At 58.7% G+C, this 60,948-nt stretch overlaps 1 protein-coding gene across 4 annotated transcripts; it reads right to left on the bottom strand.

Moving 5' to 3' along the window:
* Positions 1–3,262: 3,262 nt before the first annotated feature.
* Positions 3,263–53,643, bottom strand: DENND3 (DENN domain containing 3). Of its 4 annotated transcripts, XR_005368835.1 has the most exons (24): positions 53,521–53,643; positions 46,861–47,113; positions 45,949–46,064; positions 43,546–43,688; positions 40,678–40,789; positions 36,306–36,425; positions 35,791–36,009; positions 32,504–32,664; positions 29,848–30,003; positions 28,264–28,360; positions 26,728–26,831; positions 26,220–26,413; positions 24,016–24,537; positions 20,493–20,752; positions 19,671–19,841; positions 18,603–18,732; positions 16,395–16,502; positions 13,556–13,695; positions 10,477–10,631; positions 9,150–9,283; positions 5,178–5,296; positions 4,962–5,099; positions 4,604–4,882; positions 3,263–4,086 (listed from the first exon to the last, which is right to left on the bottom strand). XR_005368835.1 is itself a non-coding variant. In XM_038555631.1 (23 exons), the coding sequence occupies exons 1-23, from the start codon at positions 53,620–53,622 to the stop codon at positions 4,682–4,684; spliced, it is 3,855 nt and encodes a 1,284-aa protein (XP_038411559.1). In that variant the 5' UTR covers positions 53,623–53,643; the 3' UTR covers positions 3,263–4,681. The 4 variants fall into 4 exon arrangements, 3 of the variants coding, with proteins under 3 accessions (XP_038411559.1, XP_038411560.1, XP_038411561.1); XM_038555631.1 differs by having other exon boundaries at positions 3,263–4,882; XM_038555632.1 differs by having other exon boundaries at positions 3,263–4,882; positions 4,962–5,096.
* Positions 53,644–60,948: the final 7,305 nt, after the last annotated feature.

Here is a 60,948-nt window from a genome sequence, read left to right as displayed (position 1 = left end):
GGTGAATGTGAGCGTGCCCGCCCTGTTCCCGCCCCAGGGGGGAGCAGCCAGGGTGCCGTGCACCAGGACTGTGGGTTCCTGGAGGTGCTCTGTGTCAGTGTGAGGAAGCTCCCTTCTCAGTTTGTCAGGATATTTATCTTGAACGATTATTTTATTGTTTTTTTCCTGCATCTGTGGAGGTAACTACTGTGGCTTTTCTCCTTTATTCTGTTAATAAGTGGAATTTGCAGGTTGATTTTCAAATGTTAATTAACCTTGCATTCCTGGGACAAGCCCCACAGGGCCACAGTCTTATCCTTTTAAAATGTTGTGGGATTCAATTGGCTAATACTTTGGTCAGGAATTTTGCATCTATGTTCACAAAGGGAACCAATGTGTAATTTTATTATCCTGTAAGATCTTGGTCAGATTTTAGGACAGCATCATGCCCGTCTCCGAAAGGCTTCAGGAAGTGAGCTCTATACTCCTGAAAGACTTCTATGATTCTCATAATCCATCCCCAAGAGTTTGTTAGAACTCAGTAATGCAGTCCACAGGGCCCTGGGGTTTGTGTGGGAAGGTTTTTGACTAAAGTCAGTTTCCTTGACAGATGTAGAACTGTAAGACTTTCTATTTCTTTTCTTTTCTTTTTTTTTTTAAGATTTTATTTATTTATTCATGAGACACACAGAGAGAGAGGCAAAGACACAGACAGAGGGAGAAGCAGGCTCCATGCAGGGAGCCCAAGGTGGGACTCGATCCCAGGACCCTGGGATCACACCCTGAGCTGAAGGTGGCGCTAAACCGCTGAGCCACTCAGGGATCCCCAAGATTTTCTATTTCTTCTTGCATTGGTTTCATAAAGTTTTTTCCCAAGAAAACTGTACATTTCATCAAATTTATTGCCATGAATTTGTCCACCTGCTGTTTTGGTGTCTAGATTTCAGCCTTTCTGTTTCTGATATTGGTAATTTGTGTTCGGCCCCTTTCTCTTGATTGTTTTTACTAGAGTTTACCAATTACTTTACAGAACCAACTTTTGGCTTTGATTGCTTTCCATTTCATTGATTTTGGTCCTATCTTTATTATTTTCCTCCTTTACATATTTTGGATTAAATATACTTTTTTATTTTTAAAGATTTTATTTATTTATTCATGAGAGACACACACAGAGAGATGCAGAGACACAGGCAGAGGGAGAAGCAGGCGCCATGCAGGGAGCCCGACATGGGACCGGATCCCAGGTCTCCAGGATCATGCTGTGGGCTGAAGGCAGTGCCAAACTGCTGCGCCACCCAGGCTGCCCCTAAATATGCTTTTATTTTCTTGTATTCTTATGACGGAAGTTTAATTTTAAACCCTTCTTCTAATAGAGGCATTTAAAGCAATAACTTTTCTTCTAATCACTGCTTTAAACTACATCCCACAAATTTTCTAGTTCACAATTTCCTTTTTGATATTTTTATTTGACCTATACGTTATTTAGAAGTAATGTTTAATTTCCAACATTTTTACTTGGGGATTTTGAGGTAATTATTGCTGATTTAAGTTTGGTGTAGTCTGTTCACACTCATTTTATGGGCCAGCACACAATCTGGCTTGATGTACACCCCACGGACACGTGGAAAGAAGGGGTGTCCTGCTGTGGGCTGTAACGTTCTGTGACACCGGGTCACGCTGGTGGATGGTGTTGAACCTTCTATGTCATTGGTTTTTGTTTACTGCTTCTATCAGTTACTGAGACAAGGGTGTGAAAATCTCCCAACGACCAGCGTAGGCTTGTGTTTCCTCCTACAGCTCTACCCTGCTGGCTTCACGTACCTTGAATGTCTATTAAGCACATATCCGTAGAGGATTATATTACGTCTTGTGAATTAACAACAGTCTCACTAGGAACTGACTTGCCTCTTTAGTGTGACTCACACCCGTCAGTGCCTTGAGTCGGGGTCTGCTTTGTCCGACCCAAACAGCGACGGCGCCGGTGGCATGGTGTGCTTATTTCCCCCCTGGGGTTGGTGTACGTAAAGTGCGTCTCCTGTAGATGTGTATGTCTGCGTCTTCTCAGGACACCTGTCATTGCGTTTAGGGCCCGCCCTCACCCAGGATGACCTCCTCTCCAGAACTCCGGGGCCACACCACAGGCTCCGGGGTCAGGACTCGGACTTGCCTTTCCGAGGGCACTGCAGCCACGGTCACGAGTTTACAGGCTCTGAGTATGTTCACGAGCGCCCTGCAAAGCAGCCTGGCCGGCCTACTCTCTGGGCTGTTCCTGGGCCCAGCAGTCGAGGGCCCTTCTTAGTCACCAGCCCAGCCCAGGGCTTCACGGGCGAGGCCTGGACCAGGGTCTCAGTCCTTAGGCCTCGGGCCACCTCTGTTCCACAGCACAGAAACCCAGAGCTCTGGAGTCCTGTGCGTGCTCGGGGTCGCCCTAGAGCTGAGCAGTAGCAGCACAGTGAGAAACTAGTTTCCGAGTGTCTGAGCCTCTCCCCTCCAGGCGATCCCATGGCGCTGCTGCACGAAATCCAAACAATTCCAGGCAGCAGAGGCAGCGGGGCAACTGCCTGGCTTTCTATCCATGCCCTCCCCAGCCATGCAGAGAAAGTGCCCCTTTATCTTCCTAAGGAATCTTCTAGAAATAGAAGCCATGCACTTTTAATTCAGATGCAACAATCACATCTGATTGCAAGGTTGTCCTCTGAGAGCAGCTGATGCATTCACATCTTCAGAAAGCAAATCCTAAAGACGGTACCAGGCGATCATCTGTGCGACTTCCGCAGTAACAGAAGCGGGGTGAGCTCTGGATTGGTGTTGAGAGCCAAGCCCGCACCCCAAAGCACGCTTTCTCGTCTCTTGTTTGAAATACAGCCAGAGAGCTGAAATCATATTAAAGTAGATTGGCTTCTCGTTCAAGATAAACGCTTTTTTTTTTTTTCTGTACCAACTTAATCCAGGTTTCTGAAGCCAAGGCAGGGAAGGCACCGTCTGTCTAATGAGTTCCAGCTCATCTGGGGCTTTCCCGTGACAAATCGTTCATCACGGAACCTCTTCAAAGCACAGAGGAAACACCAAAGGCATAAAGCGCCCTTTCCATTCTAACCACCCCCGCTGGCCACTCTATCACTGTCAAGTAAGACCTTGGAAATAATCACCACGAATAAAGGGAACGAAAAGTGCGCATTAAAATAACTCGATGGGCGCTGAGAGGGCATCAAGAGCAAACCCAGAATGTTATTCTGCAGCTCTCCCTCCTGTTAATGTGGGTAAAGTAAGAGACAGGACAGCGTTTAATAAACAAAGGAGTTTATTATTGATGAGGTGAAAATACCTGGTTATGTGTGGACTGACATTAAATAATTTATGAGTATTTTTGACAGGATTGACTGTAGTTGTTCATGTGTTTACAAAAGCAGAATTCAACGTCTGTCCTTTGCTGCGGCTGAGTCCTCCTCCTGGAAGTCAGGGACACGCCCTCTCCTCTGTAGGCACCTGAGGCCGTCTGGCTGTCCCCGGCACCGCACCCCCAGAACACCCCAACATCTGGGTCGGTGATCTGGACCTTGCAGGTGCAGTCCAAGGTCTGGTCGAAGCTTTTATCTGGGGGTTCCAGGTGCTACTGAAGCTCGGCCCTGTCTCGGGGTGAGTGAGGTCTGGTGCGGCATCTGTGTTCCGGCAGCCGCCCCCGTGCGGCTGAGCTCTGCTGGGTCCTTCGGGGACAGGCCGCAGGCCCGCACACGCTGCTGTGAGGCAGATGCTCCCTCCACATCCGGGAACTATGCCAAAGCCTTCCTCGCTGGACACCGAGGGAGTGAATCTCAATATCGTAGTAAAAATGTGTAAGAGGTTCTTTCTTTTTTTTTTTTTTTTTTTTTCAAATATTTACAATATTTTATTTCAAATATTAGCAAGTAGGATCGTCTTCAGTTCAATAATACAGCACCATCTATGGAGACACACGGTGCACACAAGCTGCGGACGGTGGAAATGACGTCCCTGTGAGCGGCAGTGACTTCTAGAACACTCGATTATACATTCTGCTATTTTAGGTGGAACTACAGATGAAACTGATCTTTGGTAGGAAAGTCTCCCTGGGTTTCTTCATCATAAAAACTTGTCATTAAAGGAAAAAAAAAAAAAAAACACAGAGCTTGCCTCAGCTAGCCCAGCCCTGTCCCCTCTGTCCCCTCCGCGGGCCCCTGCTCGGCATGGGCACAGCGAGAGGAGGCAGGGATGTGTTCAAGCACAAAGTGGTCATTTAAACACACCTCCTCTCACAGCTTTGCTGGGAACGAGGTCAGTTTAAGGCTGTGGGTCGCCCCTAAACCCGACGCTTACTCTACTTGTGCTGAATGAAGGAGTAGAGGAAACGCAAACCAGCTGCCTGAGGCTGGCAGGTCATACGTGGTGCTTTGGTTAAACCATTCCCTGCCCTGGTGCTGGCCCCTGCTCGTGGGCTCCGGAAGGTTCTAGACAGCACGCACCGCAACTTCACAGCAACCTGACCCCACTGCCTCCCTGTGAAGCACCAGCCCGAAACGCTGTGGATACAGTTCAACCGGGACAGTAGAGAGCCGTGCAGCCACACCGCCCCACCCCCCCGGGGGCCCCGACTGGCTCCCCGGCCCACCTTTTGGGGGAGCACGGGTTGGGGGGCAGGAGGGCGGGGCTCGTAGAGCACAGCCCCACTCGGCCCATCTGCCCCCGTTTACTCGACCTTCCAGATGGCGATCTTCCCCTCGCCCCCGCCCGACCCGCTCAGCACGTATCTGTCCTCCGCCGAGCAGAGCGTTGTCACCCTGTCTATGTGGGCCACCAGCTCCTTGGCCACCGTCTTCCTCTCGGCATCGATCACGTAGATTTTCCCTCTGGCCAGGCCCTGGGACAGGCCGGTGCCGCCTACCCAGATCTGCCAAGGACAAACGAGGGTGGTGGGGAAGGGAGGCCCCTGGAGGTGCGCTTGGGAAAGCTGGGGGTGCTCGCCTTACCTGCTGCTTCACTCTGATCATGCAGCTGACCTCGGAGCAGTCCTGAAGGGGGACCCGGTGAGGGGGCTGTGTCAGGTCTGCCAGGCTCCAGATGTAGATGCTGGCCAGTCCGGCGCACGCCACCCAGAGCTGGTCCTGCTGAAACACAAGTCACCGTGAGGCTGCTGGCGGCCACGGCACCCGAGCTGGCTCGGACGGTGCTGCCGGGACAGGTACCTCGGGGAGGAGCTGGAAACCCACGAAGGACGTGCTCATCTCCTTGAAGTTCTCGCCGACCTTCAGTTCTTGACAAAGGAGCCCGCTGGTCATCACGGCCACGATACTGGTCCCCGTGCCTGTAGACGGAAGGAGCCAGCATGGGGGACGGGGACGCCCGGGCACAGGGACGAAGCAGCTGGAGCCGTTGTCCTGTGCCAGCGCTGGCCCAGCGCTCCCAGCAACCTTGGTGACCGTCAGCCCCACCCTCGCCCCTGACGGGGGCCACCACCTGCAGCCCTACCGCGGACCCGGCGAGGGCCCGGGGGACCGTCTTGCCCAGTTTGGGATCTCGTCTCCCCGAAGCCACAGCCAGTCCTCCCCCGTCGGGGATGAAGGCGACCATGCCACATGCCCCTCAGCGCTTCTGTTTTCTCTGAATCCCTCTAAGAAAACGTCTCATTGTGAACTAAAAGTCGCCATGGTGCCGGGGCTGCAGGTGTGGGGACAGGCTGCGCGGGGCGGACCAGGAGCACGCTCAGGCCCGGGCCGGGTGTGCGGGGCTGTCTCCCTCCTGCGCTCACTGCACGGGCCCCCTGCCCCCAGCTGAACCACCCCGTGTGCTGGCATTGGGGAGACAGGAGGGGCCGGGAGGGTGCAGGCCCACCTCTGGGAGCGCCAGCCGGATGCAGAGGGCGGCTCTGACCGGGGGACCTGGGAAGACACCAGTCAGAACCTGCCGCTCCGGCTTCCTGCGGCGGGTGAGCGGCCTGCAGGTCCCCCTCTGGCCCCCGGCCACGCCACAGGGGCCCCTTGCCCGCGGCCGCTGGGGTTTCAGTCCTGGACTGTGACAGCTGCCGGCCAGGTATGCCTTTGTCCACTTGGGCGAACTGGTGAGGCCCTTGCAATGCTGCCACTGGTTCAGGATACACGGGCTGCTCTGGGGAGAGTGTCCTGCCCTGGGACCCTCCTCAGCACACCCGACATGCAGCTCCCGGAGGTGGCTCCGGCAGGAGGGGACGCGGGACAGGGCAGGGCTCGAGGGCGGGAGCTGCGGAGCAGGGCCACGGTGCCCCACGTGCGGCCCTCTGAGGACGACAGCCCTTTGCCTCTCACGGCCGTTAGGGAGCCCGCGGGGAAGGCCCATAGTCTATCTCACTTTTCAAAGACCGACTCCAAGGGACCAGCCATCCGGCGACAAAGCCTGGATTTGAACCTGCATGCAGCCACCTGAAGGCCGCAGCCTGGGCCCTGGGGTGTGGGCCTGGTGGGGGGGGCTCCCTCCTGGAAGGTGACCCGCACGCAGGCACGGGGCGCCCGAGGGAAGACACGGAGGACTGAGGCAGCTGTTGGACCAGAGCGGGAGGTCGCAGCCCCTCAGTCAGGCCCTGCCTCTGTGCACAGACGTCTTGCTCTGAGACCTGACCTGGTCCCCGCCTCTGCGCTGGGGACATCTGACCAAGGACCAGGGTTTCCATTTGTTGCTCTCGTTCAGAAAGAGATTCCTGACAACACTTCTTGGGTACCTGCTCTCGGTTTTCTGGAGAAACCCCACTTTTCTCATGGTTGTTAAATAGGAGACTACTCAGTGTATGAAGTTAACTTAGAAAATAAACAGGGTTCTGTGCTCTGTCCTCTCCCTCACTGTATGCAACGGGCACCATCCCGCCGGACACACACACCTGACAGCCTGACCGCCCCTCGAGACCAAGCCTGAGGCACGTGGTCCGTGAAAGGAGAGAGGTAAACTCGCAACCTGCACACACTCCGAGGGCTTCCCCGAGGGCGCCCCTGGTTCTCTGACGCTTCAGTCAGTCCCCCCTGCTTGAGGGTACGGTGTGGGGCTGCCAACGCGGCTGGAAAGAGGAAATACCCCAAAATGAGGGAGCCCACAAATGCACGTATGAATTCTCAGATCCTAGTCTGACTCCCAAACTGTATAAAGAGTAGAAAGCAGATGTGGCTCCCCAAGCCAGAGAGGCTTCGTATAAAGCCCACGTGTTCCTGAAGGGTGAGGATTACAGCCAGAACCAGGTGTTACGTGCTCCAAGACTAAGGTCACAAGCGAAGTGTATTTACCCCACAAAAGCCTAAAACCAAGCCTCTGCACAGGGTTAAAACGACTGGCCAGTAAGTCATTTAATGACCATCTAGAACGAGCCCTAACGGTCTTTACAGAAGGACATGATCAGTCTCTCCTTGCTGTGTCATCAACAACACCCCGGACACAATAAACTCCGTCGTGTCAAACGTAAGGGAATGACTAAAGCCCGACAGAAAGAGCAGTGCACACAAGCAGACCCACAGATGAGCCAGGACCCCGCAGAGAAGGGCTTTAGACCAAAACTACGAGTAAGTTAAAAAACTTACAGGAAGATGCGGAGAGGATGGTGGACATGAAGAATGCAGGAGAGAAATCGGAAATTCTCGGGCTGAAATGAAAATCTGGACAGGTTCAGCCACAGACAGGACACAGGAAGGAAGGAAGGAAGGGTCTTCACCCAGGTGAAGCAGAGGAGGAGGAGGAGGAAAAATTCTAGCCATGCCTGAGATCTCTGGGACAGTATCAAATAGCCTCCTGTATATATTTGAATATCATATTATTATGTGTTTATAATACTACATAATTCTAGAATAAATACATGTGCATTTATATGTACACACACACGTACGTATATATATAATGAAAATCCCAGAAGACACAAAGGAAAAGTGGATGACAGAAATACTAGGAGTGGGGCCCCTGGGTGGCTCAGCGGTTGAGGATCTGCCTTTGGCCCAGGGCATGACCTCGGGGTCCTGGGATTGAGTCTCACGTCAGGCTCCCTGGAAGGAGCCTGCTTCTCCCTCTGCCTGTGTCTCTGCCTCTCTCTGTGTCTCACATGAATAAATGAGTAACATCTTTAGAAGATTCTCTCCTGCCTTCTAGACTAACAGGAGGACAGGTGGGAGGGAGAAGGAGGTAAGGACGGTGGGCTCGTGCCCACACCTGTCGTAACGGTGCTAGAGGGGGTTGAGCAGACCGACCCACAGACATTTCTGCAGACACGGGGACGGGATGGCCTCCAGGCCACCATGCGATGCCACCGCACACGGCCACCAGGGCGCTGATGGCTAAAACCAGAACAGGTTTTGGTGAAACAGTGCAGCAGCTTCGGAGGAGAATCTGTGTCTCAGGGTAAACACGGGGTTAACCCCCGGATGATCACAGACCACGAGCTCTGAGTCCGCCACAGCAGGAGCGAGCTGCAGGCAACATCAGGGGCTCCCTGAACACCAAGGGCCCCTGCCACGGGGTCCATGCAGGGAAGGTTTGAGAATGGGCAGCTCCCCCCAACCCCAGCCCCTGACGGGTACAGCCTTCTGCTGAGATGGAGACATGCCATGTCTGGGTCGTTAGCTGGTTATGTGGCGTGCACCTTGTCACCCTCAACAAACGCCCACGACTGTGCACCTGGCCATGGCTAAAATACGCTTCCAGTTGAAAACCCTGCCTTCGCGACCATCCCCCTGGTGTCTGGCATGTCTGGGGAAGAGTCACAGTGCGGGCCACGCTCGCGCCCTGGGAGGCTCAGAGACGCAGGACGTGCGCCACCAGGCATAGCCGCCGCGCCTCCTGTCACACCCCGGGCAAATGCCTGGCCTGGGGCCCGTGGTGACACGGCCCTGCCTCACCTGCGCGCCGCTGGGGGGACGTGGGCCGCACACCCTGTTACAGGGCCGTGGCTGGAAGGGGCACGATGATTCCCGGGAGCATGAGGGCCAGGTTCACGCTCCCAACAGGGCCCAGCAAGCACAGGAGGCCGTGGAGGAGGGGAGCCCTGGAAGAGGGGAGCCCCGGGGAGCTGAACACAGGAGGGGAGTGGGAGCCAGTGAGCACAGCAGGGGCTGGAAGGCTGGGAACGCGCTCAGCGGAGGGAACGGGCCACCAGCTCCCAGGGAGCCTCCTCTGCCGAGAGCGGGGCCCAGGTGGACGCGAGGGCCGGGACTTACAGCACCACAGGCAGCCGTCATGCAGGCTGATGGACGAGAGCCCGCCGCCCGGCAGCTGGAACCTGCTGGTCACACGCAGGGTGCTCACGTTCCACGCCAGGACCGTCCCATCCGCGCTGCACGAGTACACCTTGCTGGTGGTGCAAACAGACAAGTGTGAGTCGGGCTTGGAAACACCTTAACCCAGACGAGCATGACGCTGCTGCGACAGAAAAAACCATAGCAGGGATGATAAGTGACGCCCAAGAAAGGCGATCCGTGCCGCCAGAGAGCACGTGGATCCGACAAGACCAACCCGGCAGGAGAAAACGGTGTCCCGGGGATGCCTGGCCTTGCCCCTCAGCGTCCGCCGCCGTCTGTGCAGAACCGTAACAGGGCCGCGGGGCTGAATCGAGCCCCGACCCAGGGCGAGGCCCAGCCGGGCGCCATCCCCGCCTAAGGTCACCATCAGCGCCCTGTGGGCCGCCCATGGCTGCAGGAGGGGGTGGGCGCTACCCGGGGTGGGGTTAACTTTCAGGTTAGCGCCTTATGTTCTGAGCCAGGCCCGACTGTGGACGACGGCACCCCCAAACCCCAGCGATGAGGTGGCGGGCAGGGTTGACGGAGGGGACAGTGGAGCTGGGGGACCCGCGCCCCAGGCCGGGCTGCCTGCGTGAAGTTGGCGACCTGCACGGGTCATACGCTCGCTGAGCCTCTGCCCCCTTCACCGAAGGAGGGGACCCTCTTCATTCTCATGTCTCCCCTGGGCACCTCCCGGGTGTCAGGCCCTGTCCTGACTTGGGACACACAGCAGAGAGCAGAACAGACTGGTTGCCTGCCTTTGAGCGGACGTTCCTCGTACAGTGAAGAACGGGGAAGGAAGCAAACACACCTATGGACTGAACCGCAGCCCCCAAGAAGGTATGCTGGAGCCCTCCCCCTCTAGGCCCTCAGGATTGGGAGGAGGCCTCCACGGGGGCGCCCAAGTTCACGTGCACAGGGAGACCCTAACCCACATGACCGGCGTCCTTACAGGAAGGAAGTCTGGACACAGGAAGCACCGTGTGGAGACACCACGGGAGTGAGGTGTCTGAAGCCACAGGTCTTGGGCGGAGCACGGACACCAAGAACAGGCGAGGAAGGCCACGTGCCACCTGCCACTGAGCACCAGGCCTTCCCCGGAGCTGGCCTACGGGACAGACCTGTGCTCGGGACCAGAACGAACAGGAACATCCCCTGACTTGGCTCACGCAGACCCTGTCCGCAGGCACCCACGGCGACGTCCCGCTAGGGCCCCCGACCCACCCGGGACCGAGCGGCCCCTTCTCCCGGCACAGCCCGGCCATACCTGGGTGTTCCGTTCTGAGCAACCAGGTCCGTGACACTGGAGCGGTGGTCGGTGAGCTGCTTGTTGCAGGACATGCTGTGGATGTTGATGATGTAGATGACCGAGTCCTCCGAGCCGACCCACACCTGGTTCTGCTCTGCCATCACCATGCAGTTCTGATGGCAGGACAGGAAGAAACGGGAGGTCGTCACGTCCCGTGAAGCACAGCGGTCCTAACCCATCGAGTCCCTGCAGACGCGGCGCCTCTGCTCTGGGGAGACACTCTGGGGGGACACGCGCCAGGCTGCTGGAGCCCCGGGCACATGCTGTCCACTGACCCGCACATAAACTCGTCGTGTGTTTACCACTCGACCTGGAAGGCCCGACAGCGCATGGCAGCGCAGCTCCCTGCTGGGGGCCTCTCTCAGCAGCAGAAATCACCAGGAAAACGCAAAAAGGCGACAACCACTAAATAGGCCGTGAGGACACTTGTCTAAGGTATGAGCTGAAACGGGGCAGCAGGGCCACAGCTGGTTGGATCTCCGCTGGGAGCGTGCACTTGCGACGGCCTGTCTCCCCGCGGTGACGGGTGTCCGTGGACGGCCCTGCACGCACCCTGTTTGTTCTGTTACAGGTAACCTTCGAGCTGCAGAACTTGCCCGCGCGGAATCCGCAAATGACCAGGACCGTTTAGGAGCTACAAGCAGAACCGCTCTGCAGCCGGGAGGGCTCCCGAGGACTCGGCTTGGCAAGGCCCGCCACCGACGGTTGCACAAAGGCTGTCAGCAACTCGACACCCAGGACACCCAGGACTGAGACGCCGAGGGCGCCGGGCCCAGCACGGGAACGCATGCGGCGCAGCCGTGTGCACGTGAAGGTCGCAGCACGTGCAGCCGCATCCCCGATGGGCGCTCCTGGCGCCTTCCTTCCTGCCAGCTTCCCGCTGCCTCACTTTCTGGTTTATGAGCCACTTTCCCTTCTCCATCCTCCCGACATGCTATGCGGCCCTGGTAGCTGAACAAACGTCGGAGATTTTCAAACACAAGTGGATTTCAAAGAGTAAAGCCTGCGTTGTGTCGGAGGGGTGAGGAGGAGGTCTGCCCGCCGACAATCACGGGGGGGCGGCCAAGGGCTGCTCCTCGTCAGGTCAGGAGACAGAGCTTTATAGAAATTGGTAGTTTATTTATTTTCGAAGATTTTATTTATTTCAGAGAGAGCGTGCACGCAAGCCAGGGGAGGGGCAGAGAGGGCAGCACACCCCTGCTGAGCAGGGAGCCCGACGCGGCTCGACCCCAGGACCCTGAGATCATGACGCGAGTCAGACACTTAACCCACCAAGCCACCCAGGCACCCTGAAAATCGATAGTTTTAATTTTACCAATGAAATTTTTACTGATAAACATTCCCGCAAGTTAGGAAAGGATGCTAGCTTACTAATTTCACAGTTAGTCACTTGAAAACGCCCTCTCTGGGGCGCCTGGGGGGCTCACTGGTTCAGCATCTGCCTTCAGCTCAGGTGACGATCTCGGGGTCCCGGGATCCAGTCCCGCATCGGGCTCCCTGCTCGGTGGGGTGTCTGCTTCCCTCTGCCTCTGCCCCTCCCCCAGCTTGTGCTCACTCTCTCACACAGATAAAATCTTAAAAAAAAAAAAAAAAGTTTACTTGTTTGGTATAAAAAAATACTAAGAGCAAAAAGCCCTTTCTTTTGAGGCATCTACCTGAGAACTGGTATGATTCTAGTAAAATGTCTTTCTTTAGTGGCCCAAAGATCGCTCAGATGAACTACTTTGAACTTCCACGTTCAGAGGCGGCGGCGTTTTCTTGAGATAATGACCCGAGCGTCTTCCTTGTCAAACAGTACGGGGAATCTCGGGGAGACGAGCACGAAGGTGTTTTCACACCCCCGGGATAACTTCCTGCCCTCCCTAACTGTTGCCCAGCCTAGCTGGGGGCAGCAGAGGTCGCCGCACCACGCAGCCTTTGGATTTTCCGTTATTCGGTTATGAGAAAATCTTTGAAACGCATATGACTAAGATCAACCGGAAAAACATAAAATTTAGCACAAAAACGATTTCCTCCGTTTCTCCTCGTGCTCGGTCTCAAACATTATTAGACCGTAGTGAATACGGTATCTTGGGTCCTGTCACTTTACCACCTGGGGCTCGCTGCGTGGACCCGGGGGCGGGGGGGGTGTAATTCAGTGACCGCTTACTGCCTTGCTCACAGGAGGCTCGCCGTTCACGCAGCGAAGGATGAGCCCAGCCCCCAACAACACCTGCATCTGAATTCACGGTATTTCTGTTGTTCACAGCAGTTCTGGAAGCCCAGTCTGTGCCCCAGATTGCCACATTATTTTGAAAGGATGGAACGTGGCCACCCAACCTGATACCTGGTGGTGCTGACCACAGAGGTGCCGAGCTCCCATGTTAAGGGAGGCGGGAGGGCGGGAGGACTTCTAGCACCGCCTCTTGGGGCAGCAGCTGCTTTTCTACCCTCGGAGCAGTGGTGGTGGGGGGGGGGGGCGGGAGGGGTCACTGAGCTGGACACCAGGCAGGAGCCCTGGAGCAGCGGCACCTCCCCACCTGCAAACTCCAGTGCCCGTGACATGTTCCCACCGTGCAGCTCGCTCCCCTGGCGGCTACAGGCCTCACACAGGACCTTGGGCCGAGGGGCGGGGGGTGCTGTTCTGCACAAGCTGATGTAATCAACTTCATTTAAATGAAAAAGTCATCAGTCTAAAAGCTCATGCCTCCATATCCTGCCGATATGGTTCGACCTGTTGTTGGTTTCCAACCCCAAATGCGTTAGGATAATGCGCATGTCTGCCCAGGGTCAGAGATGTACACGCGAGCAACGACCCTGGCCTCCGCATCCCTGGCATCCAGCTTCAGATTCCAGGCTGGGGGTGGCAGGAGCCACCGTCTGGTCACATAAATAAGAACATTTAGAGGACGGGACAAGTTCACATTTAGTTGAAAACCTCACGATGCCGTGGAACGACACGCATCCCGCTGCCACGTACAGTGGACATTTCCATCCTTCCAGAATCCACAACCCGATGTGGGCAGTGGCCTCGTCCGATGGCCCTCCGCTTACTCACCAACTTGGAGGCGCCCACTTTGAAGCACTGCTGGTGAATCGTCCAAGAGGAAGCGTCAAACACGGTCACCTTGCCTTCGTCCAGAGCACACCATAACTTGGGGTGGGCGTCCTCTACTTTTTCTGCTGGGTCTAGATGCCCTGAGGAAGTAAGCAAGCCACACACGCTGTTAGAGGGAAACCCTCTGACGCGCAGCCCGACAGGCGCCCTTACTCGGGCACTGCTGAGCACCTGCCGAGGGCCGGGCGCCAAGCTGGGTGCTGGGGACAGGAGGGGGAGCACATCCTGAACCACCGTGCCCCCGGGAGGGGACGAGCTGGCTTCAGTCAGAGGACCACACAGATGATGACTGCTGACCGGGGACCCGGCCAGGACAGCTTTGTGGACCCGGGGTCTGGGGGATGGGTGAGCCTCGGGAACACCAGCGACCCCAGCAGAGCAGAAGCAGGTGTGGGCCAGGGACAGAGGCCGGCGGGGAGGGTGGGGGCAGAGCAGGGCAGGAGCCCCCGAGCTGTCCCAGGGCACCCCCTCCAAGGGCGCACCAGACTTCCTCTTGCTCCACATCCGCACCCACACTCGGTGGTGACAGTCCTTCATTTTGGCCACTCTGACGATGCGGATATTCGGGCTTTCGGACCGTGGCTGATTTGCGTTTCCCTGATGGCACATCCGGCTGACGGCCCTGACGGCCACGTGGAGGAGATCTTCGTGGCGAGCTGTTAGGTCCCTTGCTGTGTTTGATCTGGGTGGTGCTATTTTTGATCTGTAGACATTCTGATCTGTAGCCTCCTGGACGCGAGCCCGTCTTGGTTCTGCTGTGCTGCCAGCACCCTGTCCAAGTCTGGGACTACCCTGTTCACGCTCGGGAAAGTGTCTTTTTGAAAAGATTGTATTAGTTACTTGAGCGAGCAAGACAGCAGGGGTGATGTGTGTGTCAGGGGCGCGCAGGGGGAGAAGCAGCCTCCCTACTGAGCAGGGAGCCCAACACCCGGGATCATGACCTGGGCCGAAGGCAGATGCTTCACCCACTGAGGCACCCAGACGCCCCAAAAGTGTCTTCTTAAAGCCTGTAATCTCAATAGTCAAATCCACCAACCTCTTCCTTCATGGCTCATGCTGCTGTAGGCTTCCTCCTTCACCCCAAGGTCATGCTCCTCTACATCAGCTACTAGAGGCTTGCCTGCTTTTGTCATTTATGTTTGTTCGTGGTTTCCATCGACTTGGAACTGACTGCGTGTGACCTGAGGTGCAGCCAAGCTTCACATTTTCCATATGGATGCACGACGTCCCAACCGATGTCATGTAGGGTGAGGACTCTGTCAGTCACCTCTGTCACAAGTCAAGGAAGCACAAAGGTGTCGATCTCTCTGGGACAGTCACTCCACTGGCTTCCTGGGCCTTGGGGAGATACCACCCTACACACTCCTCAAGCCCACCAGGCACTGGGATGCTTTGAGGCTGGGCTTCGGGGCCGGGGGCTGGCTCCTTAATGTTTGGGGAACCCTTGGAGCCTGGAGCCACCACGAACGGGTTTACCAGTGCTCCCCTTCTCAGCAGGTCCTGAGCACTTTGTCCCTCTCTCCCGTCAGCACTGCCCAAAGCTCTGCTCCGTTCCTCAGGCACCACTGCCAGGGTTGGCAGACGCTCTACAGGACAAACGGGTTCCGTCGTTCTTCATGGCGGTTTTCTACATTGGCCCTTCTAGATGTTCTCAGAGGGAAGTTGGTCGGAGTTACCTAGTCGATCACGACAGGAGGCCCGGAGTCTAGGTAGCGTTCACGTACAGGAAACCAACTTAGGTCTAGAGATACTCATTTATCCAGACACCACGAGGAAACCGGTCTGTGGTGTTGCAGTCAACGGGAGCCTTGACCGATCAATCTGTACGTCTCCAGCGGAGTGGGGCCGCCTGTGCTGTCCTCCTTCACACTCAGTCTGTCACTGTGCGGAGTCTTCAGGACGATGGGTGAAGAGAGAAAATGCTCTCCTCCTGCTGGAACACAGCTTTGCCAGCAAGCTGCCCATGTGGGACCAGGTGGCCTGGGGCACAGCTGCGGAGTCAGAGACACGAAGGGCACCCCATGGCGCTCACTTGCTCACCTCACGCCCTAATGAGTTGAAGCAAAGCTCCCGACTGTAAGGTTCTTTTCTGCCCAGAACGAAGTCCTTTATTTTCCACCTGGTGAGCCCTGCGAGTGACCTTCCCGTCGCAATTCTTTACAATCAGCCTTAAATAAAAACATCTTGGTTCACGCTTAGACCCGCAGCCGCGCTGTCTGTACTTCATCCTGCCGCAGCCTGGAGGGAGCCAGGAGGTCCGCATGTGGGAGGAGGGACGCGCAGCCACACCAGATGGACAGGAACCGTGTTGTCTCGTCCAGATGCGCAAACCCACGCACCTACAATTCCTAAGATAAGATCCCGGGTGCGACCGCTTATGGTAATAGGCCCAGGATAAATGCCCCCAATGGAGAGGGTACGAGTACAAGCACTTTCTAGACTATAAAGTGCTGTGCAATGTGAGGAACAGCTGGGTTGGAGCTGAGTCTCCATGGAATGTGTGCCCCATAGGAGTCCCTGCAGGCTCCCCCCGGCTCCGGCCTCCACGATGCGGGGTCTCCGTGGGTTCCCCCAGCTCTGGTCTTCACGAGGTAGAGTCTGCAAGTGGCTCCCCAGCATCCACTCCTCACTCAGGGCTCTGCCTCAACAAGCAGCAGCCCGCCTGGCCCCCACTGGCCGTACATCACGTCCTGTCCCCTTCATGTGGGGACTGGCCTGGAACATAAACCCAAACTCCCCAAGCGCTGAAGAGAGCAGCAGGAAGCCAGCAGCCCCTCACCTGGAGTATACAGCAGGACGTCCACGGCGTGTGGGCAAGTCTCTCCCGCTGAGGGGTTTATCTTGTGCTTCAGGGTTTCCGAGGTCGTCCTGGGAACTGGCGTGGACACTGAAATGCAAGGCGCTGTTAGTGTCATGACCCGGGGACACCGGCATTCTCCCACAGCTGACGCCCCACCTTCCCCAGAATGTTAGTTTTGGGGGAGAGCCTCGTAGGCTTGAAACCAGACCCTACAGTGAGGCCTCCCGCCCTCGCGGTGTGTGCGGATGGCGGGCGAGCGGGACACGGCTCCCTCCCCAGCAGGAAGCTGTGTGGTCTGACCTGTCCACACTCGGCCGGACCTAAGACACTCCTCAGTGACCAAATACTCTCAAGACGAAAGCGAGAGAACTCGCCCACGAGCGGTCTCCCAGCCTGGGCGCGTGGACGTGTCGGGCCACTGCTGCGGCTGCTGTGGGGACAGTGGGCAGCGTCCCTGGCCTCGCCCACAGGTGCCCGCAGTGCCCTGCACAGCCACTACTGTCCCCGGCGTTCCCAAGTGCCTCCCCCAGGGATGGCGTGTGGGATTTCACAGAATTACATTTTTAAACCTCCCATCCTGGGGGGCCCAGGGGCTACTGAGGCCCGGGAGCAGCGCCGTTCCCTCACAAGCTCTGCACGCCAGAGAGCAGTTCCTGGTGGTCACAAGGGGTCAGGACACTGAGCCTGGGAGCCGGCCTTCGCCACATGGAACAGGGTGGACAGCGAGAGGAAGCGGGCGCGTGTCGGCTGCCACCACGGCAACAGTCGCCCGTTTACGAAGGAGTCGGCTTGTGCGTAAACTCCCGATGAAGATGAGGCGTGTGTGTGGACGGAGACAAACAACTGAACGGTGAGCGACACACGTGGCAAAGAGCAAAACGGGCTGAAGCGAATAAACCCGGAACTGAGATTCTGGAGCAACGTTTGAGAACCCGAGTCTCCAGCTGTGCACCCGGGAGAGGTGGCAGGCGTTTGCAGCGGCATTACTCACGACAGCCAAATGGAGCAACAGCCCAACCGGTCAGCTGACACATAAACAGCGGTCCACCCACACGATGGACAGTATTCAGAGAGGAGTGACACAGGCCCCAGCGTCGGGGGCAGACCCGAAAGCCCCGTCCCAAATGAAAGCAGCCACCCACGGGAGGACACGTGTTGTGGGATCCGTGTCTGTCAGCTGCCCAGATCAGGCAAATCCAGACAGGGTGGATCTGGGGGCCCGGGGGCTGGGGGGCGGCTGCTAAATGCTACAGGGTTTCTTGCTGGGGTGATGAGGATGTTCTCAGGTTCACTCTGCAGCTGCTGCCGCACAAGCCCGTGAACACGCCACCCTCGTGAGCACAGCATGTAAATTCTCTCCCGGTAAAGCGCTGATGTAAGGACCACGCACCCAAACAGGACTAGAGATGGTCTTAAACACACCCCTGTGTTCTTTGCCTGCGTGTCATGAACGTGACGCCACTGGCTGACCCAGCACAGGGCGAATGTGGCTCCAAGGGGTGGTGACAGGTGAGCCGGCCTCTGTTTTTTTCTCCTTTATGCAAATTGCAAAACTGTTGGTTTTAGATCATTTAAAAGTTGAAACAGACGGAAGTAGCTAAAATGATAAACTTATTCTTACCCATTCGCTATTTCCTAGACTTGAAAAATCCACCCCCCACCCCCTGCCCCGTATGGCTCCCAGCACGTGAGAGCCAGATTCAAACCTACACGCAGGTGACCTGAGAATTCCCATCCGGGGAAAACTGAGCACACCGGGGCCTCCACGCGGGCACCAGCGCACACACCGGCCGCACACAGGGGTCCTGCAAGCTGTCCTGGGGGCACGCTCCCGACTGCAGAGCTCCGCGAGCTCACCGCCACCCGGGAGCCACTCCGCAGCTGTCCGCGGACCCCGACTCCACTTAAGCAGCCAGCAAAGATCTGTGGCTGGCGACCAGGAAGCCCGACAAACAGCACCGAGCGTGCAGGGGGTGTCACTCAGACCTCAGACAGGCCCTGGCAGGCGCAGCGCGCCCAGGGGCACGTTGGGCGGGAACAGGAAAGCAGAACGGGTGTTACTCAAAAACAAACTTGACAGCGTAAAAGGGAAGAAGGGGGACGTTGCGGATGCGTTCTAAGGTCAAGCAGATACAAGCCCGAGGGCACGCTCAGGACACCACGGCCCGTCACACACGCTTCCCTTACTTTCGTTCTTCATCCTGTCGAAGTGAGACAACTTGGAGGCGGCGTAGATGGCAGCGGGCGACTGCAGCGTGCCGACCACGGCGTCCATCAGCAGGACGTGCGTCAGCGCCTGCTGGATGTACTGCGGGTCCTGCGGGAGAAGGGGCTCCTTTCAACACGGGCTCGGTGCGTCACCGTTCAGGGCCACACGGGCAGGGTACGCTCGGAGCTGGAACCGCTGTTGCCCATCGCGGTTAAACACCGGTCGGTCCAACCGGGGGCCGCGGGCGTGTGCCGCAAGGGGCCAGGCAGCTGACCCCCAGGCTCCGCGGACCCGTCACCCCTGTGGCAGCCACTCACCCTGCGGCCGGGGCTCAGCGAGAGGCGCTGCGTGGCCCGTGGGCTTTAGTCTGTACGGGGTGGTGCTGAACAAAGCCGTGGCCGTAAAGTCAGAGCGTACCCGGCCCTGGAGGGGCTGGCCACCCTCGCAGCGGTGGTCTGGGCCCCGGGGCCTGGGGACGCTCCCCGCATTGCCCCCGCGGACCGTGGGCTGCGCCCTCTTCACGGCCCCTGCACTACCCCGTGTGAGCCCCCACCCACGCTCTGGTCGTGGCTTCGCTGTCCTGTCCTGCCACTTACACTGGACAGACGCCTCGCCCCAAGGGGCCTCCGTGCATCCGTCCGTGGTGCCCCCTTCACAACCGTGAAATCTTAACTCCGTGCACTCAGAGCCATAGCACGGCCCGAGAAGCAAAGGCACACGGATCGCAAGGCTGTAAAGCTGCCTCGGGGAGGACGCCAACTGCCCCTGCCACGACCCTGGTCCTGCGGAGCGTCGGAGGACTCGCCTGGAGCAGGGTGTGCCCGGGAGACCCAACTCAGACCTGAGTCCAGCCCCGTCCCTCCGCGGTGTCCCCAAGGGCCACTGGCCACCTGCTGGGTCACGCAAACCACAGCGCCTCCGGGGCCGCTGGCAGCACCTCTAGCCCGACCCGGGCTCTTGGGACCAAGCCCGAGCCCCCGAGCTCACGAGAGCCGCACGGGAAGAGGGAGCCGCAGGCTGGGATGAGCAGGTGCCGCGTCCCGGACCTTGTGGTCATCGGCCAGCTTCTTCCCGGCCCACATCTCCTTCACCATCAGGTGCCACAGGTCACACTCCGTTTTCAGATTAGCTTCAAACACTTCCTTCTTGGACACCACTTTAATTTTTAGAGTCGGAATTCTCAGAAGCAGAAATGCGACCGTGGTGCTTCTCACTTCCTGGGGAGACACAACAAGCGGAGGCCGGTCAGTGCCACGGGCCCTGGCAGGGACTCGGGGTCCGCGATGGGAGACGGCAGGCCTGAGGTTGGGCAGCGGCAGCCCGAGTTCCGGCCGCCCGTCCTCACCGCCGTAGAGGGTCCCCGTCATGGGAAGGCAGGCCCGGGAGGCAGGGGTGGAGCCGGCCGCCCAGGCTGTGGGCCCGGTCCTGGGCGGGAGGAGACGGATGGCCAGAGAGTGGGGCCTCCGTGCCACCCTGCTGTCGGCACAGGTCACAGCGGGTCGGGGACCCAGGCGCGTCCCCTAACTGGCGGGCTGTGGCGGCACCCATTAGCTCATCAACACATCCCCACGGGGCGATGTCCACGGGGCTCAAACAGGGTCCCTCTGCACCTGAGACGCCTCTCCCTGGAATTCCAGGAGGGAGTCTGGGGTGGAGGACAGGGTGGGGGACCCGCCGGCTGCCGTCCACCCCCTCCTGCCTCCCCACCATCCCCGCCCGCCTCCCCGAGCGTACAGAGCTGGGCTAACTCGTGTAACCAGCCTGTTGAACATGAGGCGTGAGGCGAGGACGCAGCAGCATCCCTACCAGCATCCCCACGGCAGGAGGGGCGCCCCCAGGCACTGGGCAGTGCGGGTGGTGGTGCTCACCTCAATGTTCCTGAAGGTGGAGATCTCCACGTAGCCCGGCCTCCCTTCCGTCAGGAGGAACAGGCGCTTCTGGGTCATGGCGATCTTGCCCACGCCGCGGTTGGTCTTCACGGAGCTGGACAGCTTGTACACGCATTCGTTCTTATCCAGATGCTCCGTCACCGACAGCGGCAGGCTGACCTCCTGGGCCTCCGCCTCGGCCTCCTTCCAGCAGTTGTAGAAATCCTTGAATGTTTCCGGGTCAATCTGTTTCTGGTGTCCTGGATTTTGTAAAAAAAAAAAAAAAAGATTTCTTACGGCCCCAACACGGAGGCCAGCGGACGGCCAGCTCCCCTGGACTGCGCTGCCCGCACCGGCCAGCAGGTGGCGCCAGCACTCAGCGCCTCCTCCCCCCCCCCCCCCCCCCCCCCCCCCCCCCCGTCCCCTCCCCGCTCCCCCTGCACCCTCTCCCCTCTCCCCCAGAGTGGTCACTCCCTCCGGGGGATGGGGACAGGATGGGGACGCCCGTGACCTGAGCCCAGCAGCCCCTGCAGCCCCTGGGTCACGCTTGTTATGGTGGCCATGCCCCGGGTCACCGCTAGACCTGGTGGGAGGCATCCTGGGGCCGGCCAGGAGGGGAGCAAGTCCTCAAATGAAGCTGATGCTAAAGAGACCAGCCCCTGGGTGGCCCTCCTATATCCCTGGATCGAGCCTTGCCTGAAGCCAGCCCTATCTCTGTATTCTTTGGTCACGTGAGCAAGTGAGTCTTACCACTTGTCACCAAGGCGACCGCAGTGGATACGACAGCCTTTCTAAATGCCCAGCGGTCATGGGCTCTGGCGCCAGAGACCTAGGTCGGAAGGCCAGCTCTGCTGGTTAGCGCTGGGACACCCAGGAAGCCGTGTAACGAACCTGCGTGCTGATCTGCAGAGCGCAGACGGGCCCCCGCCTCACCCCCGACTGCCGAGACGTCTGGCCGTTCTAACCCCACCTTGGCTGGTTCCGCCTCGGCCCGCATCCTGACCGGCGTGTCCCTCTCCCTGCCCCCCTCACGTCCCACACGGCCTGGCCTTCAGAGCTGCCCGCCCCCACGGCCTGCCGCACCGGGCGCTGGAAGGCCCTAGATACAAGTAGGAGGTCCCGTTCTCACGTTCTAACACTTGAGGGCTCCTCATCTACACCCTGGCCCCGAGTTCCCCGGGACTGAGCCCCTCGTCCCTCCATACCCCACGTTCCAGTCGTACCACAGAGACTCCGAAACAGACTCTACGTGCCTCTGCACGCACTGGTCCAGAAAACTCCTACGCATCCTTCAAGACCCACATAAAACATTCCTGTGCTCCCTTCCCGGCCAAGCCAGTCGTCCTGGCCGGGCAGCTGCCAAGCTGCACACACGTTTCAGGCACGGCACCGCCATGCTGTGCGACACGTGCGCCACCCTACATGGATCCGTCTTGATCCTCCTGCCCCCTCAGGACGCCGGCTGTTCACAAATCAGGAAACTGAGGCACAAGGAGGGAAGCCCTTGTGGGCAGGGTGAGTGTGGAGCCGAGCCCTGTGGCTGGGCGGATGCTGCGGTGTGCGGGGGGCTGTGCCTTCCCGCCGGTGCCGCGGGAGCCCCGTCCTCCCAGCCAGCCTCACGGGAGGCCGACCCGAGAGGGACAGGCAGCTTGGGCCAGAGCCCTCCCGGGCAGCAGCGGAACCCGACAGCGCACATCCGAGAGCTCCACGCACCCATGGGGGCTCACTGGTCCCCAACTCTGCACAGAAACGCCGACGGTTCCGTCCCACACCCTGTCACCCCGTTGCGCGGCAGAGGTGGTGTCACTGCAGCCCCAGGCCCCGTGGCCACGCAGCACACACCCGGCCCCGCGGCCACACGAGCAGCCACTTCAGTCTGTCCCACGACGGGAGCGTTGAGCTTCGACTCCTCTAACGCGCGGCTGTTAGGCCGGAACGTGTGTCAGGAGCTGCCCTGCAGCGGCTCGCACGTCCCAGCCCCAGGACCACTCGCTGGTGGTGTTTGCGACGTGAAGGTGACCAAAGTGACAACGGGAGGTCAACGGCCCCGTCCGCATCGCCCACGCCTGCGATGCCCTCGGGGCATCCTCTGCGTTGCTGCTGGCACAAGCCTGGGAGTGCTGGGCACTGGCCACGCGTCCAGCGGTAAAACCACATTCCCCAGGCGGCAACGTGCCGCGGGAGCGGGACTGACCCTGCTCCTCCTGCGGGGGAACAGCGCTATCCAGGGCCCTCGGTGTCTCGTGCCGCGGGGCAGCTGTCAGAGCGCGGGCCTCTCGCTCCCCAGTGGCTGGATGCTGTCCCCCTTGGGTTTTCCACCAACTGGCTGCCCCTGCATCCTCGTGAGGGCCCCACAAAGGGAAGGGGCAGGGTCTCCCCTGAGAGGCGTGTCACGGGGGTCCTGTGCTCCCCCTGCCTGGCTGCCCGGGGCTCTCTGAACCCCTGGACGTGGCTCATCCACCCGCACTGTCCGCCCCACAGGTGCCCCCTGGGTACCCGGCCCGACGAGCTCCATTGCGCCCTGCCCGGGCCAAGGCGGTGTCACGTCTCCACGGGGAGGTGACGGGGTGGGGGGGCCTGGCTGCCTGCACCTGGGTCAGATTGACGGCCTGGGGCCGTGGACAAGCCTCCACTGTGGGAGAAGCAGCACACGTGTGCATGAACACGGGGGCACGGCCGAGCCCAGGGGAGACGCTGCCAGGCCCACGTTCCACAGAGGACACGTCTGCCGAGGACACAAGGTGGCCCCACTGTTCTAAGGAGAAGACGACGATCCTGAGACAGAAATGGACAGAAGACGCCGGGACAGCTCCCGGACACTCGTCCAATCCACAGAACATGGGAGGCAGCACCCAGCGCGGTGCGGGGCGGCAGGAAGTGGGTGTCTTACGGGCAGTGCAGCCCCCGAGGGCAAGGGCAGCTCTCAGGATGGGGACACCAGCCCCGGGGAGACCCGTCCACAGCCACCTGGGGAAGCGGCTGTGGCGCAGGTCACCAAGGCCTCTGACGGGCCACCGATGGCCAAACAGGCAAGCGTACCGTGCTCTGCCCCTGCCGTGCCCTTGGGAACCCGGCTCCATAAACCAGACGTGCAGGTGAGGGGTGAGACGTGATGCTGAATGTCACCGAGAGACACCGACACAGCAGGACACAAGTCCGCGTAACTCGAGACCACACGAACCAACGTACCGCCTTTGGACACACCCATTTAGCAAACATATAAGGACACAGTCGGAAGGGCACGCTCACGTTGGGGTCGGTGGTCCCCGAGGAGGGAGGGGCAGAAGGTCCCCAAGGGACCAGGCCACGAAGGACCACACGGCATTCCGGTCGTGCCGCTGGCTGCGCAGGAAGCGGTCCCAGTGCAGGAGGGACGGCACACGGGGAGCGGGTGCCCCGGGGGGCACGGAGCCTGCAGCAGCTTCGGGGTCTCCGGTCGCACTCCCCACACCCTCGGGCGGCCCCTCCGCGGACTGGTCCCCACGTACCGACACCCCACGGTGGGGCCACGGCTGCCTCTTACCCACGGTCAGCGCCTCGAACAGCCGGTGGATGGTGTTGGTGTCCTTCACGATGCCCGACTCCTGCACCCTCTTCACGAAGTCGTCCAGCTGCATGTGCTTCTTGGGCAGCTCGAAGTTCTTCACGCGGTCGTCCGGCTTGGGGGCCTCTCCCGGCTTGTCCACCACCTCGCTGATGAGCCGCCGCAGCTCAGGCACACGCTCGGCCTGGGCGCGCTGGGGGCCCGATAGGGACCCCACCGTCCTCCGAACGAGATCGGCAGGAAAGATCCTGATGTCCGTCTTGTACAGGCTCTGAAAGTCCAGCAGGGCGTCCAGCAGCTGCCCCTGCATCAGGTGCACGGCCCCGCGGAGGTAGTAATACCTCGCCAGGAGCACGGAGCTGTCGGGAGCCAGGAGCCCCATGGCCTTGCTCAGCAGGGCGACGCAGTCGGAGTAGTAGGCCTGCACGCACTGGCTCACCAGCGGGAAGTGGATCTCTGGGATCTTGAACATGTAGGTCGACGGAGGAGTCACATTCAGGACTAGAAGGGAAACACACACACCGTCAGCTGACCCTAAACCCCGCGTGTCCCCGTCATCTAGTCTGGCTCGACGTTTCTGCGCCCTGGGGGGCCACGTGAGGTCAGAACCTCTGAGCCTCTTCCAGGAAGCTTCACGTGCCTTGAGCTGGACGAGGGCCCCCCGAGTCCCCCACTTTGCTTCCACGGCACCCTAGGATAATCGTGTCTGCTAAGACATCAGTGCTAAATGGAAACATCTGGTAGCGAGTCTTCAGGGGAGGGTCACGTGGACAACCTAGGCCGGGGAGCGCGGCAGGCCAGCGCGAAGCCCCGTATGCTGGCGGCTTCGTTTGGCTTGACAGCCACACTGAGACACGGCCACCACCATCGACCTGCCTCACGCACGCACATGCTGCGGCCTTGCTCGTCCCAGGCGCGGCGCTGCTACGTGCCGGAGCTGACCAACCCAGCCGCGTCTCACGGATTCCGTCCATGTCACCTAAGGGCCCCCCAGGAGGCCAGGGGGCCAGGCCAGGCCTGGAGGAGGGCCACCCCCCACCCCAGGGAGGTGGCGTCACCCGTGAAGCCTGGAAGGGCTGGGGGGCTGTGGATGAAGGTTCAGAGGGCGGAGAGGGCACAGCGCCCGCCCACAGGGCAGTGAGACAGTGACAGGCACCCCTGGCTGGCAGGAGAGCAAGTACAGGCCCGGAGGCGAAGTCCCCGGCCCAGGGCACACGGCCTGCACGCGCTGTGGGGGGCCCAGTACCAGCAGGTGCTGCCTGGACGCCTGCTCTGACACAGGACCTTCGTCTAGAACACGCTGCCGCCCCTGAGGCCTCCTGAGTGTGCCTTCCTTAGGAGGCACCCCTGGGACCTGGTGTCTTGGCCCAGGCAGCGGCCACAGGGCCCCCTGACTCATGGCACCTGGCCTTGCCCCCGGCCACTGTGGATGGAGCGCGACTCCTGAGGGTAGACACCCGAAGCACACGCGGCACGTGCTGCTGCAGCTTACATGCAAATGAGACACGGGCTTGCACGCGTGCACACGTGCTGTGGAGCGGCTTCACACGAAGGAAACTGTGCACACAGACCTGCCTCCGAGACGGAGCTGCAGCCCAGCATGGTGGTGACGGGCCCATGCTGTCCCTCCACCTGCCGTCTGCCACCGGAGGGGGAGGGGGGCCTGGCCTCACCATCCCCGCTGTCTCTGCTGAAACGCGGCTCCCACACCCAAACCCCATCAGCAGCCCTGATGCTGCTCTCCCCGTGCCGGCGGGGCGCCCACCCGAAGCTCAGGCTCTGACTTCCTGCTGGGAGCGTGGCTCCATGAGGGCCGGGGACACCGGGGCCTTTGTACCCCCGGGAGCCAGAGATGGCGCGGCACCCACTGGGGCCTAACGGTCGTCGCGTCCACGTGTAAACATGCATCTTGCACGTCCTTGTGTGTGCGCAGACACCAAAACCCTGTAGAGCGCTGTCTACAGCAGCATGACCGACGGTCGGAAAATGCAGGTAAGAAATCATTTTCCATAATGAACATAATTTGCAAAGTAAATACTCTAAAAATACTTCAAACAACTAAACTGCTAAAAAAAGAAAAAAACCCGCCCCACTCCCCTGCACCGAGACAGGCTCAGCCACGGTCAGCGACATCAGAGCCGGGTGACGGGAGACAGTGCCCCAGACGGGGGCCGGTGTATCACCTACGCTCCCGCAGCCCGTGGAGTCGACTTTCCGCAGTGACGAGTTCCGGGCCAGCAGCTCGGGAACCGCTATGTCCTGCAGGTTGGGCATGCTGACCACCATCCGCCTGTGGACGGCGTGCAGGGCCGAGGATTTCCGCGAGGCCATTTTCTCAATGGTTGGTCTTCTTGGACTTGCCAGCATCCCGTTTAACCTGGGGTTAGAGAAAAGCAACACCTTATAGATCCGAGTACGGCCAGAGACCACGTCCCAGCCCGAGAGTCCTCTCCAACGCGGCACCCGGAGCCAGATGTAGACACACTCGAGTGGAAAACAGGGTGGGAGCACCGTGTGTGGGTGTCCCCAGGCGCAGTGAGCAGCTGTGTCCCCACAGGGACGAGCCCAACGTGTTATATGTTCCTAAATGTGAGATTTTCTGGTCGAATGTATCATTCATCCACCCAAATAAATCCACACTCCTGGGGCGTCTGGGTCCCCAGAGTCCCGCGCCCCCATCGGTGGCAGCACCTGTCCTCCTCGGACTGCGTGTTGAGGTCCATCTGGGCGAAGGCGTCCATCCTCCTGCTGAGCCGGGCTTTAAGGAAAGCGTGAAACATGTAGGTGTCCAACACCTGAAACAGACCACGGGAGGCCAGTTACCACCACGCTCTGTGGCCAGAGTGCCCATAGCGCTGCCCGGCCCCCACCCCCACCCCCACTCCGGCCGCGGCCTCTCCTCGGACACAGGTTCCTAAGCCAGTAGCTGTCTTTACTGTACCCTCCACATCCTCCCCAAACACTCGGCATTTGAAAAATCACCAGAAGTTCAAAAGCTCAACCACCTTCCCCTGGTGACAATGAGGGCCACGGTGTCCTGTGGCCTCTGATCCTGGATCTCTGGGGACCATGGCCCCCTCCTCGCAGCAAACGCACAGGCTGGTGCACACCTGTGGCTCCCATGACCCAGCTGCTGGTCTCTCGAGGGAAAAGGCAACCCAGCTGCCAGAGCTTGTCCCTACCCTGCTCCTTGCTGCAGGCCAGCAGCCCGCGGGGGACAGGGCTCAGGCCCAAAGGCCACTGCCCAGCCGGGGGACAGGAAGGCTGCAGTGGTACAGGGCCCACATGCAGAACAGCTGCAGGAGAGGGCAGGCAGGGAGCGATGGGAGGTGGCAGCTGTGGCTCGCGGGGACCGCTGGGGCACTGTCCATGTGCCCAGGGAGCAAGCAGGTGGACAGTGGGGAGCTCGGCTGGGGTCCCCTCAACAGCAGAGGGTGGGGGGAGCATGGAGTCCGTCCAGCAAAGGTCAGAGGGCAGACCCGGGGGGTGCGGGTCGAGGGCCGGTTGGCTGACGTGAACGACTGCCATGTGGCCCTGAGGCACGAGAGCCGCGGCTCCGCAGCAAGGCTCGGACGCCCCTCCGGCCACCAGCTGGACAGGGCGCCACCGAGGCAGGCAGCCCAGCTTCCCCCCTGGAGCTCGGGGCTGAGGCAGCTCTGCAGAGGGTTCTAGAAGCCAGCATGGGACGCCCTCCGCCTGGGCTGGGCGCTGCCCTGGACGGGGAAGCCCGCGGAATGAGGCGGAGCAGGAGCGGGGCCGGGGACGCGCCGCGGGAGGCCTGCGCTGGGGAGCCCTGCTGGAGGGGGAGCCTGGCCCCCGGGGAGAGGCTGCTCGAACGCGGCGGCTTGAAATAGACGAGAACGGAAGCGTCCCACGTGCCTGTTAACACGTGGACAGAAACACAGGGCCGCCTGCCGTGCCCGACGGAACGGCCCCGCCTCGATCTCGAGGAGATGGCTCGAGGCGCACACGTCCCCCCGAACGCATCACCTGCGACACAATGCATGTGTCTCATGACACATGACACGTACGTTACACTCCAAGGAGCTGACCCCAAAACGGAGGGAGGGCCAAGGGGTCAGAAGGAACCGCACCACAACTAACTTTCTGGAAACACTAGTCATTAATAAGATACTAACCGATGCCGAAGAAACTTACCTTGAACATCGTAAGGACAGAAACGTCCGCGGGACAGAAGACGCGCACACGAGCCCATGCCCTCCTCACCTGTCTGTAAAACTGCTGGTCCCCCGGAGCTCTGGTTTTGAGAAACTCCTCGCTATTAAACACCCTGTGTTCATAATTTAAGTGATTCTTCACTTCCCTGGTGAAGAGAAAGATGGTCGCAGGGCTGAGATATTTTTAAATACGGGAGAAAGTCGTCCGTCTTTGGCGACACACACGACAGGAAGTACACCCTCTGCCAGCCGGGGCCTGGACAAAGGGGACCCGGACCCCAGGGGGCTGGGGCTGGGCGCGCCTGCTGCTCCAGCTGCCCCGCGACGCAGGCTGGCTTTTCCGTCCCAGGAGGGACATCAGGGCTCTTCCCCGTCCAGACCCAACTTCCTCCCGCAGAGGACGCGGCCGCCACGAACGGTTCTCACTGTTCGCACACAGCGGGCTTGCGGGGGCGACCCCCCGGGGCAGGCAGACCCTCGGAGCGTGAACCCACGCGACCTGCCTCTAACGGGCTCACAGGCCACGTTCCCTGTGTAGGACACTCAACGCTTTCCACTGTCAGGGGAAAACTATCGAAGGGACGTAGAGTCTGATAATCTGTATTTTCGTATTGTCTGCTTCTTTACAAATTTGTCAAAGCTTCTAAGGTCTTTAAAAAACAACAACCCAAAAAATAAAAAATAAATAAATAAATGAATAAAAATAAATAAAAATAAATAAAAAACAACCCTGGGACGCCTTGGGGGCTCAGCGGTTGAGCATCTGCCTTTGGCTCAGGGTGTGACCCCGGAGTCCCGGGTTCGAGTCCTGCATCAGGCTCCCCGCAGGGAGCCTGCTTCTCCCTCTGCCTGTGTCTCTGCCTCTCTCTCTGTGTCTCTCATTAATAAATAAGTAAAATGTTTTAAAAAAAGAAAAAAAATATTTAAAAAAAATAAGTAAAATATTTTAAAAAAAGAAAAAAAAAAAACCCAACCTTGTTCATAAAAGATTTCATTTCAAAAGGACAAAAGAACAAAATAAAAATAACATATTAGCATCCATACTGATTATACTGCCCTGAGTGGTGGCCGCTGCCCCGTCGTCCCATGTTTTTCCTGGTAAGTTATTTGTTTTAGGGAAACATGTACATCTGGAGTCACTGAATAATCACAAAGAGCGTGCTCAAGTCCGCAGGCTCCACTCTCAACCCGGCAGGTCCAGAGGCAAAGCGATCAAGGAGAGAGTGGGGAAAAAAATCCAGCCTGAAGGCTCTTTCGCTAAAAATAACCCTTCACAGACTTGCAATATAATCTAGGCACATACGTATCATACACGCCTCAGACGACCACACATTCGGGCCAGAAATAGCACAATCCCTGTGCTGCATGGCTTCCTGGTGCACCTGGCCACCTCTGGCCCCCGGGATGGTGTGGGGGGCACGCACAGAAATGAGGACAAAGAGCAAGACCACGTGATGGGGACAGATCCCAAGTGCTGCCACGGGGAGGGCGGACTTCGTTCCCGAAGTGACCCAAGGGTCTCCAGCTAGAGCGATACCCCCACCCCTGCCCTGAGGCCGGAGGGGCGAGGATTTCAGCCGCGTCCGCGTGGGGCAGCGGCACCTCCCACGGACACAGACACAGTCTCGGGTACCTGAAGATGCTGAAGAGCAGCTGCAAGGCCACTTGCTGCACTTGGCAGTTGAGCCTCCGCTGCCAGGCCCGCCGGCGGGCGCGCCCCTCGTTCAGGTCCGTGCTGGCACCCAGGTGGGCGAGGTCCAGCTCGTGGTGCAGCTGCAGGCTCTGGACCCTGGAAGGGACAGATGGTCGCTGACTGCCGTGCACGCCGTGCTCCAGACGCTGTGGGGGCTGGGGGAGAACCGGCCGGCCGGGGGCCGCCCTCCCAGGTGCAGGAACACTCAGGACGCTCAGAAGACAGGCAGGGCGGTCATAAACGCACAGCCCTGGAGAGTCGCTCCATACAAACAGCTCATCCGTGCATGACCCACAGAAGCCTCACCTGTGACCACGCACGTTGCACCCAAGCTGCGCCCACCAGGCAAGGGCACGCACTCCCCACCCCAGGAAGGCCACAGGGTTTCCAGCACCAGCTGCCTCCTGGCGGCAGCTTCCCACCACCACGCCCCATCTGGGAGGATCAGATGCACCCGACGTCCTGTGTGTCATGGCCCTCACCACCCAGAGGGGCGTCCAACCACGCTGGCCTCCCTGGCACTTTGGAAACCAACCAGCAAGCATGTGGTTTACGTGCAAGATACACCCAACGCACGCCCACCCCACTCGTGCTTCTGGGGCACCTCCTGCACGCCAGGTGCCGTGTGGGTGTGGACTGCGTGGTGACCACAGGCAAAGCTCCAGGATGGGGCTTACATTCAGGTAGGAAGAAACAGAAGCGCACACCCCAGATAGGAGATCGTGGGGAGGGGGAGGCGAGGAGGGCGTCAGAGACCGGGACAGCTGGAAGATAGCCTGGCTGGTGGCTGAAGAAGACCCCTCGAGGACCTCGGGCCTGAAAGGTGAGGAGCAGACGGACACGGACAGCCCTGAGCAGGTAGGGAGAGCCCAGCTGCCAGAGGGCCCCAGGGGTCAGTGGGGCCGGCGAGCACCCTGGATTTGCCCCACGGGTGACAAGAAGCCACTGCTGGACACGGGCGTTCCAGCCGCACCAACCCCGGCTGACCTGTTCAGGGCACCGCCACCTGGAAGGGATGGAGGGCGCCACGCGGAACGAGTCGGTACAGTGCCTGTGGCAGTGGTCCCCTCCCCGTGCCCTGTGCTGGGACAAGCCCTCTGCCGGAGAAGGCTGTCCCTCCTACCTGAGTGCTCAGCGAGTCTGCCCGTGAGAGTGGGGGTCCCTGTGCTGCCCCGGGAGGTCGGGGGGCAGGGGTGACTGGGGGCGGGGTCTCGGGGGGAAGGGCCCTGCTTCCTGTCCCGCCCCAGCAAAGGCCCCGGGGGACAGCCGAGCACTCCAGGACCCGGGGGACACTGACCACCACGGCCCGGCATGGCCCTCCAGATGTGCATTAGCACACATGGCTGAGACCAAAGGACGGCGCATCCCACCCTCTGGGGGTCCAGCCGAGCAGAGATCCAAGCCGCTGTGTCTATTCTAGAATCCTGACACCACCACCCAGACAAGGGCAAGAGCCCCACCCCCAGGGATGCTCCACCCATGCACAGCCGAGACCGCACCCGACACTAGCGCCCACCACGCTACAATGTCAGACTCTGACTGTCGTCAGGGGACAGGGCTTTTGCTCATCAGAAAGTGAACTAGAAACGTAGGTGGTTTACCTCCTAGGTTCTCACAGGGCGCTGCCCCACCAGGACGGCCAGACACCCCCTCCCAGGACCACACCACCATCCTGGCAGATGGTGACAGCTCCGCCACCCTCCCCAGAAGCAGCAGGTAAGAAAGTCCCCGCCTCCAGGACGGAGGCTGCAAAGCCTAATGTGGCCCTTCTGGGGAGAAGCTGCTGCCTGACAGAGGCCAAGGTTGGGGGGCGGGAGGGGGGCAGAGTCGCAAAGACCATGCAAGCGAGGAGGCAGCCAGGGCGCTGAGGGGGGCGGGGGCAGGTGCCCTCCTGTGAGCTGCTCAGCAGGACACATACCTGCCAACCTGCCCTGTGTGGGGCATCCCTGGGGTCTGAATACATGTTTGGGGGGGGAAGGGAGGAAGGAGAGGAGAAGAAGGAGGGAGGAGGGGAGGAAGGAGGGAGGGAAGGGGAAGGAGAAGGGAGAGAGGAAAGGGAGAAGAGAAGGGAGAGGGGGGGGATCCCTGGGTGGCGCAGCGGTTTGGCGCCTGCCTTTGGCCCAGGGCGCGATCCTGGAGACCCGGGATCGAATCCCACATCGGGCTCCCGGTGCATGGAGCCTGCTTCTCCCTCTGCCTATGTCTCTGCCTCTCTCTCTCTCTCACTGTGTGCCTATCATAAATAAATAAATAAAAAAAAAAAAAAAAAAAAAAAAAAAAAAAAAAAAAAAAAAAAAAAAAAAAAAAAAAAAAAAAAAAAAGAAGGGAGAGAGGGGGAAGGAGGGGAGGGGAGGGGGAGGAGGGAGGCAGGAGGTGGAGGAGCTCAAAGGCTCACAGGCACAAGGCAACACCACAGGGGCTGGGAGGGGGCACTTGACCTCCTGGGACCATGACTCAACTCGTACGTGGACAGACGACTGTCATCCTAAGACGTTCACAGATCACTCGCAAACCCTAAGACAGGAGCACGGACCGAACGGCGGAAGACGCTGGGGACGGGAAAGCGCAGAAGTGGGGCAACAGGAGCCCCCCTTACCTCTGAATAAACGTCTGTGCCGCCAGCAGGGGGATGTCAGGGAGGTCAACGTCCTCCTCGTTAGAGCAGGTGATGCTCCCGTTATCGATGTTTATCAGAACCAGGCCGTCCGCCTCCTGTAAGTTCGTAAAGATTGGTGTGAGAGTCTGATTCGCGGACACCTGTGAAAACACAGGAAGACGCACCTGCACTGCCCGAGGCAGCGTCACCAAGGACGGAGTCCCCGTATCCAACAGGCCGTCCCTACCACACGTGCAGCGCATGCCACGAGTCGTGTTAACGAGCCGGGTGGCTCAGATCCGCCGGGTCTGGTCAGGATTCCACACGGGCCAGGCTCTCAGCTGCCCTGGTACACACTCTGCCGGCCACTTCAGGGAGCCGGGACAGAAGGTTCCAGAACCCCACCCCTCCCGCGAGTGTGGCCGGGGCCCTGGGTTTGGTGAGCACGCACTTAGAATTTCTGACCTACGTGCCTGGGTTACTCGTACAGCCTGACACGTGACGTGTGACAGACACTGAGGCTGCACCCAGCGGTCCCGGGAACGTGGCTGGGCCCCCGGCTCTCCCTCTGGGCGCCAGCTCTGACGTGCTCCAGGCGGCACGGGAAGCGTGCACACGCCGTCTTCTGGCACAAACGCACGGCACTGACTGGGGAGGTGAGCCGGGCCGCACGCTTGTGAGCCGCAGCACGCGCGCTGTAGGACCGCATCCCGGGCCCCAGGCCCCACGGAGGAAAACACAGGCTGCAGCCTGTTCCGGAATCTTCCAAGACAGGTAAATCCCTGCACAGGTTTCCTTCACGACATCGGACGTGAGCTGTCAGGTGAACGTGCAGGCAAATTCCCCAGGGAAAGGACTGAAACAAGAGGGACTTTTCCCGAATGATGAACAAGAGACACATTTTCAATGTCAGAGAATGGGTGGCGCGTTCTTCCTTGTTTGCAAGGCAGACTGGGAGATGCTTTCGTTCTGAACGGCCTTTCCCCAAAGTGTGTTTGTCACTTGGTGAGTCACTGGCTTTGGCAAGAAGGCGGCTGGAACCCGGCTCCTCCCCGGGATGGCCGGGCGGGTCAGGGCCCCTGGCACCTTCCCGGGCACCTTCCCGGGATCTGCTCTGAAACCCTCCAGGCCCCGCACAGCAGCTGGGCCGCAGCCGACGGGTGCCGAGGGCGGGAAGGAGCACCCGGCGTGTCCGCACACTCAGAACGGCCACAGCAGGAGGCGCCCCACCCTGAGCGATGCCGGGAAGCAGGTGCGAGGGCGCTCGGGTGTTAGTCCCCTGGGGAAACCACTGGGATCCACGGTAAGACGCCGCACTCACCGGGACGGCCAGCCCGGCAGGGACACACGGGGACGATGCTGGCAGGGAGGGGAGAATCGGAGCTGCCGGCGGCCCGAGGGCCAGTGTCTCCCGCGGTGTGGACCCGCGGTAAGGGAAAGCCCAGTCCACGCGGAGCCCGCACGCCCAGGCGCGCTCACGGCTGCACCGCTCACGGGAGCCAAACGTCCACACAACTCGGAGGTCCATCAACCGACGAACGGACAAACGAACCGTGGCACGGTCCCTCGACAGGATCCTGTGCCGCAGCAGAAGCACGGCTATGCGGCCGGTTGACGCAGACAAACCAAGAGGACGCTGCGCCGAGTGACGGCAGCCCCAAGAGGCCGGCTGCCGCCACAGAACCACATGGATGCAACAGGCAAAGCCACAGGGAGACCCAGGGCTGTGGGGCGGCCAGGGGCGGGCAGGGGGCAGTGCGGGGGACGCTGACGCACACGGGGCTTCTGTGTCGGGTGCCGGGAATGTATACGGTTAAGGGGCACAACTCTGAAAAGTCACGGAGAGCCGCCGAGGTGCACGTCGTAATCCAGTAAACTCCGTGGTCTACGTGTTTTCTGTGAACAGAGGCGTCTTATAAAAGCCAAACCCGCTGTGGCCACTGACAGTCCCACGTTTCCGGCCCATCCACAACGGCTCACCATCTGAACGCACGTCACGAAGCACTTACGGGACGCCCGGTGCTGCACTAATGGCCCTTTGACCTTTGCCGCGACTGCGGGGCCGGGAGGCCGGCTCGCGCACGGGTGTTACAGGTTTGTGTCCACGCTGTCCTGGGGTCTTGGTGGCGCCTCTTCCGAGGAGGAAGACGAAGAATCGTGGGCGGCAGGCAAGGCTTGCTGAGCCACAGTAACAAGGCTGCCAGACGGGGAGGGGACCCCAGGGGCTGCCACTTTGCCATTCAAATCGGGGGCCTTCACCAGCATTTCCGGGAGCCGCCCTGAGCACGCCGAGCCGGGGCCCCTGTTGAGGCCTACCTGCCATGTTGAGGGTCTTGTGGTGACATCCGGAGACGCTCTGCTCAACCTGTGCCAGTGACCCAGGTCCTACGGCTCATTGTTCTGCATCAGGATATTTTGCGAAAGTCACTCCTGCAGAGGCTGCTACACAGGATGTGCCTGTGGTCTCGTCTGCTTGGCCGAACAGGATGCTGTTGCGGTTGTCTTCGCCATCCCGGCTCCCCTTTTCTCCTGGGGGCCCCCGGCCCTCACTGCCTAAGCGTCCCATTACCCTCCAACACGGTCTTTTACGACCAGGACACATGAGGACCTAACGCTGCTGCAGGTCTGGCACTGCAAGTAACTGGTCACCGCAGGTGGCAAGGCCCACGCCCCCGCCAACGCTGAACGACACGCTGCGTGGAGAGGCTCCAGCAGGAGGCCCACGGCATTCCTGAACAACAGAAGCTTCACCGGAGAAGCACAGGATCTGGAGCGGGGGCACCAGCTGCCACGGCCTGTGAAGCCCTGTCATGCGCTGGCGGGTGCGGGGTGGCCCCTGCTCGGAGCCCTGCCCAGGAGGACGTGCCTGCTTCTGAGGCAAGCACACCAAGGTTGACAAGGGCTGGCACCCCACGTGAGCCCACGAAACCAGAAAGTGGCCAAGGCCGGGCTGGACAGTGGGCTCCACCGGCACCGACATCCACACTCTCCTCGCTGGAGCTGCAGGAAGCCCCAGGGAATTACGTGGACTGGAAGTGACACCAGGTCCCGGCACCCACGGCCTCGAACATCCCCAAAGGCCGCAGGGGGCGGTGGAGACGAGCGACAGCCCCCGTGCATGTGTACATGTGCGCGGCACCCAGAGCACCAGCCCCAGGGCCGCAGTAGCCACCCTCCCCGGGGCCAGGGCGCGCGGCCCCGCCTCGTGGTCCTTTCAAAGCCACTTCCCACCAGTCCCCGCGGGAATCACAAGGACCCAACGTTTGAGCCGACGGTTGAGGCCTCACCTTGCTGACTTCTTCAAAGTAGTCGAGGTGGCAGCCCATGAGGAAGGACGTCGGCGCCATGACGAAGTCCAGCATCTGGCCCGACAGGACGGGCACGAACGTGTGCTGCCACTGCAGGGGGTGCAGGTAGGCCATGAAGCACTCGGCGACCAGCGGCAGCAGCGCCCAGTTGGAAGAGAAGAACACGATCCGCTGCTCCGTGAGGAGGCACGTCAGGATCTGGGGGGAATCCACACCGTGTGCACACCTCTGGCCGCGCGCCAGGTGCTCGATTCGCGTGTACATGCGCCACCGGAACCAGATGGGGCCCAGGTCCACGGGATTCCCTACTCCGTTTGCCAAGCCAAAGCCCCCTTCACCCTCCGAAAAGCACGCCTCGTGAGCAGCGTGCACTCCCTGCATGCCTCTGCTTGGAGCGGGAAGCGTGGAGGCACACCGTGGGACAGCGGCAACCACGGCTTAGACGCCCCCTAAGCCAGCCCGCCCGGGACGCCGCGGGGCCGAGGCACGCTTACCTGCAGCACCTTCTCAGGCCTGAAGCACAGCAAGGGCAGGTGGAGGTCCAAGTCGATGACCGGGCTCTCAGGGTCTGCGCGCGAGGGGAACACGATCTGGAGTGGCTTCATGTTAAATACCTGTGATGACCAAGGTCCACAGTGAGTTCAGGGAGCGGCTCCCAGCAGAGGCCGAAATGCACCGAAACTCTCCATTTAGGATACGTTTTTGAAGACTCGCACTGTTACCCTGTATGTCCCCAAACAAAATGGCCTCGAGACACACGGCACTGCTGAGAAAGGCTCACGCGCGAATCAAGTTGGGAACGTCGTCGTCAGCCAGACCTCTCTAAACTCTTTACTTAAGTAGCAAAGCGCCCGTCAGCACAGATAAGCTGACACCTGGACACCTGTCCCGACCAAGCACATCCCAGTCAGCCTTTGCTACAACACGTACTGCATGTTACGAATTCTCAGCATTTTCAACCTGTCAAAGCTCCTTAAAGATGTGGAATTCAAGATGCTGCTGAGAAAGATTTGTTTTTCCAAAGTGGGGGATCCCTGGGTGGCGCAGCGGTTTAGCACCTGCCTTTGGCCCAGGGCGCGATCCTGGAGACCCAGGATCGAATCCCACATCGGGCTCCCGGTGCATGGAGCCTGCTTCTCCCTCTGCCTGTGTCTCTGCCTCTCTCTCTCTCTCCTTCTCTCTCTGTGTGACTATCATAAATATATAAAAATTTTTTTTAAAAAAATTATATTTTTCCAAAGGATATTATTTTAAAATAACACTTCAAATTCAGCATCTGCAGACTGCCCCTTCTGTGGACAGAGGGGGACGGACAGGGGCCGTCCAGCTCGATGGCAAGTTCGTGGCTGACTGCGGGTGTCAGCCTCGTGGGGGGCGCCCAGGAGCAGCCCCGGAGCCCCGCGGATGAGCAGTACGGGGTGACCCAAGGGTGAGCAGCGCCGGGCAGAAACCACAGAGAGAAGCAGTGACTCTGAGGACAGAGAAGCTCCCGCCAGGAAATGCGTGGAAGGGGGAGAGACGGGGAGGATGGGGTGGGCAAGGTCCCGGGACAGATGCTCGCCATCCACGCCTCCTCACGTCATCACTGCTCTCCAGGCCCCCTCGTGTAAAAGAAACCTGACTGTGCCGGGGATGCATCTTGTCACCCCGGGCTGCCCTCTTGTCACCGACTGGTCCACGGGAGCCGGACTAGGCTGAGACCAGGTGGATTTGCTTGTGTGGACAATGACATCCCTTCTGTTTATGACAAAACAAGGTAGAGCGGAGTCAAACGCTCCAGCTGGTGATGAACCACCTGTAACTGTAAAGTTGATGAGAAAAATTCCCCTCCATGCTTCCACACAATACACGTGTCAACCCACTTCACAACTACAGATAAAAACGAGACACAAATGCCAGTCACCCGCCCGGTGGGCCCGCAGAACGCATCGGCCGCGGCGCCAGGTCCTCAGGTCCTTCACCCACCTCACAGGTGAAGACTCTGAGCAGGGACACCCCTCAGGGGAACACGTCCCAATTCCAGCTTGACCGCGGCCCCAGGGAAACAACAGGGACCGCAGCACAGAAGAGAGTCAGGCCAAGTGGGAGGGAAACGCACATCTCGCCGTGCACACCCAGGAACGCCCAGGCCCCGAAACACGGACACTCAGACCCGATGGCGGGCCCGGGATGCGGGGTGTCTGCTGCCCTCGGGCCGAGGTCCAGGCTGGGTGCTGCCTCCCCTGGCACAGACCGGAGACGAGCCACTGGCGCCCACACACTTGGCTCCCCAAGTCCCCACCTCCAGCCACACGGCCTTTGCATCGACATCCGTTTGCAGTGGGTTCTGGAAATTCCTGCCGAACCAGCTCCTGGGTTAGAGGAGGACCTTGGCCCCAGCCGGACACTCGCATTTTCTCCATAACACTCCCGAAGACGGATGGGTCGGGGCCACATATCAATGGGCCACACAGGGGACGAGCGCGACGGCAAGTCTGACCCAGGCTCGGCTCCCTCGGACAAACGCACGAGAACCAAGCCGCAGGCCCCACTCTGTGAACACGACGGGCTAGGGAAACACGGCCCATCCGTTCACTCATTCACGGCTGTCGGAGCAGCAAGTGCAGGGCGGCCGTGGTAATGGCCCCGGATATCCAGCTCTGAACGGGGCCTCTGCCCTCATGCAGCTTGGAGGCTGATGGAGAAGATGGATGTTGAACAAAACACAAACGTGTGCAAACCCCAACTGCAGACCGTGCTGGGCTCTGCAGGAAGGGCAATGGGCACAGAGAGAGGCGGGATGGGAGGTCACTCAGAGGCCGTCCCCAAGAACCTGACTTCTAGGAACAGCACGTGCAAGGGCCCTGGGACAACATCAGTGAGGGACTGAGGGAAACCCAGTGAGGCTGGACAAGAGCAAGCTAGGGGGTGAGAACACAGAGCAGGACAGTGACTCGGGCCAGGGCCGTAGGACGGGCTGCAGGTACACAGCAAGAAGCCACTGTTGGTTCTAAGCACAAAAGGAGAGTCCAGTGTATAGATTTTAACAGTCTTTGCCGCCACTGTGCAAAGGACGAACTGAATGAAGGGTGAAGAGTGGACGTGGACAGACCAGCGGCTCCTCAACCGTGCAGGTGGGAGACGCCATGGCCCGGAGTGGGATGGCGGCCGTGGCCGTGGGCACCTGAGACACGCCGGGAGCTGGGTGGTCACGGGTGAATGATGGATTGAATGCAGGCGTGAAGAGAAGAGGCGCCCAGAACGACTCCCATAAACCTTCCCGCGGGGTGGTCAGAGTGGAAGAACCAAATATTGATGAATCCAGGATTCTAAGGCACAGAAAATTGGTCAGGGACCATGCACGCATTACTCATGTTCGAAGGCAGAACCATAACACACACGGTTGACCCTCAAACTGTCCTGAACTCCCTCCGGTTCACTGCTTAGCTGGTCCTTATACTTGCAGAGTGAACACGGCAAGAACGTACGCTTTGATGACTCTGCTGAACCATAAAAAAAATACCAATTATCCACATAATAAAGATGAGGGCCTCGCACAAAACAAGTACTGGATAAATGTCCCTGCAAAGGTTCTGGGGGTGGAACCGAGGTACCCGGCCAACCTGCTCTGTCTCCTGGCCTGGAATGCACGTGGCAGGAGTCCTCACCCCATAGACTGTAGGCTGATTATTAAAAATATACATTTTGGGGCAGCCCGGGTGGCTCAGCGGTTTAGCGCCACCTTCGGCCCAGGGCGTGATCCTGGAAACCCGGGATCGAGTCCCACGTCGGGCTCCCTGCATGGAGCCTGCTTCTCCCTCTGCCTGTGTCTCTGCCTCTCTCTTTCCCTATGTCTCTCATGAATAAATAAATAACATCTTTAAATATATGTGTATATATATAGAAAGTTCGTAATCACACGTCTCCTGGGAAATAAAATTAATTTTCCAACTGTGAATAGTAATCCACACGTAGAGAACCCAGATCTCTATGATCTCCCAGGAGGGACTGCCTGGCACAGGGTGGACATTTATAATAATTTGACGGGTGCCTGTTGCAGAACAAGGAAGAGCCCGGTGGTTGCGTCAGTCTGGAAAACGCTGAGCCAGACAGGTGTCGTCACGGCTCAGCCGTCCGGCCTGTTACTCGCCCAAAGGGGAACGTGGGCCGCCTTCCTCCCACCGTCCTTGCCTAAAACCCTGGGGGGATGAAAGAGCCAGCAACGTGTCAGGACGCACGTGCCAGGGAACCCAGATCCGCGGAAGCGTCTGGCCACGCGTTCAACACAGTGGCACCGGGGAAAACAACAAAACAGGGCAGCCCGGGTGGCTCAGCAGTTTAGCGCCACCTTCGGCCCAGGGCGTGATCCTGGAGACCCGGGATCGAGTCCCACATCGGGCTCCCTGCATGGAGCCTGCTTCTCCCTCTGCCTGTGTCTCTGCCTCTCTCTCTCTCTGTGTCTCTCCTGAATAAATAAATAAAATCTTAAAAAAAAAAGAAGAACAGAAAAAATACGAAGCCAGGTACTTTTCATGAATCACCCTGGACAGGACAAAACATGAACACATTTAATACAATACCCAATATTCCAGACTGATAAACCAAAGGGAAATTCATAATTTAAGTAAATTCTCTGGGTTTTCTGCAGAGCGAGTAATGAACCCGTGTCTTAGGCGCTAAGGGGGCCGGCCCACCACCAGCTCCGCGGCATTTATCACGGGCCGCCCGGCAAACTCCCGGTTAGAAACAGATGACTCTGTAAGGACCTTGAGAAGCATAACTTAAACATACTAGAACGTAAGAGAGAGCATAAGACGTTAGAACCATCGTCGTCATGATACTCTTACTATTTGCAAACACAAGACAAAAAAGTCCAGATTTATTTACCAAATGAAGCGGTCCAGGCGGTGGGCTAGGTATCAAAGACAGTTTTGCAGCAAAATCTTTTATGTGATTGTCAACTTCAAAATCTTTACAGAGCTTCAGATGAGTCAATAAGCTAAAATTAAAAAAAAAAATCAAATCAGAAAATAAGTGTGAGCATCCGTTTGTCATCCTCGGCATTTCTAATCCAAGCTGGAGTGTGTGCGGGAGGCAGCAGCTCCAGGGCCGTCAGGGGGCAGGGCGGGGCTGCCCAGGTTGGGGGTGGTCGGGGGGGCTCGGGGGTTGGGGGCTGGTCACACGGCTGGGATTCCTGCTGTTTTCTGCATGTGTCGTACCTCAGCAGGGAGTAAACATCTCAGGGGTCCCCACACGCTATATTCTTACAATAATGTAAGCCAGAGAAAAGAAAAGGCCTTTGAGGAAATCCTAAGGAAGAGAAAATACATTTACAGGACCATTGCATTTGTCGAAGAAAATCCATGTGTACGTGGCACCCGCACAGTTCAAACCACGCTGTTCCAGGCACTGCTGCACGTGATTTATCTATTTATTTTATTTTTTAAGAGATTTTATTTATTTATTCATGAGAGAGACAGAGACACAGGCAGAGACACAGGCAGAGGGAGCAGCAGGCTCCATGCAGGGAGCCCGACGTGGGACTCGATCCCGGGTCTCCAGGATTGCACCCTGGGCGGAAGGCAGGCGTTGAACCGCTGAGCCACCCAGGCTGCCTGCTGCATGTGATTTAAATGCAGAACAGTGGGACACCTGGGGGGCTCAGTGGTTGAGCATCTGCCTTTGACTCAGGGCGTGACCCCGGGGTCCCGGGATCGAGTCCTGCGGGGAGCCTGCTTCTCCCTCTATGTCTCTGCCTCTCTCTCTGTCTCCCATGAATAAATAAATAAAATCTTAAAAATTAAATAAACGTATGACAGACCAGCGGCACCCAGGGGCAGTGGGGCTGGGAAGCGAGCACAGGGCACCTTGAGGGAACCTTGGGGGTGGTGACAGTGTTCTCTATCTTAACAGCAGTGATGGTGATGTGGTATCTATATTCAGCAAAATTCAGCCAAGTGCCCCGGACACCCCGCTGCGGGGCCCTGGGGCGGACCCGGCCTCGCCCACCACAGCAGGACCTGCACTTACGTTCTTACTCTAAGTAACAAATCATAGCTCTTCCTGGAGTAAGTCGGGGCGCCCAGGGTGGTGCACTAGGTTAAGCGTCCGACTCTGGATTTCGGCACAGGTCATGACCTCAGGGTCATGAGATCGAGCTCCCAGCTCAGCGTGGAGACCACCTGAGATTCTCTCTCCCTCTCCTTCTGCCCCTCCTCCTTATGCTCTCTCTCTCAAAATAATAAACACATCTTTAAAAATAATAGCTCTTCGTGGAGTCAGCGTCATGATTTGGAGATAATTCAATGTTTCTCCATAGTTTATTTACTATAAAAGTAACAGTATCAAATTAAAGAAAAAAAAACAAAAAACAAAAAAGAAAGACTTTCCATAACCTAATTCCCCAGACACCACCAGGTAGTCTCTCCCAATTTCGGTCCACACAGAGGCACAGTTGACCCGCTACCATCGCAGCAGAAAAACAGATTTAAAAATCTATGAATCCGTGTTTATAAACTGCCTTTTGGATTTCTGTCACTTGTTTTTCTCCATATTTTATAGTTCCGGTCGTTCAGCAACGACCATCGAGAGCCGACCTCGAGAAGCATGGACACTGGATGCATATTTCAAGGCAAATGCAGGTTTGCCTCAGTGTCCAGGAGGGCAGTATCTGCTGCCAGTGACACCGCGAAGGTCCCCTGCTGAATGAACACACATAACGAAGGCCAGGAAGGTACAGCAGTGGCTGCCCGAACCTGCCCCCCGGAGGAAGGGTGGGATCGCCATCCCCGCTTCCTGGAAGCGCACACTGAAGGTGGCTGGAAAAGCCATCTACCTTCAAGTGCTGAAGATGATCAGCAAATTAATAAAAAAGGACCCTGCCCTAATTTCTCCTTCCATTGCTGCCCGCGCCCATTAACGAAGGCGCATACGCCCCACTCAGGAGGTCCTGGAAGGAGCCTGAGCGAGCGGCGCTCTGTTCTGCTCCACGAGGGGGTCCCTCTCTGTGGGGGTGAAATGCAGGCGAGACCCAAACTACGTGCAAGGACCCACCACGTTGTGAAAACTCAAACGCTGGGGTGCTAGGACCTGAGTCCCGAAGCTCGTGAGGCTGGCCGGGATGGATTCCTGCCCGTCGCCCCACTGACCACGGTGTGAGAACCAAAATGACAGTCTTTGCAGAAGCCTGCGACTTGCCAGGGGTGGCTGGTGGGTATTATGACATTATGGGGAAACCTCTGTTGACCGCCTCTATCTTTAAGCAAACCACCGCGAATTCCGAGGCTATGATTTTGTGAGAATGAAAACAAGGCGGCCAGCGCGTGTGTGGCCGGGGATGGACCACGTCCACAGGCCACGATCACCCCCGACGGCAGGCGGCCGGCCAGCGCATTTGACCCAATGCTCTCTGGATTTTTCAAAACTTCTCAACGTGCTCAGGCTAAAAAAATGCTCAGTACCAGCATTAAGGCACTTGAAGATTCCACCCAAAAAAAAAAAGAGGATTTGTTAACGGTCCGTGAACCCAACAGGAACAACGGCCGGGGCGGCCTCCGCTAGCCGGGAGGAGCGTGCGTTCTCGTGGACGTCTTTGTTAAAAGAACCAGACAAACATAACATCCTCCCTACTAATTTTACTTCCCACAGTTTGGCTTCCTCCTCTCGAGCCGGGCGACCTCCCCACACGCTACAGCTGCAGGAAGGATCTGGGCCAAGCCAGGGTCAGCCCCCCGCCCCCCGGGCCCCCGGGCTCACCAGGACAGGCAGTCCTTGAGGGCGTTGTAATAGGGCAGCTTGGAGACCACGCACACCGCAAAGGGCACAAAGCAGCCAGCCACGCCCACGGTCGGCCAGGACGGCTCCCAGTGCGCCTTGCCGTTGTAGAAGCAGGACTCGTCCTGGAGAGGAAACAACAGGCCCGGATCACCTCCCGCCCGTCGGTCCCCACGCTTTGACCCTCAGCGGTGGGAGCACCACAGCAGCAGCGAGGGGGCAGGAGCCCGGCCAGCATCCTGCTCCCCGACAGCCCTCCACAGTGTCCCTGCCAGGCCCCCCACAGTGCCTGCTGTCTGTGACCTGTGAGGTGGCGCAGACGCTGAGACGCGTCCCAGCCCAGGAGCAGCTCGCCACCCCGGCAGGAAGGGGCGCGCGGTAAGAACATGGTAGACGCAGACGGGCCACGGGCTCTGCTTAGGAGGGAAGAGAACTGCAGCATCTGAGCGTGTGTGTGTGTGTGTGTGTGTGTGTGTGTGTGTGTGTGTGTGTGTCTCAGCTGGAGGAGGCACGTGGAGCCAGGATTCCAGAAGCCACATTGCTGGGAGCCACGGTCTGGCCCCAGTGCAGGGCTGTCGGGGTTTTTCAACAGGGAGGGAAGCTGCAAGAACAGTGTCACACGGGGACGCTGCAGACGTGAGGGTCGTGCAAGGCAGGTATGGGGAGGGCCCTGCAAGCGGTGGGCACGCCGTCTGTGTCGCCCCAATGCTGAATCTACACCCACTACTCTCAAATCAGTGTGCTGGGGGCCCCCAGGCGGGTCACCGTCCTCTCTGTGCCACCATCTGCCTCTTCATCTGTCAAGGGGGGTGACACTGACAGCTCCCAACCTCGCTCATTGTCGTGTGGGTGAAAACCCTGCGGGAGGGTCACGCCCAGCACTGGGCTGCACACACGTGGGCGGCTGGCCTGGGACAGCCATGTGCCGTCTGCACCCCAGGAGGAGCTCAGTCCACGGGAAGACGGGAGCATGGGGCAGGGCCTGGGTGGTCACTGGACACACGGGGAGGGAGGGGAGGCCGGCATGTGGGGCCCGGGGCGCCCCGAAAACACTCAGGCATGAGTAAACCCCATAGGATGTATTTAACGTAAGCGCCTCTCTTAACAGTCGCTTCACAGACGAGCTCCCAGAGCACCTTCCTGAACGATCCAGCCACTCATCATGTCACTGCTGGAAGTGCCTGCCAGGGAGGGCTGGGGCTCGGCTCCCCCCTCGTCTCCCACCCCTACCTAACCCAGCCGGGCAGGCCGTCAACGCCACTGCACGGCCTCGAGGGGGTCCTCCCTGAGCTGTGCACCGCCTGCCCCGGGACCCTGGTCCAGACCCCGAGGTCGTGCACTCATATGTCAGCGGAAGGCTGGGCTCCCACCTATTTCTGAAGCCCGTCAGGCGCGTCCATGCCACCCCACAGACGCAAGGGGTCAGAGCCTGTCCAGTTGCGCCTTATGCCCCCCGACACTCAGGGTGACAGCCGTGAAGATAACTGCCCCAGCCTCTGACGGCAGAGTGGGGAGGGAAGTCCGGGCAGCCACCTCCCCTCGCCGTGGATTCACAGACGTCCCCGGACGAAGCACCAGGGCCCTTTCTGCTTCTGGAAACCCTGTGGGCACCTCTTAAGGTGCGCAGGGGCTCTGTGAGCTCCGCAGAGGCCGGCCAGCTCACACCTGGCCCTGCCCGGGCGGGTGAGGGCCGAGTCCCACTCGAGAGGCCCAAGCCTGTCACCCCACACAGAAGGCGAGGGGCGGAAACCCCCCGGGCCCCTCGGCGAATGCGTGGGTGGGCAAGCCGGCGCATACACACACCACACGGTACGACCCGGCCATAAGGACGGAGGCTCCGCTGCCCCACAGGACGAACTCTGAATGCGGCCCACGGAGCGGAGGCAGCCAGATACCGAGGCCGCCCGCAGGCTGGTCCACCGGCAGCAGGCGTCCAGCGCAGGCAATCAGTGGGGGCAGAAGGCAGACGAATGGGGCCGGGGGGCCGGACTTTCAGGGTGACGCATGCCTCTGGACCAGACGTGGTGGGGGCTACACCCCACTGGGAGTGTATGGAGCACCCTGACGCTAAAACGATTCCAATGGTGGTGGTTGTGTGATGTGCATCCCCGCAAAAATAAAAAATACTGGGGCGCCTACGTGGGTCAGTGGTTGAGCGTCTGCCTTCGGCTCAGGTTGTGATCTCAGGGTCCTGGGATCGAGTCCTCCGTCGGGCTCACTGCTCAGCGGGGAGCCTGCTTCTCCCTCTGCCTCCGTCCCTCCCCCCAACTCATGCACGTTCTCTGTCTCTCTCTCAAATAAATAAAATCTTAAAAAAAAAAAAAAGCAAAAATAGTAAGAAATACTTAAAATGAATTCCAGAGGGAAATCGCAGCAGTCACGTACGTGCAGGGGTCGGTAGTACTGGGCAACCACGCCGTACGTCCTGTTCCCACAGACATCCGTCAGCACCAGAAAGTGGACACAGTCTTCCTTCGGTTCGGAGGCCACACATAGGCCCCCTGTGGACAGAGAGAGAAGAGGAGATGTCGTCACGGCCTGTAGCACCCACCTCCGAGCCCGGGGGAGCTACCCCAGGGCCTGGAGAACCTGTCCCTGCACGGCCAGCCGGGGCACAGGGACGGCCAGGTGCCATCGGCCCTGCGCCCCTCAATCCCTCCGCCGCCCTCTGTGCTCTGCAGGAAGGAATGTGAGACAACCACAGACAAACCCTTTGGGGTGCGCCCGGGGGAGGCAGTGCAAGGGTGTCCCACTGTCCCCGGGTCGTAACCTAGGACCAGGAGACAGACCCCACTCCCAACAGAATCCCCAGGCAGGGAATGCCGGACGGGAAAGCAGGGGTTTTGCCATCAGCCACTCTGGCGCTTCTCAAGGACAAGGAAAGCACGAGGGCTGCCACTGCCAGGACCGGGCCAATCTGGGCTGCGGGGCCCTGGGGTGCGGTGGGGGAGCTGGGCCCAAGTGTGCTCCGCAGGAGATGCCGCAGGCTAACCTTGACCCACCTGCCAGATGGGACCGAACGTCGAGGGTGAGGGTCCTTGGGAAGCACATCCAGGAACCACGAGGCCCGGCCAGCCCAACAGCCCCTCGTCTGGGATGCAGTTTTCCAAACCAGGGGGGCTGTGCTATGTGGTCTACACACCCTGTAGCTCCCAAACCCCCAGGATTAAGAGAACCGAGTCCCGTGGCTGGACCTCGAGGCTGTGAGGGGACACCAGCCCCCCAGGCTGTCACACTTTCCTGACTTGGTTTCTAGAAAGTGCGGTGGGTGCGGCTGGAGAGCAGAGCAGAGGATACCTGGGAAGCAGAGCTGAGGCAGGGCGAGCAGGTCCACGCCGTTGGGGACAGTGACATCTTCGGGAGGGAGGCCCTTCCAGGGCTCAGATTTGGGCTTGTCCCTCTTCTTTCTGAACGAGCGCCTCCTGGTCTTGCTCAGGGTGGCACAGGGGGCGCTGGCCGTTTGACTGTCCTCCTTAGTGACGAAGGGAGGCACAAACACGGACAGAACCTCCGGTTCGAGAGGAGGGCCGCCCACCCCCTTCCGCTGGGCCTGAAGCAGAAAGGGACACGGTCACCCACGGCGCTTGCCTTCACTCCGCCGCACCTCCATCCGAGCCCGGCCTCGGCGTGTTCCCCTTCTACCCATCCCCGGGTGCCCGATCCGCACCTGCCAGGGGCCCCCACGGTCAGGACCCCACGGAGGTGGCCTCAGGGCCCCAGAGACCGTGCACCCAGGTGAGTCACACCATGGCGAGGGACTGGCTCTTCGGCCGCCCCGGGCCACACCACGCGACAGTCAGAGCCCAGGCCACGGGCCGCCTTGACTTCCAACCCGGCTCTGGCTCCGCTAGGCCCCAGCGGCCAACACCGCCTCCTCGGGCGCCCTCCCAGGGGCTGGGGTCGCGGGTGGAGGGCCCAACCCCGACGTCCCACTGGAGGCCCCACGGGCCGTCACGGGCTGGTGGGGCGGCCCGTGTACTGCGCAGCCCAGCGTGGACGGATTGCCGCCCCACGCCCCACGCCAGCTGGGCCATTCGCCCAGGGGTCTTGTCACAGGCGGTCTGGGGACACACACAGAGGGTGAGAGGACTGCCGGCTGCAGAGGAGACACGCGCCCTTTCTCCCGCAACCAGACGGTCCCCCAGGACCTGCACATCGGGGTCGTCCAGCCTGAACGCTTTTAAACTCTAACTGGGTGCCAGATTTTTAAAAGACCTTTTGCCTTTTCACTCCCCGCTCCCAAAGGATAGAAAGAGCAGGGCTCTGCCTCCGACCTCCGCTCCGTGTGGCCGCGATGCCTGGGAGCTCATTCTGGGGAGCAGAAGTGTGGCCAATCCCGAGCTCCCGGGGGGGGGGGGGGGGTCCCCAGGCTGTGACCCAGCGGCAGGCGGTCAGCTCCCAGTAGACAGAGAGCCTATGGGAAGGGGGGAGGAGGCCGGGCCGGGTGGGCACGGGGTAGTCCAAGATCTCAGAGGGACTCGGCATCAGGAAGGACCCGGTTGTCACCAGGAGAAATGGAATTGTCGCTGGCTGGAAAGGAAGGGCGGGCATCACAGCTTCAGGAGGAATCGTGGGACCCCAGGGGATCTCCTCCTACCCTGGAGAGGATTCCTGCAAGGAACTGCGGCAGGAAGTACCCTCTAAACTCAAGAAGCTTATTTTTATGCTGATTGATTCACCAGAGAGACACAGAGAGGCAGAGACTCAGGCAGAGGGAGAGGCAGGCTCCCTGGGGGGAGCCTGATGTGGGACTTGATCCCGGGACCCCAGGGTCATTCCCTGAGCCAAAGGCAGATGCTCAACTGCTGAGCCACCCGGGGGCCCTATGTTGTATAAATTAAATTCAGGCAACAATTTCTTTATATTTGGAAAAAAAAAGTTTAATACCAGGAGGAACAACGATCAAACACGGGAAATCCATATTACTGGATTTTTGCATCTCTGTGTATCAGGCGCAAAAGGAATCCGTGTCTTGAGTTACAGAAACCCTTTCTAAAACCTTCCTATCAAAACCCAGCAGTTCGGACCTACATACCCATGAAAGTATGCAAGTCCACGCCTTCCTCACATAAAACAAGACACCAGTGGAGGCTGGGCACGCTTTCCTGCAACCTCCCCTCTGCTCAGTCCCTCCGCCCTGACATCCAGGTGGCCGGGACAGACACCTCCCTCCTTGCAGGCTGTGCTTCCCCCTCCCCTAGTGCTGACTCCCTGCCCCATCGTCCTCAAGTGCCTGGCCTGGCCGGCAGTCTCAACACTCAGACACTCACGTGGTGTCTCCCTTGGGGACGGTGCCCAGAGTCCCGCTGCCAGGTCAGATCTCTTTCCAGTCCCAGACAGGCCACACCCAACTGCCTCCTACATACCTGACATACTCAGGTGGGTCCTTTAAACGTGCAGCTTCAAACATTAAGTTCATGCTGATTTTCCTAAAACCTGAGCTTTCCACCCACATGCTCCCCTGATAAAGACAGTGCCCCTCGGGTCACCAGAGCTGGCCCTCGGGCCCCTGCTCCTCACTCCCATCTGCAAGCCCACCCAGCAGGGCCACTGGCCTCAGGAGGGCCTCTGAAAGGCAGCTCCCCCCCAGCTCCCGCCACCCCATCTGCACATTTCCAAACCAAGCCCCAGCCCCACCTGTGGCTCAGAGCAGGTACAGATTCTCCACGGGCTAATCCTTCGAGGTGTCTGTCCTGAATGACATCGCCTCCTCCCGCTGGGCCCAGAGCACCCACCTGCACCTCCATCCAGGCTCACACGGGCGGGGGCGGGGGGGGCATCCCCTTTTGAAAGAGCACACGTGACCTTGTCACCTGCCCCAATAGATAGTGGCTCTTGCCACCTGGCACCAGCTTTTGACCCCCGCAGATCCCTGGATGGGCCCAAATCAGGGTCACAGACCATCTGTCCCTCCACCAGAATGAAAACCGAGTCTTTCCGTACGTCACCGTTATTACTGTGTATTCCATGTACATGTCACACGTGTGCATGTGGCACAGGCAGGATGACGACCTGGACTGTACACCTGAGCAGCAGGCCAGCCTGCTTCCAAAGCCAGGGTGTCCCCAAAGCCATGCATGACTGACCCTCTCATTCTCCAGACACAAGCAGCCGTGTTCCAATGCGGTGCTCTCCCCTGTGGTGCTGGTCCCTGCCCGTCCCTTGCCTGACATGTGCCCAGTCCCCTCCCCGATCCACTTCTTCATCTTCACCCTCACTGGAGGGGGACTTTCCTCCCCTGCAGCCAGGCCATCAGGCTCCTGACTCCTCACCTCCTGGAGCACCTCCGTCCTCCACCTCCCTCCACCTACCCCCCCTCACCTCCTAGAGCACCCCCTTCCACCTCCACCTGCCCTGGCTCAGCACAGAAGATGGCTCTCGGTGGATGCTGCTCATCTATCTGCTCATCTACTCCGGGATCTCTCAGAGCACCGTCTCTAGGGATACGTCACCACGCTAAGGAATAAACTACCTCTCGCTTATCTGGAGCCACTTAAAGTAAAACGGCCAAGATTCAGCCAACCTGGCATTCAGCAGCTCATCACACATCTGTTTTTCCTCTGAACGTATACCCTTGTCTTTTCTGATCGGATAAGCCATACAGTCTCATGTTTAAAAGCTAGCAACCTTATAGGAAGAATAAAAGAAATAAGAACAGAAAGGAGGACAGCCCGGATGGCTTGGCGGTTTAGCGCCGCCTTCAGCCCAGGGTGTGATCCTGGAGTCCCGGGATCGAGTTCCACGTCGGGCCCCCTGCATGGAGCCTGCTTCTCCCTCTGCCTGTGTCTCTGCCTCTCTCTCTGTGTCTCTTATGAATAAATAAATAAAATCTTAAAAAAAAAAAAAAAAAACAGAAAGGAAAGGTTCTCCCAATTCCGTGAAAGGGTGGTTAACACCCCGTACACAGTGTGAAATTCAGTCTTTTCCTTTCTTATCTCTCTATCAATATGATTTTTCCCCTTTGATGCAATCACCCTCTTTTAACGGTGCCACTAGTGTCTTTCCCCACTTAAGCCCACGGTGTGGCTGACTTCCTTGTCGCAGCTGGACGGTGCCACACGGGGACGACTGAGTAGTATACCTGGCCCACTCCCTACGGAGGAGTGGCTGGTGTGCTCTCAGTTCTTCATCACACCCACACACTGAGCAAAGGCAGCAGCGAGCAGTCTCTGCCATACATAAGTGCACATGTCCGACTGTGTAACCAGAATAAATTCCTGAGAGCACAGGCCTGGATTCCAGTTTGCAACTGCCCCTCCTCCCCTACGGGGCAAGATAAGGTCCGTTTCCACAGACTCGTGAGTCGTTCCTGCTCGTCTCTCGCAGACACCGACTTGCTAACCCCTACACAGTAACAACCATTTCAGTCCAAAAAACCAGAGCTAATAAAAAAGTAAGACACACAACACCCTAATTCATAATGTCACAGATTTACTTCTGTGAGGTTGTAGAGTGGCATTCACACAGGATGGGCCATCATTTGTGAAATAAAACAGAAAACAATAGTTTTTTGTTTGTTTTTAGTGCTGTAGAACTGTGCTGTCCAGCACAGGTAATAGCCATGTGGCTATTTAAATTGAATTTAATTAAAATTAAATGAAATCAGGGCACCTGGGTGGCTCAGTCAGTGAAGCGTCTGCCTTCGGCTCAGGTCATGACCTTGGGGTCCTGGGATCGAGTCCCACGTCCAGCTCATTGCTCAGTGAGGAGTCTGCTTGTCCCTCTGCCCCTCACCCCACTCCCCCTGCCCGTGTGTTCTCTCTCTCTCTAATAAATAAATAAAATATTTAAAATAAATTTAATTTAATTTAATTTAAAAGCCAGTTCTACAGTAGCACTAGCCACTGGCTTCAAGCAGCTGGTAGCCACGCATGGCTAGTGGCTGCTGTACTGGATGGCACAGACGAACACTGGCGCCATCACTCAGAAAGTTCTGGTGGACAGTGCTGCTCTAGAAAGTGAAAGCCAGGATGCTCCCTGTTAAATACCGTTACGATGCGCCTTCACACGCGAGAATCACACTAGTGACCTACTCTATGGACAGTGCTCTTGGCGCTCTCCTACCACCCGGATGGGTTAGTGGTGGATCCTTCCACACCCCACTCCTACTCTCCACGGTAACCAGAGAGTGGAGGGAAATGTAACCAAGCACAGAAACTCACACGGGGACAGAGCTGTCTCCGTCACCGTCCTCACAAAACAAAACCACCCAGTCTAAGAAATGAGATGAAAAGTTAGGACGCCTTAACCACCCTAACATTAAGTAGGATGGTTCTCATACCTCTGGGTGGGTTTTCACCCGTCACCAAGCAGAAATGCCTCAAGGACAGAGACATGGTGATTTTAAAAGTTATTAAAAAAAAAAAAAAAAGCCTAGGATGTTGGAAATAGAATTGCTATACAGTAAAAGTAGCCAAGTGAAGTCATGTGTTTGGTTAACTGTAACGTCAACATCACCCTTAAAGGACGCTCACTCCAGGAAGTTGGACCCATCTTGTAAGGCCGCCTTTTTCCCACTCCAAATATTTGCTCTCCACCCTTTGTGGAACCCCTAACTGAATCAGCATGCAGGGAAAAAAAAGGATAATCATCAGAATGCAGAGTAGCAAACTGCCCCCCTGGCCTGGGAAAGCCACAGCCTGCTTGGGTCGGGAAAGCACCACCGTGCACATTCCAGCTGATTCATCCTACTCTCAGGACACGTCTCTCGTTGGGGCAACCAACACATGTGTTGAAATCACCCAAGAAGCAACTGAAACCAGGTCATTTCCTATGAGAAGAAAAAGGAGGAAATGCCATTTGGCAAACTAGAGGCAGGGAGACAACTCAGTAGATGAGAGACAGAGGTCAAAAAGATATGCAGACACCATGGGGGCTTGGGGAGGAAGGAAGGAGGAGGGAAATGCAGAAACCATTGAAATGGGCCTTGTATTGAAGTCAAGGAGATGGGGCACCTGGATGGCTCAGTCGGTGAGGTGTCTGCCTTCGGCTCAGGTCATGATCCCGGGGTCCAGGTCATGATCCCGGGGTTCCGGGGTCAGGGTCCTGGGATGGAGCCTTGTCTCTGGCTCCCTATTGATCGGAGAGTCTGCTTCTGCTTCTCCCTCTGCCCCATCCCCCCTGCATGTGAGCTCTCTTTCTCTCAAATAAATAAATAAAATCTTAAAAAAAAAAAGTCAGAGACCACCGAGACACTAATAGACATTTGTCCAGTTAATGTTAGCACCACGTAGCTTCTCCTGATGACCTCAACCCTTCAACGCTGCAGCCCCAAATACTCAGGTGCCTTCCTGCGCCTCTCCCTGCTGTGGTCCAGAACCAGAGGACCTGCCCAACTATCCAGGCGGCAGAGCTGGGAATCTTGGAGTACTCGGGGGATTGCCACTAACGAAAGAAAAATGCCACAAACAGTTATATGGACGTCCCGGGCCAGGAGAAAAAAGAGAGTCACAACCCAATTAAAAAAAAAAAAAAAAAAAAAAAAAGCCTGGGTGCAGAACCAAGAAAAAGTGAGGGCACAGGAAAGAAACACAGAAAATGAGAATGCCCCAAACTGCTGCTTTCCGGGAAAAGGGTTTGTCACTCTGGCCGCCAGGACACGGCGGGGGGGGGGGGGGGGGGGGGGGCGATGCTTTTTCTGCAAGGGAGACAAACCGCTAGGTTTCATCGCAGAGCGGCCAAGCGCCGGGCGCGTACCAGGGGCCCGCACACCCCACACCCCACACCCCAGACCCCAGACCTCGGGACGCCGACCGTGCCTGGAGCAGCGCCCGCCGCGCAGGGAGGAACCGGGGTAGGGACGGAGCCCTCCGTCGGGGCCGCGACCCCAGGCGCCCCCGCCCCGCCCTGGTGAGCGTCCCTAACGCCGCACCTGGACGGCGCCCCCGGAGCCCGCGCTCCTCCCCAGGCTGCTCGCGGCGGCCCCCGCCCCGCCTCAGTTTCCCCGCCCGCCCTTACCTGCTCGGGGCCGCGGAGGCTGTCCCGGGAGGGGCCCAGCAGCGCGCACAGCTCCAGCAGCCCCGAGGGCAGCGCCAGAGCCTGCGGCGCGGCCTCCGCCATGCCTGCTCGGCGGCCCGGCCCGCTGGGCGCACCCCGCTCGGGCGCCTCGGGCCGCCGACCCGACCCGACCCGACCCCGGCCGCGACCCCGGCCCCGAGCCGCCTGGGCCAACACCGCGCGCCGCGCAGCCAGCCGCCGGGTCCGCGCAGAGCCGAGCGCGGGGCGGGGCGGGGCCTGCAGGGGGCGGGGCCTGCAGGGGGCGGGGCCTGCCGAGCCTGAACGCGGCCTGATAGGGCGGGACGATCCCTGGGGGCGTGGCCTTCCGGGGGCGGGGGCCTGCTGAGCCTGAACGCTGCCTGGCGGGGGCGGGGCGATCCCTGGGGGCGTGGCCTCGCGGGGGCGGGGCCTGAGGGCGGCCGCGGGGCCGGGCGGGAGGGCGTCATTTCCGAACCTGCCCGCGGGTCCAGGCGCGTGCGCGGTGTGTGCGCGCGCAGCCCCCCCGCCCCGTTCCCCCGCGGGCATCCCCCTCCCCAGGGAACGGGGGGAGGAAGGGGCGGGGTCCCCAGGTGGCAGGTGAGGGCGCCCAGCCTCCCGGGCGGAGGGCGTGGAGGCCACCTGCCCCCGGCGATCCCGGGCCCGCCCTATGGGGCGTGGAGAGCTCCGGCTGCCGCGGCCTCCTGGAAGCCCTCCTGGAAGCCCTCCTGGAAGCCCTCCGGCGTCCCGGGCGAGGACCGCAGGAAAGGCTGCTGGGGAAGCCTAGAAAGATCCATTCCTGGTTAATAAATTGCGCGGTGAACCTTGCTGGCCCTGTCCAGCAGGAGGTGGAGCGACCTTCAGCAGGAACCCCGGCGGGGTGGAGCCTGCGAGGGGCGGGGAGGAGCTGCGGGCCTGGCCTGACCCTGCTGGGGGGACCCCGGCCCAGCCCAGCCACAGGCGGGCTCCCCCTCCCCCGCCCCGCACTGCCTGCGCCCTGACCTCGCACATCATCCCTTCCCCGCCCTGGACCCCCGCACATGCCTCTGTAAAACCAAGAGGGAACCGATTCCAAAGGAACCCCTCTAGTTCTAATAATCTAGGATTCATTTTCTAAAAACCTCAAATGCTTGATAATGCTGTAAAGCATCCGTCATCAGCCTGGGAAGCAGAGGACCGGAGCAATGTCACATCACATGGGGGATGGGGTGGGCCTGGCTTACTAAGTTACTTATTGGGCGTGGGTCACGGGGGCTCTCACGCAGGTCTGGAGGCCTCCCGGCATCCACGGATCTCATCAGTGAGCGTCAGGTGGAGTTACAGTCCCTGACTTAAAAAAAAAAAAAAAAAGAAGGACAGATTTTGCTCATATTAGGCTGTCCGTGGTGTTTTCATTGTGGGTGGCCTCAGCACAGGGCAGAGTGGAGTCACCGTGGTCTCCCCGCCCCCCCCAGGAGAGGCTCACAGAAGCAGGCTGGAGGCACAAGCCACTCAGGGAGGCAGCAAAGCCCTGGGCTCCGGGCACCTGGGCTGGAGCCTGGCTTCTGTGTGAGCCCTGGCGCAGCCAAGCTCCTCAGTGGGGCCCTGGGCGATTTCCTGTTTGTTCAAATAACGCGGGGTGTGGTCAGGATTGGAGGAGGTAAACACTTGGCAGCCGCCAGGAAGATCCAGCAAGGCTCAGGCAGGAGCCCCGTCCCTTTTCCTCCCAGAGGTGGAAGGGTGGGTTTGAGGAAGGAACTCCAGGGAGAAACGGGTCCGGGCCTGGCTCTGGCCGTGCATGGGGCCGGGAGGTCCTGCTCCTCTGCGCCTCACCATCATCCCAGAGAAGGGCCAGAGGGCCTCCGCAGGGGGCTTCTGGCTCCATCCCCACTCTGTGCTGCCCAGGGAGTCCCAGGGCTCACACTGCAGAGAGGTGCACAGCACTTGCGGAGCACCCCATCCTCTAGAGAGCACTGGTGGGATGGGATACAGGAGTGCTGATAACCAGCAAAGGCACGGGGGAAAAGCCGCATAAGGGTCACCTAGAGGCGGACAGTGCGGTGAGGGAGAGGGGGAGCATGTGGAGCCTGGCCGACAAGACCGTCAGCACAGGGCGTAGCCTGCCCCACGCTGGGGTCAGGGAGGGGACAGCGGGCCAGGCTGGAGAGCCCACTGGTGCCATGCCTGCTGCACAGCGGCTCTCGCTGTAAGCACCCCCCATGCTGAGGAACAGCCTTGCTGCTCTGTCTCACTCTCAGGATTACTGTAAAAAGCAAAGGAGAAAATAGATATGAAAATCGTGAGCCGTAAAGGATAGAGGCAAAAATAGGGGGATGGGTGCACCGTTGTGAGTGTGCTAGACAATGACCAGCTGTCGACTTCGGGAAGGGTAATTTTACGTTGTGGAATTTCACCTCGATAAATTATTCTTTTAATTTAATTTTATTTATTTTAAATTTATTTATTTATTTATTTATTTATTTATTTATTTATGAAAGACAGAGAGAGAGAGAGAGAGAGAGAGAGAGAGAGAGAGAGAGAGGCAGACACAGGCAGAGGGAGAAGCAGGCTCCATTTAGGGAGCCCGATGCAGGACTTGATCCCGGGACTCCAGGGTCACACCCTGGGCCGAAGGCGCCTGCCTTAGAAGCTGGTTGCAAATTATTTGACTCTTCCTTTTAAAACTGTAGTTCTTTGTGTGCGTGTGGCACATGTTCATGAAAAAATACATATAAGCAAAAGGCAAAAAACCGCACAGCACACAGCATAAGCAGTTAAGTTTGTTTTTAAAGATTTTATGTATTCATGAGAGACACACAGAGAGAGAAGCAGGCTCCTTGCAGAGGGAGAAGCAGGCTCCTTGCGAGACTGCAAGATGCGAGACTCGATCCCAGGACCCCGGGCTCATGCCCTGAGCTGAAGGCAGATGCTCAACCGCTGAGCCACCCGGGTGCCCCAAACAGTTAAGTTTTTGATAAACAGCTGTATACACACACATGCACGTGCGCACACACACATTTGGGATTTAGTCCTACGTCTGTGAGCTGGTACTAAACAGACTGCTTTGGAACGTGTTGTGCTTTTACTTTACAATATAGGATGAACACACTTTCACACAGATGTGTGAAACCTTCCAGTGGAACAACAGACCTGAATACAAAATCTAGTGAGATGCTGGTAACAAGGAAAGGACCTAAAACAAAATTCCATCAGATGATTCGAAGCAAAACGAAGGTCAAGGGCACGTCAGAAAACGCTAACAGAAAAAAAAAAAAAAAAAAAAAAAAAAAAAGAAAACGCTAACAGAAAGAAGCAGGGCCCGGATTTTAACTCCAGACAAAGAAAGAATTCAAGGCGTGGAGCACACGGGGTGAGGACCGCGGAGGGAGTGTCCTGGCCTCTGATGCGGCATCACAAACTTGTTTCTTTTTCTTCTTATCTCTCCCCTAAGCCTTTGGGACTCAGCTATGCTCTTGTCCTTTCTCCAGGGCCCAAGTGCCCCAGGGAGTGTCCTCTTGCCGCCCCTGCCAGGCTGGGTCAGCCTCCAGCGAGGTTTCCTGAAAGCCCTGCTCGCGCCTCGGTTGCAGGTGGAGGACCTCCTTCTGCCTCCCCTTGGCGCTGCTTCCAAAGGGCAGGCTGCCTCCGCCTGTGCCATTTCTCCAGGTTTCCTTCATTTTCTTCACCAGATGTTTGCCTATGCAGTATTTTTCCATTTATTCTTTTGTATAAATGGAAATTCTTCTATATTCTTTTGTATAAGTTTTCCATTTATTCTTTTGAATAAATTAGTCCTGCTGGGATCCAGGGCAGTTCTCTCCCTCTTTCCTTGCTCCATGTATGTTGGGCCTGAGAGATGAAGATTCCCGAAAGGATCCGAGCCGCTTGTCTCCTCCATCAGCACAGAGCTGCGGTGCTACAACTGGTTTTTAAACATATAAATAATTTATTCCTCACAAAAATCCTGAGTTGAGGGCTAGCTGGCTTTGCATGTGAAAATATAAGCCAGGCTTTGCCTTTTCTTGGTAAAGTTTACATATCTGTAAACAAAGAAAAACATGAGTCTGAATAAACAGTTTTCTCCAGGAAGTGAGGAGGCCAACATGTCATGAGACCACGTTCACTACGCAGAAATCAGATACGAACACTTCCAGATGCAAGCTGTCTGAAGTCACCAGCTGGGAAGCCACTTTGCCTCCTGCGCCGCAGCGTCCTCGCTTCTCTTGGGATGTTTATTGAGCACCTACTGTATGTGATGATAGCTGGGATCACAGAGAATAAAATACAAGCCTTCCCCGGCCCTCACCCAGGGCAGCAAGCATGTACCCAGGGGGGAGAGGGAAGCAGGGGCACAGTGGAGTCAGAGCAGTGTTCTGGGGAGGGTGAGGGGCTCTGGCAAGATGAGAAACCCCTGCGGCCCACCACGAAGGTGAAGAGGCATCTTCCAGGGAGAGAGGACCTGGAGAACACGGCAGGCCGGGCAGAGGGGACTGCAGGGTGTGCGCAGACCCCGACGAGCGAGTATGTGGGCCCTGCAGCCGAGGAGTGGGTGAGACAGGTCCGTGGAGCCCACTGCTCTGCGCTGGCCCCGGAACAGGGCCTCCTCGGGGAGGGAGAGAGACAGCTGGAGAGGGGGCAGGGGCCAGGTTGGGAAAGGCTCAGGTGCCAGGCTCAGGAGGCTGGCATCTGTCCTGTGGATGGTGGCAAGTGGCTGAGGACTTGGCCCAGGAAAGAAATGGGGCCAGAGAGGTATTTGAGAAGGCTGCTCCGGGGTTCAGGGCAGAGGCAGGAAATGGAATGCCAGTTCTATGGTCGTCAGGAAGGGGCGCGAGGGGTCTGGGTGTGCAGTGGGTGCCGAGTGTGGAGGCCACAGACTGAGACACCCTCGGGAGGCAGGCTGGGTAGCACAGGCCTGGGGCCGGGGGCAGGCGTGCGTCCAGGCTCTCCTCTGTGGCCCCACAGGTGACGGCCCCCATACCCCCAGCCCAGGATGGACTACACCATCCTCTAGAGGCCTGTTCTGTCCTGCCGCTGGTCTGTCAGTTTCCGGAATAGGGACTGAAGCTGAGACGGCCACTGCTTGGTCCCTGGCACTGCCACAGAGCCCAGCACAGAGAAGGCCCTCGCTCATAGGAAGATCTCAGAAGGACCAGGCGGGGGGCAGAGGGGCCACAGAGGGACAGATGACCTTGACCGGCCTGTGGACATCTCAAGAGGGCATCCTGCAGGCTGTGTGTGTGTTTGTGTGTATGTGCATGCACATGTGAGCCTCGGTGCATGGCTTCTGGCTTCACATGTGTGTGCGTGTGTGCACACGTGTACCCTGGTGCATGGCTTCTGGCTTCGTGCATGTGTGTGTGTACACGTGTGCCCTGGTGCATGGCTTCTGGCTTTGTGCATGTGTGTGTGTGCACGTGTGCCCTGGTTCATGGGCTTCTGGCTTCATGCATGTGTGTGTGCACATGTGTGCCCTGGTTCATGAGCTTCTGGCTTCATGCATGTGTGTGCACATGCGTGCCCTAGTACATGGCTTCTGGTACTGCAGCAGTTGGGGCTGGGCCCTTCTTCCCTGCCCTAGGGTGGGGAAGGACAGGGAGCCGTAGGAGAGCCAGGGTGCAGCTCCAACAGGTGGCACACAGAACAGCTGCACAGCAGGCGAAGCCCAAGCCATTATCCGGCGAGACGGTGTCACAGCAAAGGGCACGGGGGCTGCTGGGTGTCACTGTAGCTACGCCTCAGGCGGGGCCACCTTACCAAGCGCCTCTGGCCTGCCCAGACAGCCCGCTGCGGCCCTAAGCAGCTAGAACCCCACTGTCTAAGTGTCTAAGTGTCTAAGTGTCTAAAACCCCATAGTTTTCTCTTTAGAATATTCGTAAATAAGAGGAAGCCACATGTTGGTTAATTCTAACCGCTGGGTTCACTGGGAGACTGCGTAATCTCCGAGCTCAGCATCTCACAGGATTTTGAAGGGTGCATGGGGCCACCCTTCACGCTGGCCACACGGCCGACAGGCCCTCCCCCTGAGCGGTGGAGGACCGCGTGTGTGGGGCCGGGCCCGGGCCCTGTGGTCTTACGGGGATCCTCGGCGATTCTCAGGTCCAGCCGGGCTTCACCACCACGCAGTCAATGCTAAATTTTGTCCTTTGCAAAATGGAAGTAACAGTACTTCCCTCCCCTAAATGGCCACGTTCAGTTCTGCATAGTGAACGTTTATTGTCTACTGTGTGCGGGCAACCGTCATACCTGACAGTTCTGGGGCGGAGGGGGGCAGGATGCACGGGGTTGGAGTGGAACCTGCCCCGACACGGACCGAGCCCGGCGCTGGCAGGCTGGGGGACCCCAGGCAGGCCCTTTGCGCTGTGCACGTCAGTTCCCAGGGCCTAGCCCTACATCTGGCACGAATTAATAGGTGCACAAGGAGTATTTGAATAAGAGAATAAAGTCCCACTGCCCATTGGTTAGGGTCCAGCTGCACAGCAGGGTTTCACTGACCTTGTGTTGAGTGAAACAATAGGGTCACAGGAAAACACAGGCTCTGGCACCCATTAGCAAGGACCAAGCGTGGACAGAATGCACCTTGGTGGAGAAAAGTGTCGGGCGTTCAGGACGGGAGCAGCGGCCACCTGAGTGTAGGGTGGGGGAGGGGGTGGCAGGAGCGCCCGCGGTACGACTGGGCATAGTCTTTGTAAATATGACCAAAGAGAAAGCCAACGGTCTTGTCTATTTCTGGAGCACCCTGTGTTTAAGACAATGCTGAGGGTACTTCCCCAGCTGCAGACACCATGCACCTGTCCAGACGCCAGGCCCCGAGACGGCCGGCGGGCTGAGACAATGGGGACAGAAGGTGACTTCCACAGGAAAAGGGAAGCCAGGCCTGTCCGACGGGTCGGTTGGCTGGCCGCTGGGTACTGGGGCGGGACAGAGGCGAGAACGGTCTGAACCCATCCAGATCGGGAATCAAGACAAGTAAAAATAGGCAGCTAACAGGAAACGGGTGGAAAGGAGGAAGTCAGGCAGTCACCTGCACTCGAGAGGGGCCCTAAGGTGACTCAAGGTCATTTTCTTCTGCCCCTGCGGTTCCTGCTGCCCTTGGGTGCTCTTTCCTCTTTACTCCCTGATAAGTCTGGCTCACCTTACATTGGTTTGGATACCACCACCTCCAGGAAGCCCTCCCACACCCACCTCCTCGTTTTCCCCTACCTGGGGTTAGAGCGACCCTGTGCACCCCAACACACCTCTCACGCCTCATCACTGACCACGAGACCCGTGTCCTCCGTGCCTGCCCTGGGGCTTCCCACCAGGGAGCCAGCCTGCACCCCACACTTGCTCCTGGCTCCAGAGTTCGTTTCAGCCCCTCTCACACAGCACGTCCTAGAAGACAGGGTGCTGCCCAAATCCGTCCAGTGCAAAGGGCAGAAAGACCCCCGACAAGCTCAT

Source organism: Canis lupus, chromosome 13 (assembly GCF_011100685.1).
Source record: "Canis lupus familiaris isolate Mischka breed German Shepherd chromosome 13, alternate assembly UU_Cfam_GSD_1.0, whole genome shotgun sequence".
Taxonomy (NCBI): domain Eukaryota; kingdom Metazoa; phylum Chordata; class Mammalia; order Carnivora; family Canidae; genus Canis; species Canis lupus.
This window is presented reverse-complemented; position numbering and strand designations above follow the sequence as displayed.

What these genes read in the sequence shown, in the direction of transcription:
- DENND3 (XM_038555631.1), bottom strand. Translation starts at nt 53,622, where the DNA reads ATGGCGGAGGCCGCGCCGCAGGCTCTGGCGCTGCCCTCGGGGCTGCTG. An exon ending in CACGGGCTGCGGGAGCGTAG is followed by an intron (nt 24,538 to 26,219) that starts GTGATACACCGG and finishes TTTCCCTTCTAG; the next exon opens with TCCTGAATGTGACTCCTCCG. An exon ending in GTTTCCAGCTCCTCCCCGAG is followed by an intron (nt 5,100 to 5,177) that starts GTACCTGTCCCG and finishes CTTGTGTTTCAG; the next exon opens with CAGGACCAGCTCTGGGTGGC.